At 34.9% G+C, this 72,089-nt stretch overlaps 1 protein-coding gene across 1 annotated transcript; it reads right to left on the reverse strand.

Annotated features, from left to right (window-relative positions):
* Positions 1 to 4,744: 4,744 nt before the first annotated feature.
* On the reverse strand, positions 4,745 to 17,116 carry LOC107190459 (helix-loop-helix protein delilah-like). The gene is made up of 3 exons (XM_015579260.1): positions 16,419 to 17,116; positions 15,914 to 16,312; positions 4,745 to 4,798 (listed from the first exon to the last, which is right to left on the reverse strand). Exons 1-2 carry the CDS (start codon positions 17,042 to 17,044, stop codon positions 15,922 to 15,924), a joined length of 1,017 nt encoding a protein of 338 aa, XP_015434746.1. The 5' UTR covers positions 17,045 to 17,116; the 3' UTR covers positions 4,745 to 4,798; positions 15,914 to 15,921.
* Positions 17,117 to 72,089: the final 54,973 nt, after the last annotated feature.

The raw sequence follows: 72,089 nt of genomic DNA on the forward strand, positions 1-72,089 counted from the left end.
TTGCCTTAAAGAAGTATTCTAGTCTAGAGTGTCATTTTTTAGGCCTTCTGGGATTTTTTTCGCAAAGAAACCATAACACTGGGTATCAACCTTTTGCACACAAATTTATTTTCGTTTTAAAAATATTCGCCATTTTTGTTAAGTTAATATAATAAAAATTTCCTGAATAATAAATTCCTTTAGTACGGTTCCTTAAAAGAAATGTTGTACTGAAATGAAAAATTAAAAAGATTCTTGATTAGTGTGAATGTGGCTATGTCAAAAACTAGCATGAAAAAGAAATATCGATAACTTCCAAAATGGTGGCACTTTAAATATCGATTATTTCGATTTTTTCATATTTTGCGAATTAAAAAAAGGATAAAATATCATTTCTGGTAATGCTGGTTCATGGGATAACGACACTTCTACAGAAAGAGTATACCAAATATGAAGCCAATCAGTCAATTAGAACTTGAGATACCGTGTCAACCATTTTTAAGAAACACAGTTTCAAGGGAATATGATCAAAGCTTCATACGTTGCATGCCGCAGTGCTATGTGCCGTCTTCTTTAAAACATCTATATCTTCATTAATTTTACGAATTCGGGCAAATCCTTCTGCAGTTTATTTCGAAAAACCTTCACCTTCAAAAAATGCAAAAAAAAAACTCGATTTTTTTAAACGTCTGGTTAGATATCCACTTAAAACTTCCCTGCTTATAACTGCTATACCTGCATTTCCAATTACATAACAAAAAGGGGTAATAATACATTCTTGTTCACAATCTGTAATTGTTTCAAGCAATATTCATGCAACGCATATAGGAAATACAAATTAATTTGGATTGATTAAAGGAAAATCTTTGTCCAGTTGTTTATCTTTTAAGATTGTGGTAGGTAGAACAATTTATTATTGCAAGTTAAACTATTCTCCTTGTAAATATTAGTATAATTTCGCTGTATAATTGTTCTGTTTTATTTGTTCAACGGTAATAGTCGTCATTATTTATTGCACATAAGTGAAAAAGAGACATTATGTTAAAGGATTTTTATGATTAAAATTATTTAGTTCAAAGAATTTCTTTATTATAGTCTAGAAATAAATGGAATAACTCTTTCTGGAATCTAATATTTCGATGATTCCTGGTAAAAATTTAATTGGAACAAAACTCGAACTTATAATTTTACTTGTAAAACGGAAAATGTTTGTGCCTTTTAATTGATGCGAACGGGTGCAAAGTGTATTATTTCTGCCAGCGGACATTACCGCAAATTTAATCGTACGCGGTAGTGAACGAACTCGTGACTCGTTATTTTTTATTTCTCGCGGAAATGAATCGCAAATGTCTGTGAAGCCGTGAAAACGCAGTAAAGCTTTGGCTGGAATTTAATACATATTGGAAATACATTAATACTGCCACAGAGTGATTTACGCACCCGGAATTTAACTTTCTGTCTGATTTTATATTGCATTAAAAATAAAATAAAAATGTTTTAAGTATAATATCATTTGTTTACTGCTATTCCATTATACATACAATCAAATCTTATGAACACAAAAGTACATGATGTTCCTAGTAATTGAATAATTTGATAAACCTTTATAAACATTTTCGTGGCAAAATACACATTAACCACAATATTTTTTACATTTAAACTTGTTAGTAAAATTAAATTTATAGGAGATTACTTTTAATCCATGGGGTACAATTTACAAATAAAAAAGAGATCGTATAAATAATAAAATGTATTTTAAATATTTCATAAAAAGAATTACAGATGATACAAGTAAAAAATTCTTATCGTAGGCTTATCAAGGCACTTGTATTTACAGAGTTTTACTCATTGTACTGTATGAATGTCGAACAATTTACGACTTATATGGGACCATCTTCTTTATCGTTATCGCACAAAATTTATAATTAAATCAGGACAGCGTCATTGCGTCGTCGTTAACATTAGTTCCCGCTTAATTAAATTAAATTGATCAAGTACTCTATGCTTACACAAAATCCAATTGACTTTGTCACGATGAAATGGCAATAAAATATATATATATATATATATATACATATATATATTTATTGCAATGAAAATCGTATGGTATACAAATTACTCTACACCACAGTAAGTTTATTAATTAATAGATCGGCGTAGAACATATAACAATATTGTACAGTTTAAGTAATTTAGTTTTTAATGTACTTCTAATACTGAACGAATAAGAAGCTGACGTTTGTATAATAACTCGTTTGAATTTCATCCACAGCGTTGTAGTTAACACACTGACCGCCATGTTACTCATTTATGATTGACACCCATTGTCAGTACCGACTTGACAAAGCAATTAAAAAAGAATAAATTCATTTAAGGGTCATGAAATTCATCATGGCTCTAACAGACTCACTGGTTTGGCTTATGTAGTATTTGTTTTGTTAAGAAAAGGGTTTATTCGAGAATTCTCTGTGAGTATTGGCAGTCGAAGTGTTAAGTAATACAATACGGAAAAATAATCCTCTCCACCTTGGCACGCGAATGTATTTTCTTGAAGCGTGTCGCTTCTACATGTTAAGTTTACAGTATCTTAAGAGTAATTACTGAGAAAAGCTACTTTAGATATCAATTTAAAACTCTCTACCGAGGTATATAGATATTTTACGAAAGTAAATGTTTTCCATGCAGAAATACACACTAGTTTGAAAAATATAAGCTGCAGCATACACAGGATGAAAAAAAAAATATATTGAATTATTTTGACGTCAATACACAGGTGTAATGAATTATACTATATGATTGCTACTTTACATATGTGAATACAGCTACTAATAAAACTATAAAAAATAAAAAGTATTGGCAATTAACGAAATGACAATGTTTCATAGAAACAACCTCTTCCTAAAACTTTTCAACTTGAACGATTAGAAATGTGAAAAACTTTGTGATTAAAGTAATACGTAAAGTGGAGACATGATTTGTAGTGAAAAAAGACATTAATTTCATATATCTACAAATTTTCAAATCAATCTGTTTAGTAATTTTCATTAAGTCTTGTCAATCGCCTCGAAAACTATGCTTTCACACAGCAGCTTATGTTTTTCAGTGTGTTATGTATTTCCCCATGAAAAATTAATATAAATTGGTGATTTGTTGATATAAATATACAATATAAGTAGAGATACAAAGTTTAAAATTAATATCTGAAGCAGTTTTTTCTGTTGGTATTACTGGACAACATCAGATATGAGTAATAGATATAAATAACAAAGAGTCGCTTAAATACTCGTGAAAAAACACGTCAAGTAGAAAAAATAGTTTTACCGTTTCATAAAAATCGACCTAACTTTAATTAAGGCACTTTTGTACATTAATATCCTTTAATTTTGTTTCACAACGAGGACTTTTTCATTTCATCAGCCGATATAAGTTTAAAAAATTCTTCAGTATTTTTTTGGAATTCAGCTTGGTAAAAATAGCGCAGTATTGAAGAATTACGATAAAGCAAAATATATTCTCCATTCCCACAAAAATAAATACTGAATTTGATCAAAGTTATTACGATCATTTACCTATTTAATGTTTCCTCGAGGGAGATCAAATATTATATCTCGAATGCGAGTTTTATTTATTGCTTGGTGTACTGTCAATATAAAAGGCACCCTTTAAGGAGAGATATCTTCGTTTTTATTATGTACATATGTTCTGAGATTCATAAAATATCTTTTTGAAATTTCAATATTTTCCCAAAACTGTTGCCCACTTAGAGAATAAGGATGGACTGGATTTATAAAAACACTCCAGATGAATGTTTTGTAATTTTATTGGATTATTGAGCAGTGTATTATAGAAAATTAACGAATTTATGAATTATTCAAGCATCCGCAACAGAATCACGCGACGAATTGAGCCCCCATTTAACGGTCACATCAGATTCAGTCTTATTCCGAACGAGCAATACATATATTCAACAAGAATTTAAATGATTTGTTTCTTACTATTAGTATAAATAACACGGACCGCAGTGTCTGTGATGATCAATTGTCTTGTTTATTTTAAGACACCTATAAAATGATCTATTCATAGATGTCTTAAAATTAAAACGGGACATTATCGTTGATTAGCACTTATAACTATTCTAATATGATTATTAGTAGACAGAGGCGGGCAAACATACACTATCTTGATAAAAAATGTATTAAGGGCTAGACTGCGAATGTTTTTGCAAATAAAAATTTGTTTGCACTACTTTATAAAAACTCGAATCAAACAGAAATGGATTTAATTAATTTAAAGTTTGTATAGACCCGAAATAAAATAATGATATCATTGAAATTTATTACACTTTATACTACACTGAGATTTATGTAATCGTATATGCAACAAACGCATATAATCCACAGTCCACTTATTATTATGCATTATTCATCGAAAGAATACGAAAATTCTAATGAAATAATAGAATTATGTTTCTCTATAATCCGAATGAACATTAGTTCTTTAGACCTTACCATTAAGTATAAAATTCTGCCCATCCCTGTCATCAGGTAAATTTTAACAAGCGTAGACCGTTTACTCGAGTCGACATTCGAGCGAGAAATGTTTTTTTTTTATGGAATAGCGTTAATGATATTACGAATACATGATCGAAAAGACGGAAAGACATCGTAGGCAATTCTGTCTACCATCAGGAAGTACTTTGTGCGATAAGTACAATTCGTCGTCGTCCTTGCAAAACTCTCGATATCGACTGAAATATCATGTAACTCCTCCTTCGTGCTTCGTGAGATCAGACCAGCGAGATTGAAACTTTTCAGCAAGCCTGCAACAGAAAATAAACACATGCCCACATGAAACCTGACTAACATAGTAATTAAAATGGAAATGCTTATACAAATTTAATAAATAATTATTATTATCGCCTGATTTAAGAGTTTAATAAAAATTTAGGAATTTTGGAGTTTAATAGAAACTTGCTTCTTCTCTAAAAATTATTTAATTAAGATTAAAATAACTTTAATAAATCTTATTGTTTTTCGTGTACTTGTAATGAACATTGACGCTCCATTTAATCATGTTCTCATGTAATTCATGTTTCAAATTACAATTTATGCTTGTAAATGAAACACTCGAATAAATCTAACCTTTATGAGAGTTAACCTTTATGAGGACTAATAGTAAAAACTTCGCAGAGTAGCATTCTCCGGTATTGTGTGTACACAAAATAATACAAAGAAAAGGTTTTAAAACATAGTTTAAAGAATATGATTCCTTTGATATTGAAAATGTAATTCCAATTCTGTTTATTTATTAATAAGTTAAGCGCAATACTTAATTGTGAGTTTGAAATTAGTCTTTGGTACTTTGGTTTAAACATTAGAATCCGAAGTTGCATTTGAATTCAAATTCAATTCTTTGTCCTTCAGTGAATTTTAAATTTTAAATATTAATTTTATTGATTTTTATAAACTCAGATCCAATACATGAGTTTATGTATTATTTATTATGTAGGATTGAATTAATTTCCCCTTCAATTAAATGTTGCACTATCATACAATAATAAAAGAGGGAAAAACTTTACATTATTTCGTTCATATTTACGGTATGCATTTAGTTAAATGCTTCCTATCAGTATATATAACTAACAAAACTCCTTTTGGTTTATGAAACCATCGTGAAAAAATACTAAGGTAAGAACATTGTGACTAGTTAGAACTTTCCCCAGCTTCGTAGGAAGTAACCGTTACTTCAACCCTCAGTAATCTTCCCTCAAGAATTTATTTCCGCAATCAGTTTCTGTGTCGACATGATTTTGCGATTCTCTAGGGGACGGAAGAGGGACGAGGGATCCTATATGACGTTAGGACATCGTCCCACCTGGCCATTGTATTTCTTTCGATCGTAAAGATCCTTATTTCCCTGGATCAGCCAGAATTAAATACGAATACAGACAAATCTTGTACTCATGACCCAAAAGATCGTGGGAAAAACCACTGTATCTGGGAAAATTTCACGGAAATTCTCATCACTCGATGACAAAAGTGCTAGAGGAAACACTTTTTTCATTTAATTCGTGTAATCGCTCATTTCCCTAACTCGTAATTTCACGTTAATCGTAAATTTAAATGTTCTAGATATTTTTGCAAGAATAATTTTTTATAAAATTCTGGTTCTACATCTATTATTTTCTGTAAAAGAGTGTTAATAATCATTAATAGAACAAAACAGCAGATGTATAGTTGGATAGTTACAGGAAGAGTTCTACATAAAATAATAAAGTCGAAACATAAATGAATATAAATAATGACATGTAAATACTAACGAGTATACAAACATAATACACGAAACATAGAATAAGATAACAAAATAAAAATGCGTTTTTGTATACATTATAAATGTAATAATATTGATTACATATTATAATTACACAAGAATACTTATATAAATTCTTATTATTGGATTAGGAATACCTATATATACAAATTCATCATTTTATAAGTTAACTTAAGGAGACAGGAATTAAGTAGAAATATATTTTCTCCGTTAATGATTTTAATAGATTTATCAGTTTAACTAATTCAAATATATTAAAGACTGTCTTAAACCTCGGTGAAGTTCTTGTTGTATTTCGTTTTATTTAGCAGAATCTATGAATTAATAACAGCAAACCCCTTGTACCTTATATTTTAGACCGAAAAGTAATATTATTATTATAAAATAATTTCAGGCTATAGTTTTACTGTTTTATTTTATGGTATTATTAATTAAGCATCTACCTTTTCAACAAAAACATGTTAAAATTCTTTTACTGTCTCTTCGTTTCACACACTTTGCTATCAAGTATTGTCCCTACCAATACTTTTGTGACGAGGACTATACCACCCTGATACCATCGGAACTTTTTTACTTTAGTATTCAGACGATTACTCTCCCCATGTTTCTTCTGTACGAGAAACGAAACTACGACGTAAAAGTAAGTGTTTGTCCGTTGTTCTTCTCCTTCGACTTGCCTCGTAATGGACAGAAGAATTTAAAGAACTGTCATGCTGGTAACCCGCATGTACATTATCTTATCAATAAACATTACCAGCATGGCAATGTGACAACGTTTACGTCGACGACGGTTACAGGTTGATTATTCCGTCTACAGATTAAGCCTTCTCCGCAAAAACAAAGAGAATAAACACTGAAATTTTTCCCGAATTCGACAGTATGAAAAATTACGGCCACTATAATGTTCTGGGCATAAATAAGCTTAGAATAATATTCTGCTTTTACCAGCGACTACAAAAATATTATATAATTTTAGATAAATAACGTTTTTATGTAAAGTCTATTTATTTAAAAAAATAAAGAATTTTAGAATAAATTGTTATATAATTTTAAATAAATGGTGTTTTTATGTGAATTCTTTTATACTTGAAATAGTACATTTTTAATGAAATTATTTAACCCATTGGAGTAACTAAATTGCCGTATTGTATAATCGCCATTTAGTTGATGCTTACTGTAGCGAAAGGGTTAAATTCTTTTCATTACTAAATTCCTTTTCAATGAACTAATAAATGAGTATACTTTAATTATCTGCTGATTCTTAGAATTTTTATAGTAACTTATTGAAGAATAGAGAAATTTGGTGAAGTTTCTGATGTAGAATGGTAATATTTGACGATTTCAAAATGTTATTTATTCTATAAAAATATTACCATGTCGTTCTAAATATATTGTATATACTCTGGATCATAATATAAGTGATGAACACCACAGAAGTGATCAAGAAAATTAATTTTAAATATAAAAAGTTGAGCACCTGCTAAGTGCGTTGGCACTAAAATTTGAAAATTTTCAAAAGACAGAGTTTGTTACTTTAGCCTGTTATTCACAGGCTAAATGACGAATATTTTCACGCGAAACACACATAATCAGTATCTTGCAACACCTTGTGAATTTGGAATGTATTCATATACATTCTACCTTTCAAATCGGGAACCAAAAATTAGTCTATAACCTAGAAATATTTATACAAATCTATTTTTCACCATTTAAAATTAAAAATAGGAAGTTTAAAGATTTATTCTCTTGTATTCAGAAATGCATAGTTCAGAAACGACAGATACATATTTGTTAAATGTCAGTCAGTTTTTATGTTACGTTTTGTAAAAGTTATCGTAAGCACAATCAACTGCAGTCTACGACAAAATGTTTCAGTACATTTTGAGACTCAGTTGACAAAATTAAGCTCACTAAATAAATACTCAGCTTACCCATGTCGGTGTATTAATAATTCACAAATATATTTCAGCATTTGTACCGAAGGAATGTATAAATTGAGCCATAAAATCGATTCAATTAATTCTGAAAGTACATTATATCGTCGCTTGGTTAAAGGTCACTCGAATTGTCAAATTTTCGAAAGTCCTTACGCGCAATAATATAGACCACGATGTATTAAATAAATTAACGGGATCGCCGGGCAACGGTGAAATTTAATCGAGCATATTTTTCGTCGACAAGGACAAACATACTGTCACGATTTCGTTACACTTTCTTGCAATAACATCCTTTACCATCGTCCGCGTAACATTTGTAACTATCATTTACAAGTAAATGCAATCGCGCGCTGTATGTCACGTCTCCTGATGAAAAATATAGCCGATTAACGACGGGGTTAAAGCGCCACCGGTGTATGTACTTTTACCGGCCACGAGAAATGTCACTGTACGTACGTAAGGACACGTGATCATTAGTTAAAGAAAAAATTTCGTCGTATCGCTTCCGACTTATGAAAAAGGTAACGTTGACAATATTAATATTAATGATATTATAAACTATGCTCTAACATTAAATCAAAGAATACACCTGGATTTTTCCTGTTTCTCAAGTAATATGCGAAGAGTTTACATAGAGTTCCATGAAAACTATTAAACTCTTATTTATTAACCCTTAATTAGTTAAGTGGAAATCTTGTTACTTGTTAGACAACTATGTAGTTGTTTTGCATTTTCATATAAGAAAACATCGAAATAAATAAGAATCTCATTAGGTAATTATTGAATAAAAATAAAATATTATATAAATATTCATGGGATACCATAGACTCCACTTTACCAGGTAAGAGTCAATAGACAACACTATTTCTACTATTATTTCGAAATTCGATCAATTTTTGTGTTATGATTACGAAAAAATAATAAAATAAAAACTTTGACAGGTTGCTGAATTTAAGTAAGATATATTATACATCATGGGTGTATCGGCAAACAACGCCAAATCAATACGTATGGCATCGCAGAAACTGAGTTTAAAATTTTCGTTCAATGTACTGTACGAGATACACGTAGGTCTAGAATAAATGACTCACAATCAGTTTAATAAGAAAATCCTTATTTCTTATGTTGTTAAATTTTATCTTTTTATCGTAAAGTATTGTAAAAACCGACAGTTTTTGACTTAACGTCTTTTACTAGTATACCCAGGATATGTCAGATATTGAATTGAAAATCAGGTAATCCATTTTATACAGTATTTAAAATTAAAATTAAATGCTACTTTATTTGTATCAAATTTCTAAATGATATTTGAAAATGGTATCGTATTTACATCATAAAATAAAAATACTACTTCTTGGAACATTTTAGTATTATAATCAAATATTTAAGGTATCTTTTTCAATTTTTTAAAGCAAATAATGAAATTTAATTTAATATATGCATGCAGTCCAATGTTCGTTTAAATTATTCATCTTCACATCCATGGTTCAAGCTAATATTTTAAGAACATTCATTTGAAAATGTTCATAGCTCTGTTAGCGACGTGTACAATATTTTATCTTCCTACTACCTACTTGTTATTCAATATTAATTTTCAATTTACTATTGAATTTTTTACTTCCAATACTGTTACATAAGGAGGATTGCTATGTTTATAATTTAATTAAACTTGCAATGTATCAAGATTGCATAAATTAAAAAAATTGATTGTTCTACATTTTCTGAACTATGATTGTGAGCTGGGTACTGTTCGCAAAGTTGAGGTTATTGCGTCCCAGTGCAGAAATCGAAAAAAAACTCGAGCAGCCATGGGGCCACAAATAGAAATCATGCTTTCCTTAGAAACGTACGTTACCCACGTGCCGTGCAGCCAGTCAGATATAATATTTGACGCATGTGCGCGTATCGAGTTGTAATTTGACTGTCTCCAGGCAGCCATAAGGCGTTAGAAGCTTCCTGAACACCTGGGTAGCGAGCGAACGATGGTAGCAAAAAAATTTAGATAACAATTTGGAAAGTAATAATCTTCGAAAACCACTGTAACCAGTCTTGCTATCTCCATTGAGTAACAAATTGTGTACATACATAATTTATTGCTGCTATCAATTTACACAGAATTAATTTGGTACTCACAAAGGACGAGTCAACTTTTCTTTGCATTTGTATTCATCCATATCCATTCTTGTACTTAATTATGCAATAATAGAATTATGTTAGTACTATTTTTACATTAAACTTTTATTTATCTTTAACTGTAACTTCTTCAAAACTAAAGGATAAAACATGTTCCTATTAAGGGATTGCATATCGTATCTAAACTGAATTTAAGCTAGTGGAAAAAAAAAATAAAGCGTATTTAAAATCTTTAAATAAACTAAAAATGTTTGTAATACATATAAAAAAGGTAAACGTTAAGAACACTGAATCCTTGTATTATCCAAGATAGTTATAAAAAGTGTAGTTTTGAAGCCAGTCAGACTTTTGTCGCCATGTGGTTAGCACTGCGATTAAGGAGCCTGAATGGACGACTACCATATGTCAAATAAGGAGAATTGTGTTCCATTTTAGAAACTATTCTTGTTTCTCGTTTTAAGAAACGGTTCAAAAACGAGCGTTGTAATCCTCAAAGAATCATGGCTCTGAACTTAACAGACTTTTTGAAGAAATCCGCAAATTATAAATTTTAAACCAATGCAAACTATTCTCTGGGTCTATAATAGTGGTGGTCATTAAATTTCAAAAGATAAATGCACAAAAAAAACTTTTTTATTTTTCTTCGCTTAATGACCGTGCATCCTCGATTCTTTTAATTAAATTCCAGTTCAAGAGAAACAAGCAGAGCATGTTTGCAATCCTCCAGCGTGTACAGAGGTCCCTTCTTTTTTCCCTCTTTATCCCGTTCAATTGCCCCAGCCTTAAAACGAATTCCCTCCGTCAATCATACAAATTAAAATAATGTTCCGCTTCTGGCAATAACCAGACCACCGTTTTTTTTTTTCTTCACGGCCACTGGAAGCGAAGACCGTTTCACGAGAAATTTCGGAATACCAGAGGCGTAGTTCCCGAAGAAAGTACCAATAAAAATGTACATCCTAGGGAGCAACAAGTCTCACGCGAAGCCGAACGAGCGGACCGAGCAATTCTCGACAATTATAAAGTGAGGTCATCTACGAAATTTACGAGATGCGTCGCCCCGGCAAATTAATTTAATAAATACGTTACTTGGCTCCCGGTCACGTTGATATCGCCCCGTTGCCCGCGTGACCATCACCATCGCCCTTCTTTCATCGCTTTACTTTCCTCTTCGATGTTTCAGTATTTTTCAAATGACCCCGATGTATTCGATTTCCATTCAATATTATCTACTTATACATACGGGATAAACTTTCATTCCATACTAAACTTAGAATTGAGATCGAGAAACAAAAATTACACTCTTGAAATTTATTTACGAAATCGTGAAATTAAACAAAAGTAAGTCCACGGTGCATTATATCATAAAAAGAATCAAAAACTGAAGGAACTATTGAGAAAATCGCACAACCAGGTCGTTCAAGAAAGTTGATGGAGAGTGAAGGGAAAGCTATCCTTCGTGAAATAAAAGAAGATCCTGCTACTTCCGTTCCGAAACTCGCAAATATGGTTTCTGAAGCACTTGGCAAATAAATTTACCCTGAAATTTGTCGACGAGTCTTACAAAATAATAATTTTCATGGTAGAATGCCAGTTACGTTATACATTGTGCAGTGTATAGAAGCTAACGGTAGAAAAAATGTAATGTCATCGATGGAATACTAAATAAATATAAATAACTAAACAATTTAAAAAATAATTTCAAAGGCAATACCTGTAAGCTGAATTTACTGTAACACTTCTACTTCTAAATATGTAGATAACTAACTTGCACACAAATTTCCAGATAATTCACTGAATTAATTTGTAGTCTATTTCATATAATTTAATATGTGAACAGAAGAGTTACGTATATTGCATGTTGTCATTAATCAATCAGATATCAAAATATAAAACCGAATGCATATTTCTAACCTGGTAATGAATAAAGCAGATCTGGTAGCAAAATTATAAAAATTTATTGAGAATATAACGAAACTTCACGTTTCTTTACGAAAACAGTTTTCGAAATGTTTACGAAAAAAATATAAATATGTAAGCAAAAAAATAATGTTTGCCCAAGACGAGCGACATATGCGTGACCTATGAGGGAGGAAACTGATCAATGACGGGCAATTGGAGCCCCGAAAGATTGAGAAAGGTCTGGAAGAGAGATATTTCAAATAGGGGATCTAACATATGGCAAAACGGTGAACCACTTCCGTTTATGGCTGCCCGCTCGCCTTTGATGTAACAGCACCTCGAAATGCGCCGAGATGTGGAGCGAGCTAGCGTGAACTTGAAATTTCCCTGACACGTGTTCCCCTGCAACAGCAACTCACATCTTGAGCAGCAGCTACAAGTACACTTACGTATAATCTTATCACAAGATAAAACCGAGTCTGCAGCAACTTCAAAATGTTGCGAACGCACTTAGAATGTTACTTTATTCATTCACTTCAGATAGTCTGATTACTTTGGATGTGGGTAAGGGTATTTGGACAAAAATTTTCGAGCTAAGTAAACAATGAAGAGCCTTCTTTATTATTCATGAAATAATAAAGAATTTTGATAAAGTCGAATTAAACATTACAGATAGAATGAATAAACTTGCCGCCAATAAAAGGATAAAAACAACGGTCTTTTTTTATTTGCAGAGGTTGCAAACTGTATCGACATGGAAATTTATGATTGGTTGGACTCTATCCTCCTTTTGTCTAAACAGGGATGCTTATTATTCATTTTCTTCTATTTTCCAATCTATTACTTAAATTAAATTTGTAGAGACAGCATTTTTCGTTATTAAATTTCTTTTCCGTAATACTACCAGAATTACATTTAGTATAAAATAGTAGCTATTATTAAATTGAATAACGATGAATATTATCTACCATTGGTTGCGAAAATGTACTAAATGTTATGTGAAGACTATCAGAATTAGGAACACATAATCGTAATAGAAATGATTAATTATCATTGTAATATTAATTTTAATCGTGATAGTAAAAGCTAGCTAAATTATTAAATGAAGACAGTATATTCTACATTAAACAGTATGTATTATGTATTATATATAACAATGTTTTATATTAAACTTTTGGATTTATAATTACAACCTCAAATATTTTTCAAATTCTACTCGCGACCTACGAATCAATTAATTTTGCGATCATAAATATTCAGGTGGAAACAATTACAGATATCTAGAAACAAGTTGTTATTTACATTAATGTTGATAATAATATGGATTATATGATACTTAGATAACTGTATTGAGAGCTTCGAGAATCGGTTATATCGACGAGTACAAAGAACGCGTTATACGCGATTTGTCCCAAAAGTTTATGAATTGAAGTTAAAACAGCAATTCTTCGTATGATATTCCCCCTTTTTATCAACAATTATTGACCTTCCCCCCAAAGTGATATATTGTTCATATCAAAATGATTTTAAATTGTCGTTTCTTTGTTTTAGTTTTCAATTTGGATGAGAGAAATTAGTTCGATGTAAGTGAGTTGGACGAATAGACAGGTGAACAATCAAAAGTGTGGATACTATTTGAGACCAAAATGTTGTGTAAATACATGACCCGTGAAGCCAAAAGTTTCAACCATCGTCCTGTCCACTACCTTGAAGACGAATTATCAAAGCCATTTCCAAAGTTTCTATAATTAAATATATCTCTTTAAAAACAAATTATTTGTAATATTTAATAATAAAGAACATCATCATTTTACTGAAAACTGCCGTTTTAATTTCCATTCTAATTCCAAAATTAAATTCTATTTTAATTTTTTAATTTCAAGTGTATGCTTCGTCCTCTCCGGTTAACACATTTTTGTTTAACGTACGAAGCAATAAGACACGGCCAAGTGTCACGTCGCCACGTACTTTGCAAAGTGGTTACAACGCGTAAAGTTTATTTTCGGGTGCGTCGCCGGTGAAGCACGTGTTCGAAAGGAAGCGCAGCGGTGAACACGAGTTTCCACTTGGCGACGCTTCCTCCGGAGTGTAGTTGTCACGTGCGCCATGACACTTCGATCGACAGCCCTGCTCTGTCCGTTTCAGTCCACTTAAATTACGATGAGGCTCTTCTATCAAGGGCATGGCGAGTTTTAACGAAGAGGGGACAATTATACGCGGCTTCTTTTTATTGTGGTTCATCCGGTTTACTGGACGGGTACCTTTTAGGTGAAACGTGGCGTAAAATCTAGGGTTTGGTGAACTAAACAATCATAGCTAACTAGTTGTTAACGCTTCGACATTGTTATGAAAAATAAACATGTGTAAAGGTACAGGATTTTGAGATAGTAACTTTATTTGTCACAACAATTGTGAAATTTGTTTCAACGTATAACAAGTGGTCAGGTATCTCAATTCCATATTATCATCTGGAAGACTATTTTTTTTTCTATACGAATCGACTTTTTAGTTCTCCACTATTGTATATAATGTTTCAATTAAATTTTATAATTATGTATATTTATGAATATTTGAATATTTCACCCAAACAAGATCCAGAGGATAATTTACGTCATAAATTGTAGAGTTGCTTAAATGAAAATTAGAACAAACACATTACTAGTTATGGTTAAATGTTTCGTTTCATTATGTATATTTTAAATACTTCATTTCCGACAAATGCATATAACCAGTGGTCTATTGACAATCTACAATTTAATATCCTCCTAATAAAGTGAAACTGAATACATATTATTCATATTATGATAATATTTATACCATGTGCGACAAAAGTAATTAATAAAAAAAATACTAAAGAATAACAATAAATATGATTTGTACATACAATAAATTAATAGGAATTCGGACACATGTTTATAAGACATTTTCTTTTCTTTACTAAAATGAGATATATCCATAATGTTTCATTTATTTCACAAACAAGCTGCATTTCATTTAAGAGCTGCGTTAATTGTTCTAACTAAAAAATCGATATATTTAATTGCTGACAGAATATCATTTTGAGATTTAATAATTTTACTTATTTTAATAAGGTGAAACTGTACTATCTTACTATTATTCTTTATTACTTCGAAAAAGATGTGCTACATACACACTCGTTATTATATAAAATGTAAATCGAATACAAAGGGTTGAACATAACAATGTATAACATGTACGAAAAGAAAATTTTAATCAATCACTAAGGTTTTTATTTTATTTCCAACCTATTAATCAGGTGCATAATACAAAATTTCAGGATACTTTTGATTTCTTTCTCATATAAGAATATGTTATAGAAAGATACAAATTTCTAGGGTTTATGAACTTTAAAAGTTGACGTGGATTAGTTAAGATAAGGGTATTTAAAATTTTCAATAGTGGAATAAATATTTCAACAACCCGACAAAATATTTAAACAACACGATTCCTATTTATTCCACAAATAACCTATCGTGTAAAAATATATACATTACATAAAATCCTCAATAGAATCGATAGATTCATTTAATGTCGGTGTTTCAAAAACGTTCTAAAAACGGTTGAATTTCTCTAAACATTCACAGCCTAACAGTAAAGAATGAAGATCTGACCTTTTTCATTAGACGTGCGTCAGGCGTTGCGTGTGTTGCTGGTGGACCATCTTGGTCTGTTCCTGTTCCCACCAGCTGACGACGTCCATGAATTCACCAGACTCGGTGATCTCCTGTTTGTAGTAGAGCGCACCGGAAAAGGTTTCTGGACTGGCCGCGTAAACGGTGACTGCACCCTCTTCGCTATCGCCGCCGCTGTACGGCGACAGAATTTGCGGCTCTAGGTTCTCCTCGTTCTGCCCATAGTATTCCGAGGGTGGCGATGCTACGGAGTTGGGTGAAAGTCGAGAAAAGTTCTGCGTGCTCGACAGAGTTCTCGGTTCCAGATTTTCTTCGTCCCCTACAGAGGAAGCGTAATAATCACGTGGCGAAGGAACTGCGGTTCGATTTGGCGACAATCTGAAAATTCAAACAAAAATTGTTACATTTCATCGTTAAACTCTACGGCATTGCGACATGTAGGTCTATCATTTTTATAAAATAACAGATTTCGGAGTGAATTTACCTGGACTGTTTCTGTTTCCTATTATCCTCATCCTCCTCCATATTGTCCCCATCGTCCTCTTCGCCAGCAAGAACATCATCTTCGAGGATCAGTCTCTCACCAGACCCGTTGTGACTCGAAGAAACGACACTACTGGTTGGTGAAGGCATGCACTGACCGACACCGACGTTGTTATCGTATTCAACACCATCGGCCTCAGCCAATAGCCTCTGTAGACCTCTGATGTACTCCACGGCCATTCTCAAGGTTTCCACCTTCGATAGCTTCTTCCCCCTGTCCCCGTAACCTGCGGCAATGTGGCTAGGAATGTGTTGTCTCAATGTCGCGAATCCGTTGTTCACCTGTTTCACGCGATTCCTCTCGCGAGCGTTTCGTCGGGCAACCGCGACTGGCGGCGGTTGACCGTTCTTCCCGTGTTTTTTTAATCTGGAGGGATCGTACGGCGGTAATACTGAATTGGCGTTCATATTACTGTTATTGTTGTTCTTGGGGACTATCAAGTGCGGCTGATTACCGATTATGTTGCTCTCGTTGTCTTGCAACGTCCTCAATAACATTACTTGTTCTTGATCGCTACCGTTCAGTTGCACTCGATTACAGAACACCGTGACACCCATGGTCGTCATCGTGATCGCTTTGTTTCGACAATGACGAGCCAGGAAGACATTCACGAGTTCGTTCTCATCGATTTCTTGTGCGATAACAATGCAACGTTAAATAAATTTTCAGTTAGCAGTTCGGATTCCAGGCGCAAATAGTGTGGAAGAAGTTTATAGCGTGAGAATAGTCCACGTTGATAGGCAGTTTATCAACTCTAATGCCTTTCGAGGACGAGTCTAATTGACGGAATTATAAATAAAACGCTCTCTCCTTGATCATCAAGACTCGTCGTTGACGCAGACGGTTGGACGACTAGTTCGATTTGATGTTTAGATCTGGGTCAGATGATCTAGACATCGTCCAAATCGATTGTCCATAAGACATTTCGAAATTTACTATTTTATAACAATAACGTCGGTCGAAAAATATATTCAGCTAAAGGCTGATTCTTTGTAAGAGTATAAAAATGTTCGAACTTCATAAAAATTCGAGAAACTGTGCGTTCAATAATCGAAAAGTTCGCTAACGTGTAGTTTGATTTGTCTTCGTGGCTTTTGTTGTCTCCGATAATACAGAGTATAGTGTTCAAGTTCTAACTGTTAGAATTTTCGCATACATTATAAGGTTTTAGTTTCCAATGGATCACAGCGTCTCTACCAAACGACGAAGCTGATGACCCGAACCACGATCCAATTGTCTCGCTGCCGGTTAAGACTTAAGTAAAGCATGAGGTCACCGTCTATTCTTCTCCAGTCGGTCGTCGACTCGTTGGAAATTATTCTTCAGAATTTCTTCGAATTACTGCCAGTTTCACGATTGTAATAATCAATGTTAGACCCGTTCCAAGTTCCGTCGGCATTTAAAAAAAATTCTAACGGAATTCCCGCCGTTTGTTGGTTCGATCAGATCGATATCACAATATAGTCGAAGGAATTATATAGCACCAGAGGAAAGCACTTGAACGATTCTAAATAGAAGATTCAAACGACCTTAATGATCTACAACGACACAAACAAACGTCGTTCACGTCTTAGCACTATTATTAAGGCACTTGCAACCAATTTCCTTCGTACGTCTAAGGTCACTTGTTGTCGAGTATAAGGCACGAATCTATTAAAACGTGGTTAACCAAGCTCCTTGAGATCGGTATTATTAATTCGTACAAAAAATTTTCCAACGGTTTCCGTTACTCCGACATAAATGTCACAGCGTCATATATGTTCGTTCACATTGAAAAATATATATATATAAAATACCACTCTCCAGCATTTGCTACCGATCGGAGTAATATTTATCAAACTGTGGCCACCGTTCCCCGTTCCGCATGATGCTGAACTTCAAAGAAAAGGTCCACTTGGTCGTCCGCAGTATGACATGATTGGATGCTGACGCGGGAGAAAAAGGGATGAAAGGTGAGGACAGGGATGGTGGGGGTAAGCACGCGCCGTAGTCAATGCTCCCTCACCCAACAAAGGATCGAACAGTTCCGAATTAATAATTTCCAAAGGATTTTATAGATTTTCCATTCACTGTCCTCCAAGTTCTATCGATTAATCGCTCCGTCAGGATGAAAAGTTCACTTATTCGATGTTATCACGATTCTCCACATCCGATTCACTCCGAAACTGCGTATGTTCGTTGACTTCACGATCGATCGGATACAGTTGGAATTCCTTCGCGTTATCGAGCTACCTTCGACACCTTCACCCGCTCGATCACTCGGTGTCGTCGGTCACTTTTTCAAGGAACCGCATGGCGTCCGCGTTCAGAATGAGCGCGGACATCCGATAGATGGGTTAGGTTTCAGCATTTTGCCGCAGTATAGAGTGCGACGAGGGCTGGTTCAGGGGGAGACAGGGGGAATTAGGACCTACGAGGGACAGAAACCGTGTGACAGAGAAGAGGCGAGAGAGAAAGAGCATAAGTGAGAAAGGGAGAGAGAGAAAGAGGAAGATAGCGAAACGGAAAGGGAGACGCGTGTTGTACGAAGAGGAAGAGGTGGGGATTTTGAGCACGCGCCGCAGCCCCCTCGTTTCTTCTCCCCCGGAACTGAAAAGGGGGACCTAACCATGAGCCATATGCCGAGGGGAGCAGGTGCCAGTTGCGTATATGCGAGCGCGCACGCGCGGGCGCGCGCACGCGTTTTAACAGAGTTTATCGGCGAGCAATGTTTCACGAGCAATTATTGTTGGAAGACCTTTGTCGTTCAGATTGTCCCTAAACTATATCGAATTTACACAATATTGTATGGTAACTATGAGAACGATTCAAAGATGAACATGATACGAGAACAAGTATAATTAGATAAATATGTAGTTTTTACTTCATGTCATACGTAAATAATGAAAGTGGATTTTAAATATTCATTTGTCCCCTGTTCTGAAATTATAAAAAAAAAACTTTTAGAATAATGTGAACGTCTATATTTTGTCGGATGCGTGCGTTTAATTATATCATTTGAATGTTTTCATAAAATTCGTCTTATTTAAACGAAAAATCTGAGTTAAAGCCTTGTCGTACCAACGAATTACAAGTCCACATACCTACTAGACCAACAATATGCAAATAAATGAGTAATTTTGCGACTATGTCCCGATAAAGCTGACCTTACGAGTTAGAAATTCCAAAGCTGCAATGGTATAAGATAAGACGGGAAACTGGAACGCGAGAGTTTTATCATTACTAAAAGTCCGCCATTACCACATATGTAGTTGCATTGGTTTAATCTGAATATTTTATATTTATCCATTCTTTCAATGACTCCTTGATGCGATTACGTAGGGAAAGAGGAGGCGTGATGGGAAAGCTACACAAAAATGGAAATAAAGTGATAATTGTACCTCTTAATTAAGTCTTTATGAATAACAATACAATTATAAGTTACCACTCTAGTATTTGGCACATGCTTGGAACAATATAAAGTCAGACTTTTAAGTTACAAAGTTTTAAAAAAAGAACAAAGAACCGTCCTGCCCCTACCACGGGGTAAAACGGGGTACCAAAAATAGAGCAAGACGGTTTGCTTGTGTATTCTTACAACGGATACAAATATGAATTTCTTCGGATTTACATATTATTATTATTCGTTAAATTTCTTATTATTTTTGACCTGGCGTCCAGAAGACTAGACAAGGCGCAGGAAGTCATCTTCGCGCCCACCTCACGTTAAGAACACGTTTATGGTAAAACTTTCGCGGTTTTAAATGTATGTCCAGTTGTTATTTATAACTAATTATGTGTAAGTCTCAACAATGAGGTGCCCCATTACTCCCCGTATCAAAGACCCCATCTTGACTCAAACGATCGTTTTCCAGAAAATAATATATTTGTACAACAAATAAAAAGATATTCTAATTTTGAATATTTCACATTAAAATAGTTGAAATGAAGATTATAATATTATAAAAACAATGGACTTACCGTTCTTAAATATACATGTATTATATATTTTTTTTTTTCACACAAAATAAGATCGATGTAGCACGTGGACAGTTTTACTGCTTCTACTTCCACAGCTATAAACAAAAGACGCGTGCTCCCCCACTCATTGTTGCCGACAACCTAACTGTTATAACACAATAGCTTTCTATTGGTGTACTCGTCACATGTCTAGCATCTTTCAGTTAGCGTTTAGGCACGATACCCCATCTTACGTCGCTTCCCTGTCATGCCTCCCTTCCCCTATATAATATTATTTGTCGTTGAAAACGTGAATAATTATTATGGAACGATTTAGATATATCTAACGAAAAGTGAACATTGTTGTCTTTTGAGTTTTCCAACAATCGTAAAACACTAATTGTAAGTTACAATATTTTGTATACTCGCTTTTTTGGTAACCAGTGAATAATGTTGAAAATTATGTAAATAAAATGTTGAATAATCACGAAAAATGATTTCGTGCTAACAATAAGTGAAATTATTTATTCCTGTCATAAACTTAATTGTACAAATACATTACAATATACTTCTGATTATGACTGTGTAGATTGTGTGGTAACACTAAATAGTAACCACATCTTTTCTACTGCAGGTTTTAAAATTTCGGATTAGTGCGTCGTGAAATTGCTTGAAACTATAACCACAAATCTTTGAATATTTACGCAACCTAGAAATACCTACTATTACAATGTTATCATAATAGTAGGTAAATCGTCAAAATGAATATGTTAGGGAATAATTTAAAAGGCCTTCTAGTGTAATGATTTATTGTTTTGTATAAACACGACAAATGGCCTGCAGCTCTTATTACTTCTACCCTAATTACGTCAAAACGTAAATTCGTAACTGAGATTTTAGCCAGTGTATAAAAAAATTTGCCTCGAAGGTTGCTCACTTTAATATAACATAAACATAAATGCATACTACTAAGCGATTCGTTTAACTTCTTTTTATAGATAGAATTCACAGAGAATGGGAAAGGTTTAAACGGGAAAGAATATTACCGTTTTCCCCTTCTTATATTGAGAAAATTCACCGTTCGTAAATCGGATCGATCGTATTTAAAAATGTATTTCGTTGCAGCGTATTCTCGTGCTTGTGTCAATCGCAGATTATGCAGATGATCCTCGGAACACTTAAGCCTGAGAAACGTATTTCGTGATCTGCATTTCCGAGTGCACCTACTCGAGTTTGCATTTTAAGTTTCCCACCCTAAAAAGATTTCGGGGCCAGCGAAAGGATTATTTTCGTTGATCCGATTCTTTCTATCCCTCTGTACATACAATAAAGTCGGTTGCGTATAACTAGAGGAATACAATTTTTGAACCCATCTGCCGTTCGCAACGATTTCACGATGATTAGAAATCGGATCGGATTAAAACATACCTTTATTTGCAGATTAGCTGTATGTCCATTGAAACATGAAGTCCACTAGATATCAATGAAATACTTTTGTAATCATTGCAAAAATATTTTTATTATTATGAAACATACAGTTTTAGTGAATTGAGTGAATCTGAAAGATCGACTTATAGAACAGTTTCCGCATCGAATTCCGAATAATCATATTTCTTTCGATTTATATAATATGTTTGATTAAACATCAATTTATATAGTGTATTTACGATGAATTCTGGCGAAACTCGATTATTTGATTAAAATATTAATTTATATTGCACTTTATAAACAAAATTGATTGAAACCGAACATGATCGACAGTTTTTAATGGGAATAACAATACATCTTCAATGAATCCATCGCACATACATAATACATAGTAAAAGCGGGAAGGCCCTGCGAATTTATGAAACTTTTTTCTGAACTCATAGTTTCACGGTATATGTATAGGTATACGAGAAGACAGGAAGAACGACATTCGGTTCGCCGCGGAAGTTTCGTGTTTCGGGGCGGTGCACTCGCGAAGGTCGGTAATCTTCCAGGTTTAAAATAGAATTTCTACTATCACAGAATAAACTTTTAACGATATCCAAGAAAATCTCGTATACTTTCTTTCCAAATAAAGTCCTTCAATTATTTATAATTTATCAATTATTTATCATTATCCTGCCAAAAACCAAAATATTAAATTTCGCATTCTGATAACATGTCAACTTGAATTTCTTTTAGTTCCTTACTTTCATGCATTTAACATATGTAACATGAAACAAACATTCAAATAATTTTTATACATTTCAATCGAAATAAAAATAAAATATATACTTACAACGTCGTAAGAAATCACCACATTTTATTTCACGAATTTCATTGGTTTTTCTGAGAAGCTTCATACCGCGAAGAAAATTCTGAACACTGTATATATTTCTTCTATTAAATTTTACCGTAACAAAGGTTTCCATTCGTCGAACGTTATGCAGGAAAAAAAAAGTATTGTCAATTCTTTCTTACAATTTGTTTAAGTACGTTACCATCGCGATTGTGTTGCAGGAGCGAAAGGTTCGGACGGATTTGCCGTATATCTAGTTTATATTCTGTATACCTAAGCCTGAGAGCGACCCAACCCCGTATAATAGGGGGGCACGATTCAATTTATAGCGTGAAATATATGGACAACACGCAATCCCTTACGGTTCTCATTATAATAATAATTTGCGACCGGATTTTACCATTAGAATTCAAACTGGTCCCGTTTGTGCGCTCCGAAATAAATCCCTCCTACCAAACAATGTATCAATTTGAAATACTCGCATTCAGTGAACCGAATTTTTTAATTAAAAGTATCCATGTTTAGATATTAACGTTGCCCCATAAATTATTCTAATCGGACTTCTATGATCATATTTAACATTTCTAAATATTTCAGTTATATCCATTCCTAGTTTTGATTAATTTAATACAAAGTGGGTGATCAAATTATTAGAGCCATCTGCAAGAATGAACGATTTTACAATTTCAACTGTATTTTTTATAATTACATAAGCTAACTGTCATTTTTCCTCTAGTGGACAATTTTTAATTAAAAAATATCCAATGTTTTCAAAGTTTATAACCTTGATAAAAAATTATCAAGGTTTTTACCTTGTTAATGTGATTTTATTTCTACACAAACACAAAAATCTTATTTTTGATACTGTGGTTCTAATAATTTGATCACCCGTTGTAGTATAAGGGTCATTTTTGAAGTATATAGGTAAAAAGAAACCAATTAATAGAACCCATTAATACAAACAAACATTTCTTAGGAAATATAGATCGGTAAAGTAACCGCTGATGAAGTAAAGAATATTTCAGTTTGTGAATTGATAGTCCTCTCTCACAGTTACATATACGATTAATTATTTAATATCTCAAGAGGTCGAAATATTAACTCAAAGAGTCCTTGAACGTGAAGTTATTATATATTTCCCATCTATTACCTCCTTTAAACCCTATACCTGCGTTTTTTAAGACATTCCTGTTTCTTGTAGCTTCTACTATTATTCAGCGAAGTTATTATGTGCAGTCCAGGAAGATGGTGCGTATCAGAAACATTGGTTTTATTGGTTGCGATCGTAAATTTATGAAATGATCTAATGCTAAACTTTATTCAGATTGTTTCGATGACTGAATCGACCGATCAGACCCAACCCCGTAGTCTCATCGATAAATTTCGATAAAATCGTGGACCCACAATGGCGTCGATAAAGCTGCGTAACATGTTGGTCAAGCAACGGCAAACAAAATGAAACATTTCCAAAGGCTCAACTAATTCTTGCCACCGTGGACGTTGAACGGCGCGTCGTGTCCGCGAAAAAAGGTACATTCCCAGAAGGCAACAGCCGGAGTAAAAAAGGGACTTTCGATAAATTATTATCATCCGGATTTACGTATCCAGACAAACGAACTCGGAGAATCCGATCGGCGTTACGGTGGTAAGGCCTCGTTCACACCACGTTATATATTACGGAATTTCGGTATTATCCGTGGTGTATCGATACGATTATTTGGCCGTTTCGAGTTTGATAACTTTATACGTTTGCACCGTTCGGTTTTATTCAACTCGCACGAAAACGTACGGCGCCACGGAAGATCCCGTGGCTTCTCCCGACAATGGCGAGTGAGGATTTTAAAATTCGTCCGCGTGCATAATCCTCGGAAAGTGCGGCGACGTTTCTCGTTTTTCCCTTCTGCCTTCGATCCGATTCGAGATTAAAGATTCTCTAGTGGATTCGACGCTATATAGGGTGATTCGAGAAATTGTAATTCCCTTCAAAACACGGGAACAAATGTAAAAAATGATCTACATTCCTACTACGAAATTTGTGATATAAATGCAATTAATCTATGTACAGTATATAACTGTATTATTTTTCATAAGTAGAATCATGTGTATTTATGTATTATTTCTATTATTAATATAATATACGTTTTACACAGGTACCAGACCGGTGATATTGAATCATGAATACTTTTTTTTTTCTATGTGTATTATTCAGATTTCTTCGAAAATTTACATAAAAACACACGGTATGTTTTGTTATACAAATTGATTCTAAATTATTGTTTAAAATTTTATAAGTATACTCTAAATATTGAATCGAGAAAAGACACAAAAAAAGCATTTTAAATATTATTGAATTTAGGCATTACTGTAGTGGTCAACGTTTCCTTCTATCTTTCCAAATGAATAAAACGTGTGTAAATTTTCTATCGTTAATTTAGAATCACCCTGTATATTCGTGAAGGTTCCCCAACGTTTTCGACCTACCCTACTTAGCCTCCCTGGTTTTAAGTTCAGTGAACTAGATCTATCTAGATCGAATCTCCGCGTAGATCTCGGATACTTGATACTATGAACTTTTCTATCAAGAAATATTACAAAGAAATTGTATAATCAGCAAATGATGATGGCAATAACGTAAATTGCGTTGACGCAATTTCCTTAAGTTTATAAAAAAATAGAAAAAGTGGTCTGAATGTAAATTAAATTAAATATTTCTAAAGACACGTTACACGATTTTTAATATCCTACAAATTGAATTTCTGTTTATTGCGTCAAGAGTTTTCAGTTTTCATAATTTCGTACAGTGTTAAAGTGTTAAAAATTGTACCTGTAGATTTCGGGATACCCTATATTTTTAGCTTCGTTACTGATGCCTGAATACGATGAAACATTGCCTCTGAAATGTTATCAAAATACAATTTGTTTACAAACAGATGGTTTTGGTCCTGTTCATGTCTATTCAGAATGTTCGACGAAAAAGTACCAATGAAAAGAAAATGTACAATATTACATAAGTTACTCTTTAAACGAACTATGTAAAATCAATAAAATGTAGCGTAGTTAAACTTAGCAATGTCCTTGTACAAGTGTTTTAATCATATACAATATTCATAATCACATATGTATAATATCAATTAATAATAATATAAATGCAATATTTAAGAAAGCTCTCGGTTCAGATTAAAATATAAATAACGAGATTCAATGGTGGTAAAAGTTTACACTGTTATGAAATCCAGTGGTAGAATTTGCAATAACAAATACTGGACTTTCATGCAGTACATATTTCAACTTTCACATTTCCAATTAAAATACACATATGCAAACATTCTATACGTAATGTATTCATACAATATTCCGATGAAATGTTCATAAACAATGTATCATGTGACACGACCTACAGTGTGTGACCATTTGAAGCCACAGTACGAAAAATATGTTTTTATTTTGTGTTCGTGTAGAAATGAAATAGCATGGTTTTTACACTGGATAATGTTCAATTAAAAATTGTTCACTACAAAATACACAAAAACATTAAACTCAGCCAATGTAATTAAAAAAAATACAGTTAACATCGTAAAATCGTCGATTTACACAGGTGGCTATAATAATTCGATTACCTACTGAAAGTATAAATTGTTCAGGATGAAAGAATTTCAAGCGAGTTAAATATCGAGTAATTCTGAAAGGTTTGGCTGCGAATAAACCCTCCTAGTGGACGTAATCTGTTGCTTCTTCACGATAGTGGTCACGATGGAAAGCACCGCGGGAGTCTGAACGGTGAAAAAGCGATAATAACGAGTGGTTCCGACTAGGCACGTTAGAGGGAGAAAGGGATGGATAAAGCTTGGCAGAAAGGGGGTGGGCCGGTGCGGGCCCTTTGTTAGGACGCGTGCCCTTGCACGTGTGCACGACCAATGCATACGCACTTCTGTTATGCACCATGCCATGACGCAGGGGCGGTTTCGAAGCTATAAATTTTTTTTTCCCAAATCGCTGCCGCTACCGAAACCTCGCTTCTGTTGCTTACGTGAGCAACAAGTATGCCTGTGAGCCAAATCCGACTGAAATTTTCTATTTTCTTCTCCAAATATGATATATTCTTCTATTTTTAATGAATTTTTCAATATATTTACTATGTATAATAAATCCTGGATAAATGTTTAAAGGCTCCTTGGTATTGACAAGGGAAGATCCCTAGGTGCAACGCTGACTTTTTAATATTTAGTAATGTTTAGTACTGTACAGGGCTTGGAATTCTGGAGCTAATGATATCTGTTTCAGCCGTACATGGCCATTAATTTATAAAATATTTAATTTTCAGTGCCGAGGTACCTTCGAACACTCATTCAGGTGTATATTACTATATATTAATTCATGGTGTCATTTTCACTCTGAGAGTAGACGTCAAAGATTAAGTCACGTGGTTCAGATTATTCTTAATAGACTTTGAGCTGTAAAGTTTTAAAATCGACATTATTAAACGCTATGAAAGAAATTACAATGTTTTTGTTTTGCAGTGGCTCCAACAAAACCATAAAATTCTATGTAAGTTTTTTTTTTAAATATTAAAGTGATGGAAATGATTTACATTTATAAATAAAGTTTCTAAATGCCCGATTGTGGTGATCGATCAATGTTTAACTGGAAAGCTGTTACAAATATAATTGCTACAATGTTCACCAGCGAACGACGAATGCAGCATGGAATATTCATCATAGTGTCAATTAGTTGCATTTCTTTATTACAATCTAGAATTTGCATTGTATTAGTTAATTATTGAGATTTAAGGTACCCCTATATTTGCATAAACATCTACAGATGTACACTATACTATGTTTCATAAAAATGACATATTCTAGGCCACAATTATTAGCTCATAGTAGCATAGACGCTGTCCATCGAGCCTTAACATCCCCCAAAACATTTTCAGACTTTTAGCAATTTCGTAATGGCTTGTAACATTTACTGTACATTCGATATGTGTCCTAATACTTACGAAACGGAGTATATATCTGCAAGTATCTAATATACAATGTCTCTGAAGAAGATAGGGCTCTTAAGAAGGGACCATATGGATATAGCATTAAAAACGTAAATTTAACCAAACAAAGTTGCTAAACTTCCTTAGAAAGTATAACGATCATTCATGTCTCCAGCTTCTAATATGGCAACCATTCTCTCTCAAGAAAAAATTAAATTTGTCGAAAGTAATTTAACGAGACCATTATGATACTTTTCCATTACCATTGCTACGTGTAGTTATTTATCGCTTCGTCGCAACGCATAGTTGATAGGGCATACTCCTTTTCGTATTTTAAACGGGGATGAAAATAATCCAGGGCAGAAGTAGCTCAAGCGATGGCCGACCAGCTATAGTTTGAGCCGGTTTGATTATTATCATTAGTCACGTACCCTCGCTGAATTTTGTCGCACATGCGTCATATTTCTTCGCAGAAGCCCGGCTTCTGCTTCGCGGTGGTATTTTCGCTGTAGCCGCAAAAAACTCGCGTTAGATCCGTTCGCGCGGATTAAACCGTATAGTTCGGGCTACACCGAGTAAAAAAGGACATTTCTTCTGCTCGTTTTGCGGTCGGACAAATCCTGGGAGAGGAAACGCCTCAGATTTTTAGCTTCTGCCAGTCCCGTCGCTGTGCCAGCCAATTATTTCGCCGAAATCAAATCATTTTCGAGAATGTTTACTTGTGGTACGGAACAACAGGATGTACGGATGGGTTTGAATTAATAACAGCAATCGTACTACTCACCTACCCCTTGGACTTCGTACCATACTAATTAGTATATTATTTGTTTTCTCGTTTCTCTTGGATCCTGTATTTTACTTAATGTAATTTCTTTAAATATTCTTGCATCTTTCGTTATTGATGGAAAATAATTATTGTGTACATTATTGCACTGCAATTTACAAGTGCAATACATTTGTATTAGTGTTAGTACTAAAAGAACAGTTTCATTATTCCAGAGTCACTTATATCACCTTGTATTCTTTTGCTAATAGTTAACTTGTTCAAGAATATTAATTTTACAAATCATTTTACATACTAGTCTTTCTTCCGTGAATTTCTCAACACGCTTTTTATTTTCTAGTAGAGAATAAAATAAAAATAATTCCATTATGTAAGACACATAATACGAAATTCTTAGATAACGCTTTGTGCATGACATGTTCATTCCTCAACAATTGTTTATTTGTTTCTGTATACCACTTGTCGAATTCACTTCCAAAATGTTCATGGTGGAAATGTTTGATATTTGCCTTCTCTTGACCACTATAAAAATATATAAGGAAACAAGTAGTATTGTAATAAATCTCCATACATTTACATTGTACAAGAAAATGCCTAAAATATTTACTGATATTAGTGTACAGTATATTTAAATTATTTTAGTGAACAAGAAAAAGGTAATTAATATTGACGCACAGGATGTTTCATTTATTATATCGTGTATATTTTTATACCTTAGAAACATTTAGAGCAGAAATTGTTTTTCTGATCACTATAAAACTTTATGAAACGGAATTTCTTATTATTTTCATTCTACTATATTTATTTAGTATACAGTGAGAGTGAAAACTGAGTATAATACATCATGAAATGCAGCGATATCTAAAAGCGTTATCCTGACCTTTAAACAGTTAATGAGATGAAATAACTATCTGCCAAATGCCTGCTAATTCCAGAAGAATTATTTTTTTATTAATTAAAATTGGAATTTCCACGTTTAGTCGATTAACAATAACGAAATACTTGTTTATCATTAATTCGTTATTTGAAATTCTTTATCCCCATAATGAATTTGCCCATCCCGGTTCGTATTCCAGCAACCTAATCTAGATTTATCGTCCACTTCTCTAGGTCGCAAAATTAGCCGTGTCAGTTGGCAAAAGGCTCGGTCTCGCGACAGTCTGCTGCAACGTCTGTGAGACACGCGCGATCCATACTTTAACGTATATTACAGGAACGGTATTTCATCCGGTTTACCATCAAGAAGGCTCGAGTCAACTGTTATCGAGAATCACCTAGTGCCGCAGGGTCCACTTACGACTTACAACAGCACGGTACAAGAAAGAGAGACTTCCATATCGATTGGAGTCGCGTGGCCGAAGCGTGGCTGCTGGTGCCGTCTCTCTTTCTTCAACGTGCCACCGTTCCCGCCGGTTGGAACAAGACGGTGATACAAGGAACGAACGACAAAGATACTCGACCAGACGCTGGAACACCGACTGGGGGATAGAGAAAGAGGGACAAACGTTTCAGACACGCTCCGTTCGTGTGCCTGGAAACGTCTGACGCGAGGAGCGACCAGCTGCCCTTTGGCGTGGCTGTTTCCTCCAAACGGAATCTCGTTTGGTTCACGACAATGCGATCATCGTCCTTTCCCTTCTGACAACAGAAAGTTTAAAGGGAACGAGACAGGGGTGCTCGTCCTGGTCATTCAAGGAACATCTGATCGACAATGCCTCGACATTTTCCACCGAAAATAATCTCCGACCATCCGCGTTACCGCCGCTTCGATTAAGCCTGCGGTCACGTATTGCGGGACCAGCGAAAAGATACTGTCAACGATCGCTAACGGTGATAAGCAGGCCGCAAGTATGGTTGACAAACTCCGATTTATGTGAAGATATCTAGTCTACTTCGGTCGAATTGTTTGACGGTTAGATTACCTCGTTTGACACCGATCCAGACAATTTTACTCATTCATCCATTTAATTTTACGTGTATGAATGACGGCTACTTATATGTTCAATTGAACAAAATCAATCGATTCTCGTGCAACAAGCAAATGCTAGGCTGTTCGACTTTTGAACGTCTGTAAAATTGGTCAGAGAAAGACGTTAGGGTTCATGGTAACCCATTCAAGTAAAATATAAATCAAGTGGGTCTAGATAGTCAATAATGATGAAGGAATACCTAATTGTTTCATGTTGCTATGAAACCTAATATCGTTGCGTCATTCACTTTTCATTTATTGTTCCGCTCTTTTTTTTTTGTAATTGAGAGTGTAGAAAGTGGGGAGTCTTTCTACCATGCATGAGAAGTGAAAACAAACGGTGGTGCGGATCAGTTAATAAATCGTGTATATGTGTCACGTAAAAGAAGAATAAAAGGACGAGCTAAAAATATGTTTCGCTTTACGCAATACTCGTGAACGGGCCCGAGTCATTTGCACTGATTTGAAGGCAGTTTATTCGTGAACGGCGTCGATAGTGAAATGCAATTTCGTGCGTGGTGACTTGCAGGTACCTCGATCCAACGCAGGTGAGAGTGGCTTGCACCTGGATTCGCCGAAATTAACCTACACGCGAACGACAATCGAGGCAACATTTCATTGGAAATACAATCGACTCGATTAATTAACTAATTAAATAATCATGGCTCTTACTATACACAAATTTTGCCACCGTCTCGAAGTTTGTATTTGCGTCTCATGTTTTAGATGAAAATGTTTTTTTTTCACTCACGAATGATATTTCAACAGTGAAATCTTATGAAAGATCTGTATTTCTATTATGCTTCTTTTTACTTGTTCAGTCGATGTAACGATACATGCTTTGTTTGCCTGCTAGTAGTATAGAACTGTGCGAGTAGTACATAAAGTCTCCTCTTTATGGAAACGAAACTAATGGTACTGCTTCAGACAGTCAAAGAACTTTCGAGGACTATAATTGACCACTCTTTCACTGATTTTATTTGAATTTTTTCTACTAGTTTTTCATAATTCTTAAACAACATCGCAATAGATATCCTCTTCTTCAGTAATGGTAAATCATTAAAAAACTGCTATTTTGCAGTATTTTTTTATATAAGTATATATCATTCTAAACATTCTAAAAATAAGAACAAAAATATGTAACAAATTATAAATGACTAAATTCTTCAACAACCAAGATAAAAATCAATGTCTAGAATGCAGGAAAATGTTAATGACTTCTTTCCGAGTCCAAAAGTCGTCCAAGAGTCCTGCAATCAGCTTTTCGCCCCTCCGTCACGTTTCTCCACGCGTCGACCCAACGTGTATGCACCGTGTCGGCTGGTGCCCAGCATACGTCGGTGTAAAGTTCCCCAATTTTTCTTCGGGGCTTATTTCCTAATTACGAAAACACACGTTTCCTCGTTTCCTAGTGTCTCGGGGGGGTTAGTGGCTTCCGACTTCCTCCGTTAGCCGGACAGATAGCCGATTCTTGGTTTCCAGTGAGCGGTTCTCTCTTATGGCTTGCGTCCAATATCCATGGAGCATAACATATGCGGGCAGATGGTTTCTGCCCCCTTCCAGCTCCCCTTCTTCCACCAGACCTGGCCACATTCGATTTTGGTCCTACGTCCTGTTTCCCTTCGTTCAATCGTACCCGATCCAAAAAAGCCCGAGGCACCCTCTATGTTAGAGTACTCTCGCCTGTTGCCCACCCCAAAAATATCCCGGGACTCATCCAACCACCCTGTGCACCCATCAGCCACGTGCACAGTGGTTCTCTCCTTCGCTGACGACCACTTGTGGAGTCTCGCTTTTTATAGATTCCGCTACGTTCGTGACGTTTCTCCGATTCGGGACGGTGTAACGTTCGCGACAGCTAGACTGGAAAACTGTTCACACGAATTTTCATTTGCGTAATGAATTAAAAATGTTAAAGTATTTAATTTAAGTTATTACACGGCTACTTCAATAAATTATTATTTGTTATTTATTGTTTGCTATTTAACAAGTATTCATTGTTAGCGGTATTAAACAAGCTGGTACTACGATAAAATTGAATTGATATTATTTTTAAAATAACAGCCATACGTCCAGCCTGTGAATGTCACGGTGTAATATGACGCAAGCACGTTGACCAGTCCGTGACAGTCACGGGCTAATGTTGCTCACCCATATCATGTTCACGTAGGGACATATGACTTGGTAGATGTTGCGTACCTTTCATTACTTCTTTTTCTAGTATCATAAGTACGTGTACATTAATACTACCTATTTATTGCTTTAAAATATGCTTAGATATGTTGTAATCGAATATTGTGTACATAATTCTGTTTTTGTACATTTTTTTCAATAAACGATTATTTTCTTCTCATTATTGCCTCTAGAATGAACTACCCTTTAAATACCCTAGGTATTTTCTGGATAATTTTTTTAATTTTATTAGTCACGCAATGGGTTAAGCGTCTTTGCTCTCAAAAGATACTCGTTGTCGATGAACAACAATTAAGACTGGCGAGTACTCCCATGGCATCCTGTATGTCAAAGAAAATCGGTAAAATTGAAATCGTTACATGTTTGGAGTACAGAGGGCAACAATAATTTTAAGAGTTCAACAGCCTACATCTGACGTCAGAGATCGATAAAGGAGTCTGACGGGGCTTTTATAGCGTGTATGTATTTGCAGTTTCTTCTCATAGTCGAGCAGCGTAATGTTAAGGCAACCTTGCACGCGCGCGAGAGCCGCAAGAGAGTGAAGTTCAGGGGTGAATTCAGCCCCGTGGCATGCGACGTTATTCTTTTGTGTCTTCGTCCCCGTGTATTCGCACGAGCACACTCTCTTTCTTTTTCCATCTCTGTTACGCTCGATATTTCTTTCTTTCCCCGTGTGTCTGTCCTCCTCTATTCGGCGCGCTCGTGCGCGAGGGGTGGCGCGCAACCCTCCATTTATCTGGGCGAGTGCCTGCACATGCGTGTACGTGCGAGACCCAGTGGTTTTCATGCAATTAACGGGCCGCAAAAATATCTACGATTTTTTTTTTCCAATTCGTCTATCATACGATCAGTTAATGATACTGTGACTTACCAAATGATTCTCTCTGCAACAATATATAATTGTTTTTTGGTAAAACTGTTATTATTCACGTTGCTTCTGCCCTTTAATATTTACCGTTTATGAATTATGATCCTCGTTTCGCATAAATTGCAATTGAGAACCATCATATTTATGGAAACCGAATGTAACAGTTTCGTTATTAAGTACGCGAAAACCTTTTGTTCTTTCTCTGATACCGTGCGTGACAGAAAGGTGTCTAAATAGTGGAGGTAGGTGAGTAATGCTGTTACCGTGATCTGAAACAAGTGAGATTAAATAAACCTGCATTAAGGCACTGTGAACCGTAGTGTACTATTTTCATTGTAATTAAACTATACGAATTCAGTTACCTAATTTTTTAATCTACAAAAAGGAAGAACCGCTTTTACCCCGCAAAGTTATCCTTAATAATACTGTTTATGAAATGCCAAATAGATTTCTGTTTATACGATTAAATCGTTGTATTTTTTTCAAACGTTACACGTTTTGTAACGATCCATTATTATATTATTGTTATTATTATCAAATTCCTTTGAAATCTAGATATGAATATACGAACAAATTAATGTTATAGACTATTATGTAAAAATAAAGTTTCCCATATTTATATAAACTGTCCTAAAAACTTATAATATTATTTATATTGGCATTTGCAACAGCCAATCAAAGTAAGAGCTGTTTTATTATCATTTTTATTGGATTACAATATCATTATTAGAATGAAAGTTAGTGTCTTGAATGTTGGACTCACAACTGGAAGCGTTCATTACGTTACTCATATATTCAACATGTTAATTGTTACACTATGTACATTTGACGTTAATATTGAGAAAATATTGGATTCTTTTTAATTGTATCAGTATTTAGTGTTTATTATTAGTAACCCCAAACGTGATATTATTGCAATATTCTGGTTAACTTGCAACAATATTTAGGGCGTAAATAATGAACTGTATCAACGTTAATAAAAATGTAAGTAAACGAGAAATTTGGGTGGAATTAAGGAAATTATTTAAATTGCTTCATTAAAGGAAAAATATATTGAACTAATTGTTCATAAGACGAATGCAGAGCTCTATACATAGGTCACAATGAGCAGATCTTAATTCTAGGTGGATTTGTAGATAATAAAGTAAATATTTACAATTATATAATTCGTTGACCTTCATTGGAAAACTACTTTCCTGTGTATACGCTAAAATCTCCGTTTCTACGATTATTTTCATGGATTTTTTGTTTCACTAAAGGTGTTTATTACTGTTTATGCAACGTTACATTTTTATAATTAACGTTCTGCATTAAGGAGTTCGTTCAGTTAAATATTATTAAAGTTTTCCTTTCATTATACTCTGTACAAAAAATATAACTATATTAATTCTGCTTTCCTGCCTTCTAATAACAATGTCGGACGATGCAAAATATCTCTTGTTATGGTCCTGTGTTATCGATGATGTACCCATTTTAATTCAAGCGCAGTGCTACCGAGGGCGCTTGGATTTTCATTCTTGTCTGACACAACGCACAGACACACAGTATCTCTCCTACTCTTTAGAATACAGTTATACAAATCAATATACATAGTGTCTATAAAGTAGTATAATAACTACATTATTAAATTATTTGAACCATTATATTAGATACTTCCCATATTCCTACCCTTTACAACATAAACTAAAACCACAGAAAGTTTAATTGAAAACAGAGTTTCAGTGAATTAAAATTAAAATAAAAAATTCACTGATATGTTACAAAAATTGTTATTTCACCGTATTTTACTCATTTATTTATTGTATAACTGTGCCCACAGAATCTACAGAAGTCATAGTCCATTAATAAATATAAAAACAATTAATCATGCGAAAGTAGTAGAAGATTCAATTAAAATGATTAACGGACCAAATCGATTCACCCGTCTGAAAAAATAGTTGACAAAGACAACATTTTTTTATCAAATTCGGTTGAGGACCACTGTGTCAGCGCACGAGATCAGTGCAGTTATGCCGGATCATGGGCCCGCGTATGGTAGTTTTCGACCGTAAGTTCAGGCAGGGGCGACATATGCCACCTGAATGCCTAAAATCAGGGGAGCAGTCAGGTTTCTGGATCAAGTCGAAGTTCGGGGATGCAAATTGGGATTAGCCCTCGCCGGTTCGCCCTGATATGCCTGCATACATACGTGCGTGTGCATTACTCGCGTCGCGTATGCATATCTAATTTATCATTTTATGCGCCGATACGGCTCAAAGGGTTTCTCCTTTCTTGTTTTCTTTTTATCTCCGTCCAGACTCGATCGCTATTTCAATAGAATAATCGTGTGTATGTAGGTACGCGTACAAAAAAATGTGTCGGACGGGTCAGTGTTTATACAGGGTGTTCCTGAATAAAAGGGCATTAACTAGAATTGTCAATAAAATTATATTGTCTAACAGATTGTCACACATTGCATAAGTGATTTTATTAATCAGCATACTTGATTGTTCACATAATCTAATATTTATTTAATCGAAAGAAATGATCAAGTAAGTGTATGTCAATGTAGTTAATGAACTTAAAGGCAATTACTATCGGGTTTTTTCATTTTATGACACCCTGTGTAGTATAACGACTTTTTAAGACAGATTCTATGTTTTATCGGCGTCATCGCAACAGGAATGTTCAGTTTCGTAACTGGAATACAGATACAAAAGTAGTCTGCCAGCAATGTACATGTTTCACTTTTACACTCTGTATTTTGATACAGAATATTTGATATAATAGTATATTACGGATCGTGACATTTAATAACTGTTATTTTAAACATTTCTGGTTTCTTTTTTCTTTTAATATAACTGCTGTTCCTTTTTATGACTTGTGATAGTCAGGTAAGGTTCCATTATTAATTCTGTGATGTTCTAAAGAAATTGTTAATAAAATAAATTCGAAATACTTTTTCTAGTTTACCTTTACCGATATCTGACGCCTTTGTACTTTTGAAGTATTATTCCATGTTACCATTATTCATCAGTTAAATAAAAATTATTCGTTAACTCAATAATAGCCGGTACTCGTGAATTTTAATCGGTAACGTACGACCAAAGACGTAACGTCGTATATCGAGAAGCAGGTATGTACGATCGCGATTGAATCAATGGAAATATTAAATAATTATATGCAGGCGGTCGTCCATGCGTGAGTATGAATACATAATTCACGGTTTTGTTCGTGTATATGGGGAAAAGGGTCTGCGGTCTGCTTTAATGCAGGACTATGCCGATGGTATCGCCAAAATAATAACAGCACGACTTACTACATCTATCGATAAATCGAATATTTTGCAAAACTGCTTAATTTCAATACAAATTTTCAACATTTTTAGGTAAAAATCCGTAAAGATTAGCGGAATGTTTGTACACAATTTTTATTTTTATACGAGATTACAACTTACTTTAAGTTCTAGGAGACACTCAAACTTTACTTTAAATGACCAGACCATAGTCTAATAAATGTAAACATATTGTCATACAGTTTTTGTGATAAAACCCTCAATAATAAGTAATGTTATATCTCTTTTCGGTACAATTTAAATGTCTTCAGTTAGCGAGTTACTTCAACTGCACAAGTTTACAGAAAGTTCGTGAAAATATAAACATATTATTGTAACATATGTATTTTTATGCACTCTTATTACTACATAACAATACAAAAGTATTTGAGCGGTGGTACTTTCACAATTAAATTAGACACAAGTTGCAAAATGTAGTAAACATTTTGTGCATGTTTCATCCCTTTTTTGGGAGGTATATGTGAAGGTAAAATCTATAAGTGCGGTGGAACCTCGGTTATGGCTACACAGATTAACAAAATGATTATCAAAATAAATATTATCACAATTATCAAAATATCGATTAACGAATCGTCCGAGTATCCGAACACAGCCATCCACCAAGTAAGAAAGAGAAATTCACACCTTTTTTTTTACAATTTGACGAACTATCAACATGAAGAAAATTAAATTAAAAAATTCTTAGAACTTTACACAACACGTCAGACATTAGAAATTTTGCCAGAAACTATATTTTAGAATAATAAGGTACATGAAATGACCGACTCTGAAATTGTTGAAAAAGTTATACAATAACGGAAATGACGCGTATAATGGGAAGAATAGAATAAAAGAGAAAGTATCTTGAAGCAATTGTAATTTATGTCTCTATATTTCGAGGCAATCTATCATTAAACTTAATTGAAGTGTAACTAAGAATCATAAAATACCCTACTCACTAAAATAATGATACTAAAACTTTTCTGTTTCGCATTAATAGTACTATTATGTTGTAAAGTAAGCAATCGTCTTTATTATGAACACAAAGTTGCGACGACCAATAAGGGTAGTCAAGCTTCTATTGCATAATTTAAATAAATTCATATATATTCAAATCACAAAGTTTTTACTTGATTGACAAACGAGTTAGAGTTCATATAAGTATTCAAACTATGATTTGAATATTTAAAAAAAACAGGTTACGTACGTTGTTGATTCATGTTTAACTGCAATGTCAACTTACTTATACTATTCACAAAATAATTATGGCAATATTTTTGAAAAGTTATACACCTCTTTTAGAGGGTAATGCGAGGTGCATAACTTTTCAAAAATATTGGCTTAATTACCTACAAAATCCCGACTTAAATACCATCATTAACGCGTAAAAAAAATGTCGAAGTTGTATAGTACTCTATAAAACACATATTAAAATTCCAAGATACTGAGAGTACAAGAAATTTTCAGATAATAGAGTAATCATTTTCCCGCTACGAAACTTCATTAATTAAAATAGAAATTAAGAAAATTGAACAGTTTGCTTAATATTTATGGATTCCATATCTTTTTGGCTGCCACATTATATAAGCTTTTCAACATAAGTAACCTCGTAGCACTGGATTATTGTATCTAAGCAATAAATATTTGCAACAATACAGAGCTGGGAGACACTCTGCTCGGATAATAGGACGTTCGGATAGTAGAACGATCCGATGGAAGAACGTTCGAATATTATGGTCTTCGTAAAGTGGGTGTTCGGATACGGGAGGATCTGTATTATTATGCAATTTCGAATCATTTCACTTGCGAATATATTACACCGGTTGAATACTTTTACGTATCCCTGTGTACACAACACATACTAGAAGTGTTCGAGAAGTAGATAGTGTTTCGGTCGAAAATTCGACGAAAGGTGAGAATAGCGCGGCAAGAAACGGATATCTTCGTGACACGATCGGATCCGTACAACAAAACGTCGCCTCCCTTCGCCGGGAGCAGGGGTATGGGAAAGACGGCCGAATCGTGGAAAATAAATCTCCATATCTGACACTCGGTGGAATAGATCGACGCTTTTCTATGAAAAGCCATAGAAGAATACTCTTTCGTGGGCCGAGAAGCGAGTAGAGGGGTGGGGTTGATAGTACAACGAACGAGAAAGACGAAGGGGGAGGGGTAAGTCTCGGATGGAGGAAGAAAGAACCCGATGATTTCTACTTCGCTGTGAAAGAAATTCTGCACGAGCCGGTACAGAATGAAACGACAGAGAAGGACGAAGGAGAAGAAGCCACCGGATAGACAAAGTGAAAACTAGTGGAAGAAGCAGTTGATCCACCGTGGTAGGACCGTTTCGAATCCGCCTGTTCAAAGAGATTCGAAGGAAAAGGACCCTCCTCGAGGCCCCGTGGAACTCCCTGCCATCGCTGTTTTGTAGGAAAAAGATAAAAGTATCTCTCGATCGAGGTCCCCATTCAATCGATACCGCGAGGAAATTGATGGACTTCGTTTTGCAGGAAGATGTTTTTCAAGGAATATTTATTATTATTAGCACCTTTATCATATTTATAAGCCTACAGCTACTCATTGAGTCTAGGGTATATTTGGAATTATTCTTGTTTTCAAGAAATATAATATTAATACTATCATCTCATTGTAAAATTGTATCCAAAAGGGTCACACATAATATTGGATTACTGAAATTGATATTCTATTCATTTCGAAACTGTAAATAAGTTTGTATGTTTTGCAAATGTCGTGAAGTTTTCGTGAGAATTTTAATGTTTTTTGTGAACAATCAATTCCCTCTAGAGGGCAAAACAAGAAAGATATCGAGCATCTCGGTAGCTAAAGTACATACGTGTTAACCTTCTTACTGCATCTTTTTGGTATCTTGCACAATAATTTTTTTTCATAAAATCAAGAACCAATTGTCATTATGAAACCATTTTAAATACATTTTAAAATATTTCTTTTAAACAATGTGTTTGCTCACGATAAATAAAGAACTAGATTCCAATTACTGTCACTAAAATGATAAAGTAGGCTTCTATTATAGCAGACAGATACAGTTAGCGGGTTAATGTCCCATATGCCATTATTTTTGCATGTCATCTGATGAAATAAGTACAGATACGTATTGAATGTCTACATCTAATAAATTTATGACTTTCTCTTGTGTAAAATGTTGGTTTCAAGATTTTTAAACATATGTTTTAAATTCAATTGATCGTCGATTATTTATATCGCAATTTTGCTTACTTTACATTAGACGCTAGGGAACTGAGAATCTGAGTAATTTTCTGGGATATTCAGGGCAAAGATTGGGGAGAGCAAGGAAGAAAGTGGAATATTGCAAAGTAGGGAGCCGAGTGGAAAGGGGCGGGAGGAAGAAGCAAGACGCGTGCCATGCTTATTAACTTTTTTTCTCTCTTACGTATATATTGATTCTTCTTACTCGTTTGTCTTCTCTTATTAGCTTTCGCAACGCTTCTTTTTATTACCAGTGAGAGTATATACACCGATGGAGAAAATGATAAGACATTGTGAAAATTGGTAAAATGAGTGAGAAAGGAAGGTTATAAGAAATAAATTAAAAAATTTGCAATTTCGGTTGAATATGAGTATAAAATATTCGGCTTAATCAATATAGGAAATCATTATAATTAACTACAACCTTTGTATTCTTTATTAAACGTATGTATAATATGTTTTCTTTATTTGTTCTAAACTGCCCATGTCAGTTTGTCAAGTAACTTCTGTCACAGTGTTTTCATAAAGTCTTGCGTCACATATTTCAATAGATGTGTAACTTCTATTTCAAGTTTTTAACGCTATTATGAATCGAATCACTTATTCAAGCTGTTTATTCGACATAATACGCATTTATGGATATTTTCAAAATTGTCGCTATAATAGTCTAAAAATATGGTAGTGTTTGAATTCTTTAGGCGCCAATGCATTGATTTGTATGGAAAGCAGGCAGTAATGCAAATATTTCAGACGTGAGTTGCAATTTTTTGATAACTATGACATTATATTAATGAGATTGCAGAATAACGTATATTTAAGTTATTGCTTCACGCCAAATACTTTTAGAAAATAGTGAAGTATAAATTATATCACTGTTCTCGACAAACATGGCGAATTCCATGTGCAGCCACTAGCTAAATACATACGAAAAAACTTATAATTAATCATTCCATTTATATTATACATTTTATAATATCTGTTTGAAATACGTATGGTATGAAACATTTATTTCCTTAAGTAAAGAAAGAAAATATTTTACCATTTCGTTCGTTGGTGCAAATTCGATTTTTGTTTCAGTATGGGTACTCCACCCGTGCGAAACCGTATCACAAGTACAATAATTAATGAAAATTAAAGTCATATTTTGAAAGGTGTGCGTGACACCGGAATACGCGATAATACTTAGTAAAGTACATTAAAAATTTGTTACATATATTGTTACGTAGCGGTTTCTATAAATTGTATGCTTTTCTTTTCCTTACGGGAAGTTTCTGTACACTCTTACTATTTATCAATAGTAAAATATTTTTGTATTCGAAACTTTCACTACTTTATGTAAAACGTCTGTTATTTTAAACAATATTACTCATATCATCCTTTTGATTAAAATTGTTCTCCTACTGTTTAAAATTCTTGCTTCAGTAAATAAAAGAGGACACTAGTATCCTTGATGCAATGATTACAAATAGCTACTATAACTTCTGTCTCAGACTCTCAAAGCTGTTCAAACTTGTGTTTGAGCGGCTTATAGTTAAACTAGAGATTAAAATATCGCGAGTTCAGAGTTACATTTTCCGAACAATATTGTTAATTCGAAACTAACTAAAAGAGATATTGGATGATCGGCCACTTATTTTCATTAACAAAAATTATAACGAAATTCCCTTTCTTCGCCCATTATTAGGAAATTCCATAACTTTTCGCGTCACCTAATAACGTTTCCCAAACTTTATTCCCCCTATTACGAAGTCGCAGTTCATTTTTACCCCTTTCGCTGGACATGCACTTATTTCACTTCATTTAGTCGATTTCTTTCAGCGACTGCCTATCTCCCTCTCCTTCTTTCCCCCGTTTTCCCACTCTAGCGCGCGCGAACGCCTGCGGACTTTTTTCATGTTTTTATGCATTGCTCGTTTTTCCCTTCCGAAATATAATTGGCGGTGCGATGCACCTGTCTTCCCCTCTCTCTCTGAACCCCTCCCGCACCCTACCTGCCGACCACTTCTTGTACTGCAACTTCTCTCCAGCTTATCCCACGATATCGACTTCCACGTATTCCGGCGCGTGCCACGCTTACTCGAAATACGTTTCACAAGGTTACACGATGCGGGGACACACACACATACGCATATACACACGTACACACATACAGATGCAAAACAGAAAATTAACACGACAGAGGAACATCGGAATGGCTCTCGATTCCAACGGGAGCTTACGCTCCCCGATTCAAATTACAAGACACCGCTCTGGCCTTTTGCTATTCACTGTACTATTCTTTTAACCCTCAATCCGACGTGTGAATTTTTCGTGCGCAGACGGTCACGTGCCTTGTGTGAGACCGGTGTTTTTAGAAACGGGTGGAAAAAACAAAATTCTGATGAAACTTCTTAGAAATCGACGTAAATTGGACTTAAACGTTTATTCTTTTGTATTGATACATTAATGGGCGCAAATTTTCAAATAATAGTCCGAGGATTATGGAGGATTGGCAGGTTTCGAGGCACGCTAATTGCAATTATTGGAGAATTTATGAACGGAGCAGTCTCACGGACGAGCACGTGATCGGTTAAGGGTTAAAGAAACGGAATCGTATCAGATGTCATGGAAGATTGTTCTGAATTTTTAATTGGGTGACGGGAAATAATTTTTTAACTAAATGATTCTAATTATTAAAATAGTTTTTGTACAATTTACCAATTATTGCATTATTTGTAAATTAGTTGAACCATTTCCTGGATTGAGGCGAGTTTTACTTTTTTTATTTCGAAAAATCAGGATTATGCTTTGCGATAGTTAAGAACATTTTCTGCAAATGTTTGAGGTAAAGTTTGGTTAGACTTTATTGACCTTCGACCGAGTATAAATTGGTAAAGCAAAAGATTGTGGATTTTCCTATTATATTACATCTTTCAGATGATACATATATGCTTATATTACATAATTCAGATATATTTACGCTATATTGTCGCATGTTTTAAAGTACAAATTATTAGTTTCATCAATCCTCTAATTCTTGAACATTGTAAAATAGTTTTTATGTTGTATCCTTGAAATTGTTTGTGATAATAAACCAACGTTCTATGAAGCTCGTGATTGCCAAATTAATTATCTAGATTATTCTAGATAAAGGGTTTCGAAGACCTAACGAATAAAAGATAAACAAATACTTCGTCATTTTTAATCGTTTAAACGTGGACATTTTGTTAAGAAAATAATACTTCTTCTCATTAACTGTTAAAAGCTCAGGATGACGTCCTTAGATAGCTGTTTCTCATTATGTATAATTCAAGTAAAACTATGCCTAATTCTGTACGAGTTCATTACGTGTAAATTGTCATTATTTAATATTCATGAATCTATTCATTTAATATGCCATCTGATAGAACTTACACACTACTTAATCTCAGGTGTTAAATATCTAATAAAGTTACAAAAGGGAGCACTTTGAGTCCTGTTACTAATATAAGACTGACTAGAAATATTCGCAATTGAAATTGTACAATACAAAATACAGGAAAGCAAAATATGAATAAAAAATAATTTTTGGAAAAGTACCGTCTGAAGAAAAAAAACCTATAATATCACCCCGTGATAAAGGGTTAAGAAAGTATAAGACCCAAATTGTACACATCCGAATAATACAATAAATATTACCAATAATCTATATAATTATACAAGATAGATTTAATACCCGCATTTCCAAGTAAGTACAATTTCAACAGGCATTGTGAATTCCGCTGTAAAATATTGCAGACAGAAATTAATCACGGTTACGCGGAAACTTACGAAACATCGTTTTATTTGCCAAACAAACTTCAAAGCATATGTTTGATCTTCAGATTTACCCGGGTCGAGCGAGGGGACTAAAGAAGTTCAATTCGGTTCCTTTATTCGATCTAATCCGAAGTAACGATGCTTGCGTAGCTGAATCAACTTCCGTTTTACCGTCGCGACATTCTTTCGACTCCGATATGTCAACCCGTCGCGACGAGCTTACTCGTTCGGCTCGAAAGTTTTCCATCGTTCGGATTACAACAGGTATCAATTTTACTTTCCTTATTTGAGCTGGTTGCATTTTGAACGGCCCAGCTGCCCGTTACCGTAAAAATTAAACTGTCCCGGTCTGTAAACGCAAAATCGCCGTACGGCAGATCTCGCCGCTACATAAAATAATAATTTACACTCTTGTACTCTCCCTCGTCTTGCTCCCTCCCCCTTCCTTTTTTCCTTTTTTTTGGAATGCACCGCGAGCGGCGACGGCGGCTCATTAAATACGAAGCAAAATTCAATCATCTTATCGGATAAAATATAAACTTATCCCGATCCCGCGGACACGAACAAGAAAAACTACTATTTGTTTGTGTAACGAGACTACCAATCACTCTCTACCGTTATACTTATCCGCGAACATTTTGCTTTTTCTCGTTTCTCGTTTCGATGCTCCAAGGCTGTAGCTTACGAAGACTTGTCGAGAACGCGTCGGTACGGTTACAACACCTTATCTTCGAAACTTCACACAAGTACAGTGAAAAAGTGCGTACAGTAACTACAAGAGTACATTGAATTTTCTCGAAAGTATAGATCAGGTAAATCTTACTTAAGGATTGAAGTCATTTGTTCCGTTAATCGAGGTATGACTGACACCTTCATTACGAAAGGTCATAGTACGAAAGTATTTTGACACATGTAGTCAATTGACAATTTAACCCTCCGTAGACAATGTCAGGCATTAACGAAGAAAATTCCATTTTTTCCACAGTTACCACCGAATTTTTATTTTCATTGAAAAAAGTTTTAAACATTTAAGTTAATGGACAATTGTATAATTAATAGGTTATAATCGCGTGGCTTGAAAACTGTAATGATATCGATTTAGGTTCTTAAAACACTTATGGATAACGTTTATTCTGAATAAGTCTTATGAAGAACCTAAATTTCAGACTAATCAGTTTCAGTTGCGGTTCCTATATCAGCTCCCATATCAGCTCTGTAATCGTTATTTTGTAGGTTCTATATAAATTCTAAAACGGTTATAGAACCGATTCTCGTAAAGATTGTACAGAATTCTACAGTAAATGAAATTGCAACATATTACGGCTATAGATTAGGTAGGTACTATGTACCTATAAGTAAAATTTTGGAAAATTATTATGAATAAGTACAGGGCCGTTCCTGGGTTGTTGACCGCCCAGGTGTAAAACAGTATCGCTGCCCTTATTAATTTAATATTATTTAATTATCAATTTGATATGCAGTGTTTCCTTTGTACATATATATCTGTATAAATAGTTTTTCAATAATTATGCAAAAGGAACACTTTTTAATTTTTATTTTCACAAAATGAAACAATGATCCTTAAAAAATAAATGCTTTTATTTTCAATGAATATTTTATTCCAGATTTAAGTACTAAACTAAAGCATAATGTTTGCAATAATGATGTTATGGTTGATAAATAGCTACCATTAATTACCTACACGAATCTAATCCAATAAATATGACTAAATATCATATGCTATTGTGGGCTGTCCATGAAATATATGAGTAGTGTTACCAAGACTACACATAGAATTAATTTGATTGAATTCTGTTTGTCTAAAATGTTCATAATATCCGAAAAGTTCTGATTATTAATCTTACTACCCAAAATTTTATACATAATAAACGATATGCAGCCGCCGAGGTGTGAGGACGTCCTTTGCACCCCCGTCAGGAACGGCCCTGAATAAGTAAGTAAATACGTATGTGTATATATACAATTATTTTGTAATATAAAAAGTGTTAGTTAATATAAAGTTTGAACTACTTAACAAAATTTTACCATACTTCGTTAAAAATTTGCTTACTTATATGTATACAATAATCTATAAGCATAATATGTTGTGCTTTCATGTACTGTAAAATGCTATACAATCGTGACGAGAGTCAATTCTATAATAGTTATGGAACTATTGATATAAAACCTAAAAATAACGGTTACAGAACTGATATAGGAGCTGACATAAGAACCGTAACTAAAACTGACAAATGTAGTCTGAAATTTAAGTTCTTCATAACAATTATTCAGAATAAATATTCTGAATAACTGTTTCAATCAGAACCTTTACAGATATAACAGTTTGAAACAGTTATTTTCAGAATCGTTTCAAGCCCTGGTTATGATACGGTTAGTAATGCAAAAGACCAATCGCTTTCATTCGTTAATAGAGAACCGAACGAACTTTTTGGTTCAACTCAATATTTTTTTCCTACCATAAAGGAATTCCCTATAAATAATCAGTTTTTGCCTAAGAGTGTCTGGAACTGGTCTCGCCGCATTACGAGGACAGAAAGAAACCACCGAAACATGTAGGGATTATCTTCCAGGAGTTAATTAAGGTCAATTAAGTTCCTCTGGAAGTGCCCCGTCGCTTCATCGAACGGAGCTCCATCGCTCGTTTGTTGTCCGAAAGCGACAACGCGACATCGTAGATTAATCCGGATACTCTTCTACCCTAGTTTTTCTCTTGCGATCGGAAGGAAAGGAAAGGAAGAAAGTGGTCGCGGTAGCACGCGCGCCGAGGGTCGAACGTCGACGAAGATGGACGGTAACAGAATGAAGAAGGAAAGGGAAGAAACGGACTCGGTGGCGTGCGAACAGCAGGTGCACGACCTCTTCATGAAAACCACCACGGCACGATCTCTCGCCCTTCTCGTCACTCTCTTTCTCTATCTCCCTCTCACCCTTTTCGTATCATCCACGATGACGCTCCTCGTTGGTCCATCGTCTTCCCGCCAACCACTTCGAGACTCCTTTTCGTAATTAGCAGACTGTTGAAAGAAGGATTTAATGCACGTCGATTATTGTCGCACCGAATGTTATACTGGATATTCTGATTGATGTCAAACACGACAAAATATGGAAAACAGCGTCGAGGTCGTCGATTCCCGACTCTGGACTCCCGCCTGTCAATTACAGGAATATCAGACTGCGTTACGTACCGGGCCTCTGCCGAGGTCGATGATTGTTATTACGCTACAGGTAAATTCGTACTCTCGTGGCGTGCATGACCGTCTTGGAGTTCATTGGGGATCTCTTAATAACGATCACTTTATATCATCATTTCTGAGGGTTATAATGTCGTAACGCACTTAGTGGCTACTTGTAATAATACGAGACTGAAGTGTAGGGAATCCCATAATGTCTGACAGGTAAAATTATTAAGGATAGTAGAATACATAGTAAATGAATCGTACGAAATATTCATTCGAAGTTTTAGCTGTTTGTATCAGATATTTATCGAATTACGTTTCTTGACTGGAAAAATTCTTTTGCGTTATTACTCAAAAGAATTTTTCAAGGAAACAAACAGCCGGAAAATGTCTGATTATTATTATAATAGTTCAAAGTTTGAGAAGTGATTGAATTATCGGAAATATTATTTTGTTGCGTAGACAAAATCTACAGGATAGAATTAAATTCATCTTCAGTCGTATAAAAAATAAAGGTTATAGTAAAATTAATTACAAAAGAATATAGACAAGTATTGCAGCACAATTCAGTAAGACCATCAAAGTGTTGACTCTATCGGTGCTTCGGTAGCTTAATATTTTAATTTAAATTTTATAAAAAACTCTTCGTAAAAAGCTGAGTTTTATCCATCGTGAAAATAAATGTATTTTCTTTTATTTCTCAATTCTTTATCATAAAATGTTGGTAATCTTGTGCTGAAATCAATAAGAATGGTTATTGACGCAGTCAACTTAATAAGTACATGTGCTACAATATAAAAAGTGTAATAAAGTCGCGAGTACAATTATTACGAACATAGCTCCAGTGATTTTAACGCGTGCTGGTAGTACCATACCGAATCGCAATGTTTTCATAAATGACAATTGCTATTTTATTTATTAAAATTCTATTACAAGACACAAAACCTTGCTAATCCTTTATTACAGATATTGTGATTAATTTTTATACCTTAATACAATGTATATATTTCTATAATTGTATAAACCACACAAAACTCAAGTGACTCTAATGCATGCTAATAACACTGTCTTCGATCCCCACCTGTTTATAAATTACAAAAACTAATATGATACGAATAAAATATTATTTAATCATCTTCATAAAAATAAAGGGTACACACTTTAGACCAAATTCGATTATCTCCATATAAGCAATGTTATGCAAAACTGAATCATCAAGCAAGGGAATAACGGTTTCGCAGTAACACGCAAACAACTAAATCTGTTAAAATTACGAATTTCAAATTTTCTGTTCTACAAGTACTGAAATCGTAAAGATGCTTTTATCAGAATTCATGTTGATTATATTACACTAAACATATTATACATACTATAATATACATATCTATATATGTATATTCTACATACGAATATGCCTATTGCAATATAATGGAATACCCAGTAAACGCTGATAGTTCCAGCGTTAAAAATGAAGTAGAAATTTCAATAACATCACACAGACACCTCGCGTGTTCGCATATGTCGCAAATGCATAAAATCTGCGGTATGTTAACAATAATGGCTATTAGGCGTAAAATAGGTGTTGGTTGTAGGGAAGTAAGTGAAGTAATTTCATCGATTCCTCGTGGAACGCCGCCGGTTCCCCGCGGGCATCTGCATATCGTGCAAGTCGCAAGAGCAATTCAAACGATTATTTCGGTGCCACGTGCCTCGTTCCCTCTCTATCCCTCTTTCCTTTTCTCTCTCTTTCTCTCCCCATTCCGATCGTTCCTCCTCTTCATCCCAACGTTCTCGTTATCGTACCGGTGGACAAGGATGGCCGGAGCCCGTGTGTGACAAGCGGAACAAGGAGAAAAATACGAGAAGCACCTGTCTGTCGCGAAGGCAAGGTGCCAGGGCTGAAGGCAACACTCGCTCGCGCCAACCGCGATACCGAGCTAATGAGCCACGGCGAAACCGCTATACGTTTTCTGCCAGCCCCGTCTTAAGCTGGATTCTCACTATCCGTTAAAACAGTCCGTTATTAACCGTCATCAAACTATCGTCAAAATACTCTTCGATAAGTTACGCATGATGACATTTACGCTATCTGTCGAGCGGCCCCTTTGACGTATGTTTTCGACAGTGTCTAGTCAACCGGTGCTCGTTAACGGACATTGAGAATTCAGCTTTATTGCGTGCGACAAACGATTGATTGGCACGCCAACGAGATAAAGACGATAACAGCGAAAGTAATTCTCCCGTTTTACCATATTCTTTTTTTTTTTTTGATATTTTCGTCGAAGAGCAAGAGCGAAGAAGAGGATCGTCACTTTCTTCTTTCTCGGGGTTTAACAGCGGTACACGCAATTGATCACGAAATAATGGACCGACCAGCAGCAACTCGGAATGCTAATACCGGGTTAATTGGACCTTATAGCGAAATTTTTGGTTCACATTCTTTGGATGTAGTTTCCGAAGTACCCACTGAGCGTTATTATATTTATAATGTTTTTGTGGTATAGTAAAGGGGAATGCACTTGAACAATACGGATATAGGTATGCATCGTTGTATGAAGGAAACTTGTCGACATGAAACATTTAATAGACTGCGGATGTTTATGGAACTATAGATTTCTATGGGTAAACTTTAAAGTGGAGTTAAACAGAGATTCGTTTACTTTATTTACTATTCCACCAGGTTCCAAGTTAAATACAAAAACTAGTAGAACTTTATGAAACATTCAAATGTACTGAATACATACAAGGGAATCATGCATGCTGCAAGTAGTTAAAATTCACAGGCTTTTTATAAAGATCTGCTTATTCAGAGAAACAAATATCCCAATATTGTTTAAATTAAATAAAATCAGATAGTCAAGTGTAATTAATTCCATATGCTTATTTTACGTGCACGTAAACATGCAAATTTTCAGTGAAATCTCATATTAAAGTTTATAAATCTTTATTTAAATTTTTCGCATTCAGTCAGTGAATTAATTAAGAACACGTACTTATAGTTTGTTGGCAAATGTGTGCAGAATACGCAGCAACTTATCTGATCTAATAAAATCTGACTGAAATTTATGCTAATGTCACATATTATTAAAAAATCGATGAATTCGTGTATGACAAGCTAATAGCTTGCCACGATATATCATCTCCATACGAACGGTTCTTTTGTGTTGCAATAATGGAACGAGGTATCTCAGGTAGCGGCAGAAATTGGCTCGCCTTGTATTTCTTTGATGTCGAAACGAGCCACACTATCAATTGAAAAATCAGACTAAATTGTGTGTAAAATCACGACGCATTAGTACTATTCTTTCATGTATGAAATTGTAAATTACATCGAGGAAAAAATTGAGAGTAGAAAGAATAAGAGCACAATAATAATATTAATAAAAAAGATGAACTAAGAATAATATCAATTCATTTATCATACATTATAAACTTGAATAAATGCATATATATATACGGAAATATAAAAAAAATGGGAAAAGAAGTGTAACTTACGTAAAATGGACGAAATAAATACTGTTAGCGTGTTATCTTCAATATGTAAAATAAAAAAACATCACAAATCTTTATATTACTATTACATACTCTTTTTAGCACTCCATATCACGTAATCTCATTTAGATAAACATAGTTGTTTGGCCAGGAATCTACTACACCGACGGGGAAGTTGACTGACTGGGGCTCTCGAAGACGAATTCGTTGTCAAATTGTCTAACAGCGGGGTATTATTATCAAGATCGTGCAGTAGGAAGCCTATTGGCCAAGTCTACGCTCATCTTTCCTCGTACACAGTGAAAGTGTGTTCCGATTTATCGCTGGAACGAATCTTCCCTGCGCTTCCTACCCGAGGATAACACCATTCGAGGGGTGGCTAGCGAATGAAAAGGAAAATTTGTCTTCCATGTTGTTCCTCCATTGTCTCCGAAGATTAATTTTAGCACTCAGCTTGAAGCGAGCCACTGGTATAAACACGAATACTGTACTTGTTTTCGTTGATGTATCAATTAATTATCGAGGAATCATTCTTTTTGATTTCACGCGGCAGACAACCAAATGTATAATAAATTCTTGACATTGACATATAATAAGAAAGAAGAGACAGGTATGCAACTAAGTGAGCCGCACATTATATGTATAATATTTCAAAAAGTAGAAATATTTAATTGTGTGCATTGTTAATTAATTTTGGGTAGTCTATAAACAAGTACAAAAAGAAATTTCCCCAGTAATTTTACGTGACATTATAACAGTATTTTACACATTACATTAACAGCCACTCAAATATGACTGCCTTGCTGAATTACTTTAATTTTTTTTCATTTCGTTTTTCTAAATTGCAAGTCAATTTCTATACGTAAAGAAGAACCTTTTATTCGTTATATTATATTATACACGCGAATAAATTTAGAATAAAATATTTCGAAAATAATTTAGTTATCAAATAAGATATTAAATGTATTTTCATAGAATTTCATTTTTATTCAATTTCTTTCTTACGTTCATGTGAATACTCACGAAGAGATTGAGTACGAAACTTTATGTATCCACATAAGTACAAGTGGTAGAAAAAAATATCCATACACCGATGATTTTTACCATCAAAGAACAATGCCATATTTAAGTCAAAAATGATTTTCATCATGGTATACTTGGAAGTAATCATAACCCAATGACATAGTGAAAATAGTATTGTCAATTCGTAATAAACGTCACTATGAATACTTTTTTCTTCGACTGTAGCTGCTTAGCACGCCATCTTCAATTCTGGTGCAGCCAACCATTAAATCGACAAATTATACATAATTGAAAAGTGACTGTAGCGATGTAGTAATTCAAAGCATAGCGCTACAACGATTACGATTAAGTTATCGTTTATAAAACCGCCTGAAAGATTAAATCCCAAATCAACGACAGAAGCAGGACTCCTTAAGGAAGATCGACGATGTTCGTCCAAGATTTATCGAGCCCGAGAATCTCCGAGTAGAAAAAGATCAAGCTATCGTCGTGGTTCTCGACTAACCGGAGAAGAACAGAACGGTGAATTTAACAAATAAAGTACACAAAAGAATGGAACAGGCCCCATTATTTTCTATCCAAACGGCCCTTTTGAATCCGCTATCCCGTGTCCGCCGTTTCTCCGTTTCGATATACTCCTGTCGGAAGAAAGCTATTATTCGCGGATTCAGATAGAATCTCTTCTTTCATGATAAATCAGGTTTCACGTTCTGTCTCTTCGAGTTGCAATTTTTTTGGCAAAGATCAACTTTCCACACTGGTTGGTGCATCTTGCATCATAAAAGGAGAGTAAGCACTTTGCGTTTCGTCTTACCCACACTTGCATTGCCTGTCGATAGGAATGACAATAGAACGATTCTGAAGAAAGTCTATTTTATAATAATATTATTAATAATTTTGCAAATATCAAAGGTATGGCTTCAAAGGATATCAAATTGTTAAAAGGAGAGAGTCGTAAAAAGTCGAGAGATGTAAAGTGCATATTTAATTGTTATCTTCCACTGTGTTTGTTAACAATGAATGTGAGTAATGATCAGGAAACACAATAATTTGTAAATTGATTTAATAGTTAAAATCTATTGTATTTTTTGAGTTTTTATATAGCTAAGCGGCATTTTTAAAGCAACGTGTCAGGTATTGTTTTCTGCCTTAGTAGGCGATTCCATTATTTCATACATAATTATAGAAATATCAACTGTCAATACTCTTGCAATGCTTTTAATACTCAAAGTATTTCTAAATCCAATGTATGTCACATTTTTCCTTTTTGAAAATACGTGAAAGTCCGGATATAAATCCAATGGTAGAAATTTATTACAAATTTTTATGATTTTGAAAGAGACCAATAATCTTATCATATGCTTGACCAAGTTTTTAATATTATAAATTCAAGCATTTTCTATTTTTTTCTTCAAATCCTAAGATACAATTCTATTACAGTTATACATAAAACGTTTTGCGATATTTTTCGATGAATATTTGATTAACATTTAATACCTTGTGTAGAATTACAAAAGAATACTTAGAAATGTTTAGAAAGTTCTAATAACTAAGAAGTTAAATGTTTATAAAATAAATACATAAATCCCTAGTGACTTAATTTTTTATACTGAATTTTTACCGCGTTCTATTACATTTACTACTGTAAACTATAAGAATTGATAAAGTTGAATGTTTTAATTTAAATTGATGAAATTATTCCTAAATAAAATTGCTAAAATTCAATATGGACAAACATGAACACAAAATCATGACACTTTTTAAGAAGTACTTTCCAAGAAATCAAATAGGTACCATCTTTAGTTGCTTTGAACAAATTATGTTATACAGAGGTTTCACTTATAAACGATATTATAAATCAGCAAATGCAATTTGCAAGTTATTTTCCAGCTTTACGCTAAGTAAGAAATTATAGTTAACTAAGTATTCACTTATAAAAGTTACAAAATTAGGGTTCCATAACAATTTATAATACTATTACAGAACTGTAAGATAAGGGTGAATAAGGTTATTGTCGTGCGAGTATAAAAGCGTAAAAGTTCAAAGACACATTCAAACCACTTTTGAAGTACTGGAATTACTTTTACACAGCTTCCAATAACTTTTAAAAAATACTTCTTCGAAGATCAATTTCGTACGCGTTCTCTGTATTAATCAACGGAAGGTATAGATTTTCTTAAGATTATTAATATTTAAGGAAATCCGTAACTCTTCGTTAATTAATATAGACCAATGTTAAAGAAATTCATCTTCGAAGAATTATTACGCTCAAATTGTTACAATTTTGTCCATTACTATACTTTAAAAAATTGTTTCTATATGCCTATAATAATAATTGCAACGTTACCAGACGAGAGAAAGAGAACTTTCACGCGCACTCGTTCTCCAATGACAAAAATGATCCCGTTTCTGAACCGTTTAATTACAAAAACCCCTGGCATGGACCTTCCCGTGGCGTTTGTCGCGTTTTCGCGCGTTTCGACCCACTCTGAGATCCTTTGATACCTGACTGGATTCTCGGTCGACGTTGGGTCAATTCTCCGCGAGTGCCTAAAAAGAGACGAGAGACTCGGCCGAGCGTGTACACGTGCGCGCACGCACACACAAGTGCGTAGCAAGAAATGCGCGGCGCGGCGGGCAAGAAGAAGAGGGAAAGACCTGCTCGAGATGAGACGAGAATGACCGGGGGCAGCGCACGCGAATCCATAATGATACACCGAGCGAACAGGGCCAGATATCGAGGACCTGGTCCCTGGTCCCTGATCCCTGGTTCCGCTGGTAAAAGCGAGTGGTCACTCTCGCGCGGAGTTGCACCGACACGCTGACTTATGCTACGTGTCGACTTGAGGCTCTGGTTACAGTGGAACTCCATTTAGAGGAGAGTTGTTTATATCGTAACACTTAATCCTTGTGTGGACAACCAGAATATTCACGGTTATTAAGCAATTGGAATACTCCTATTTTGAAAGGTTAGATAAACATAGATAATTTTACTTTCATACTTTTCCAAAACTCGTAGTTTTCCCTTCCTAGAATATATCAAGTGCTGTTTTAGACAGGAACATAAAAAATTGTGAAAGGAATTTTAGAAATGAGTACCTGGGTACCCGGGTACCTGCTTGCCTACACAAGGGAACCCTCTGGTCAAAACGTTGAAAAAATAGGAGATATTTATGAATTTGTTAAAAGAAAAGTTTATAACATATCGTTAAATAGTTTGTTGACTTTTATTAGTATACTCTTTAGGATAATAATAAAATTTTGTGTCTCAATGTTTTTGCTGTTGATGCATTTAGTAGGTAGCGCTTAGTGCAGCGGTGATAAGAACAGATGGGAAGTTATAAAGCCACGAAATAATTTATGTCTAAGGTTTCTTAAGAATTTTATGAACTCTTTTTACTTGTTTCAAATCTCTTATATACGTATTTAAACGATTACAGGCAATTTACCTCCTGATAAGGGTGACAGACAACAAGATCATTATCCATACAAAAAGAGGTGATGTAAATTAAATTTTTATCAAGTTTTATTCAACACAATGTTCTAAAATCCTCGCCACTATATTATAAACTTTTACATAAACATATTAGAAATATATATTTCTTTTAGTTACAATATAATAATAATTTTAATGTGTGCTTTTGTATTTCTTATATTCCTATTGTGTTCAGCTACCAATCGCTCGCACAGAATAATTTCTCATCTCATACATCGCACGTATCTATAACAAGAATCTGGAAAGAACAGAAATATACGTTAAGGTAATCACAAAAAAAAATTGAATTATAATAGGCAGGATATTATTTATGTACTTTCTTAAATTGTTATTTATGACAGGAAATTGCCCGTTTATTACTAAAATCTAATTATTATTATTGTATTACAAAATGAATCAACCTACTGACAAAAATTCAATGAAGAAAAGAGAGTTTCGCCTGTGAAACTGCCTTCTTGGAATAAATTAATGAAGTAAGTAGCACGTTATGTATTTCGACGGGGCACCAAACAAAGTTTTACTCTCACTCATCAATTATTTGCATAAATTTTCGTATACTCAGCCTGATGTTCAACCATTCGAATAATTATACGATTGTACGCCCTCGGCTTTTCGCGAATTTCACTGACGTGTGTGCGAATGGTGAAAACGGCGACAGAGAAATCCTTTCGTATTATAACAGAAATATGCAACAACCAGTAATTTATAAGATATCTTCTATTATCTTTGACAGTGCAGATGTATCAGGAAATTTGGAATATTATACACGGTGTCTTGTCTCGTGTGGAAAGTACATCACAGGTGAATTCAACGCATTAAAATAAGTAGAGTAGTTCGTATAAACATGTTTCCGATATGACCTTGTTTTCTAGTTACAGGTTGTTTTGTATTATAACAATCTTTTTCCCATATACGCAAATATTCCACATGGTGTCCTGTACTGTATGACTAGTATTGGATGGATGGATTCAAGGCACAAAAATGACAAAAATGACACAGCATAATTGGATATTCGTTTACTATTTATCTCGAAAATTGAAGGGTTACGAGGTTTGAGTAATTCGTAGTAATAGTGCCGCGTTCACTACGCGAGCATATCAAGAGAAGTATTGAATAGAAATTTTCCCGGCCGCTGGATTTGACGCGGTGGAGCTGTTCAGTGGTCAGCACGTTCATCGGACTTGAATCCACTCAATCTTTTTCTATGAGGAATGTTAAAAAATGAAGTGTACATCAATATACCAACAACTGTTGACAATATCCGTCAACTTATAGTAACAGTATGTATAAATAATATCTCCGAGATATTAAATAAAGTGCAATCTTCTTTACGAAACAGGTTACAAACATGTTTAAATTCCAACAGGCACCATTTTGAACACATTCTTGCAAGTGCTAGTGATATGGAAGTTTATAAACAAGAAATATTTCTTAACAATGCTTTAGTGTTTACATCAACGGAAGCCTACTGAAGTACGGGAAGAATAAACATCATATTCTTACGTCAAGATATGGTTTCTGAAGAATGACTCCTACAAAGGTCATTTGAAGGTTAACATATTATACATGGTTTAATTTGCCTTTCATTAGCTACAACGTTTCACGAATCAAAATACGTTATCCCTTCTCAAAATGGAAAGAACATGCTGTAGTTATTTTCTCTTAAGATGCCTGAAGAAGAATAGAAAATGAATTCTTCTGAAATGTTCAATAATGTTTAACTTATATAGTTTTTATTTTGAGTCGGCCGTGATACCAGTGTCATCCACTGAATTCGTTGAAAAATATAACAGTGTCGTTCTAGGGTTAAGTTCATACATTAAATAAGTTAATTTAAATGTTTGTGTTGTCCGAATATATTGAATTACCTTATCAGTAAATGCAGTAAATTTATGAAATTTATTGGAAATTGCACAGGAAAATAAACTGTTTTAATGGTAAAATTGAGACTCCCCCTCCCCTCCCCAACATCCCCTTCAATAAATCGGCGTAAACAATTTGGAAAGTGGACGATCGAAGTCCGTTCGCATATTGCACCCGCAGAGAACACGCGGTTCCGTGATCATCGATCGAAATTGCCGATCGATTGATAAATATCGATCCGCTGTTCGCGAAAGCTCCTTTAAAAAGTACCGGCGAAATCGCCCGCTGGCAGGACCCGTTTTTTTTTAATCTTTTCGCGTCTCGTTTCTGGACCAACAAGAGGACTGTATTTAAAGAAAGTCCTGTGAGTATTTCTCAATGTTCACACTGTAATGACAACGAATTTTCGTCCCTGTAATAAATTTCGTCCGAGAAACTAGAATACGAGCTTTATGCCTTCCAAAGTATAAAACACAACAGAAGATAGAGCGAAATGAATTTCTATTTAGGTTATTTCTGTCTTTATAGATTAGCTTGTAAGAATATCAATTTCGGCAAACATCATACTTCGTTAATACACTGTGTTGATGTATAACTATTCAAAATTATTCCACCGATTTAGTTGTACAATTTCTATTAAATATAATGTAGTAACGAGTACTCTACTACTTTCCTTTACACATGACAGCGTGTCCAAATGGTACAAAAGAATTATAGTCTCCATTAGTATAAGGCAAAACCTTCTATAAATTTGAATTAATTGTAGTTTCTCAGACACATAATGAATACCGTGATATTGAGTATCATGTCAGTCACCGATGACCAACATAGTACTAACTGTCCCTTCCAAATCGTTTTGCATTCCCTTCATAACATTTCCTACAAAATCTTCTAATATGTGGAAACAACTATCGCATCGTGTACTGTAAACGCGAGTGTCATCAAAAGCAGCTAGACATTTAGGGTGTTGATACAATTGAAATAAACTCTGTTTATCAGTGACAGGATTCATAATATGTAGTTCATTTCTGTTCTACTGGGTTTAGTTCAACTGTATTATAAACCACTTCAACCGTCTGTTTCAACCAGACTATTTGTCCGATTATATCAATTGCTTCATCGACGCAATTCTCTATCGCTAAAAATGGTTCTGAAGTTATATTTTCACTTGCAGCAAAACTTTCATTAGTGACTGAAGAACAACTATTCAACGTAAGAAACTCAGATCTGTCGTATCGTTGAATCAATCCAATTTCTGACTCCAATAGCGCAAATAGAAAGTGATACACCCACGAAAAGTGGATAAAATGAAATGGAATGAAAGATTAAGAGAACGCGACCTCGCTATGAAAAGAAGTTACCTAACCCAGATCTAACAGAATATTGAAAGTACAAAATTCAAATCTGTCGTATCGTGGAATCAGTCCAATTTCTGACTCGAATAGCGTGAATGGAAAGTTAAACTCTAACGAAGACTGGATAGAATGAAATGGAATGAAAGATTAAGGGACCGCGAACTCCGTATGAGAAGAAGTTTAATGAAATTTAATGAAAAGACACATGGGCGACGACGTTCCGTTGACCGTTCTCCGCGGACGTAGGCGAGCGAAAGTGATCGATCGTCGCTGGCACCGATTAAATTGTCGCTAAATCATTTTTGTTTGCGGTACGGCCGAGGTTTATGGAAGGTGGTCAAGGGGGCGTCGCGCGAAATGAGTTACGCGGCTGTCCTCGTCTATTTTCTTTCCGTGTAGCCAGCTATACGTATACGATCTCTGTACCTTCTCTTCTTGGCGATTCCACCTCCAGCTCGTTTATTTTCAGAAGGCAACAGTGTTTCAGTCGCTGAACGGAGGGTGCACGCACGCCGAGGAAATAAAAGGCAGCCGCCTCGGGAGCGTGTTTCACGATACACCGGCTCATCGCGGAAGAAAAGGATCCGCTACGCGGCGGCGGCGGATCAGACAAAGACGAAGAACTTGGGTTCGGTGGGAACTCGAGAAGTTGCTCCCGCTCCCGCTCCCGTTCCCGTCCTGCCGGTGCTCACCGATCCTCTTCGAAACATTTTCAAACCTGCCGCCATTCGTTAGAACCCGTTCTCCTTTTATCTTAAAAAGAAAAACGCTGCTGAACAAAATGATCGTACATTCTGCGAATTGGGTCAATAATTAAGGGTTCATTCTGGTGTAAACGCTGCAGAAAAAAGCGGCTTCTTTAGGATACTTGTAAAAGAAAACTATAACACATAGAGTACACAATCAGTCTGGGGTTTATTAATATATCTACATTTTAAGAGATGAACAAAATTTTTGTATACCATTTTATTTATATGTACTGCAAAAACCGGCAATGACTGTGACGTTAAAAAAATGGATGTCCAACGGTTAACAGAAAATTTTTCTTGAAATTAATAGGGATGGTCAACGTATCAAGCAGGCTTATAAATTTTGGTTAACAAATACATTTTTTATTTAACATCTTTTATGAAAAGATTACTTATTTTTGGAGCACTTTTACAAAAACAGGTACCAACCAACGAATTTTCATTATTTTTCAATAGTTCAGTGAAGTCCTATGTATACCGTTTGTGCATTCGTCTTTTTAACGACACAGTCATTGCTGGTTTTTGCAATTGTAACCTGGGTCCGACGTTTCCATTAAGGTACACTAAATAAGATAAGGATTGATTGGAATTAAATATTTCATAATTGTGCATTCGAAAATCAAAGGAGAGTTCGTCTAAATATATATCAATGAAATTCTCGTAAAATCGAATGTGTATAATCGTATAATTACTCAAGTGGTTGAAAATTACGCTCAATAAATGAAAATTTATGCGATTGATTGCTGAGTGAGATTAAAACTCTGTTTGTTCAACCATAGGACACACCGTGCACTCGTTGCGTATAAAAATTGAACTGCCATATATTTTGAGTATTTATTAAATAATTATTGTCCGTACGCACTTTGTGCATGTTTCAACGACAGTTCGAAAGTATGTAAGGCCTTCTAGTGCATACGCTGATATCTCATCATGGGTGGAGAACAACAGAAGGGAACGCGAATAGAATGCAGTCGTGAGTACGTTGCCTCGAGTGCGTACTACACTCATTTGGAGAGCGAAAGAAGCAACTCGCGAGGGCGAGTAAATCTGACGGCGCCCGAGAGAACAGAAGAATAGGAAGAGGAAGAAGAGGATGATCTAGAGGAAGAGAATCGAGAAGAAACTAAACCAAGAGGATCTACAAGAAAGAAAGGAAAAGAAAGGAGTGTTTCAAGAGAGGGTGGGGAAGAGTTGAGATACCAATCAACATTTCTTGATACCGACGAAGAAGGCGAAGAAAATTCGTAGCAACCGATTTTACAGGAACATCCGCTTCATCAGAGATGGACGCAATTTTCTTCGAACTGAAGAGTTACAGTCGGTTAATTAATTACTTGGAGCAGAATGTCAAACGAGAAATTTGAAATATGGCTGTGTACTTTCGCTCTAACTTTAGCTACCTTCTTAATAGCCTAGAAATCTACGCTGAACAAGAAGGAGCTGACCATAGAAAGAGAGATGTTTCGGAGTGATCATTGCTAGTTTCGATAACTAATATTAGAATACAAGTGTTAAAAAATAACGAAACAATAGAATTCAAACAGTTTGGATTAAAAATAATTCTTTTGCGAGACAATGGTCCTTTATTTACGCATAAGTCGGATAAAAATGAAAGTATCGAAAAATCCTACCTCAGGCGATAGGCAATTTATATTTATTTAATATTTCATTAGTCACATTTTGTTTCGGAAATCACGTAAGTACACTGTCCTCAAAAAGATGTCTCAGTGAGGCCACAACGATCTTATTAAAAGAAGTAGTTATGAAACGAGGGAAAAAGAGTTTTCCCCATAGAATAACAGTTACATTTCAAGTATTAAATGCTTGTACGAAAAGTAGTACGAATTTATGGGATCTGCAAGTATTTTAGAAATAATATCTGTTAAAACTTTCCTGAGTCGTATTACATTTTTAGTTTATATTAGGTTGTGGCATATGAAATTTTCATCTGAACGCTTTAGACACTTTAAATCCTTCCCCTAAAGTGTATCAAGAAATACATATATCGTTTGCTTGCACCATGGTTTACATAAATTTTAATGCTGACATATGCTACTTTGCTTCCTGTAGGTTTATTTCGTTTGAAATAATTCTCTAAATATTTTCTTGTGAGTTTAAACTCGGTCATTCTGCGGCTAAAGCTGCACGTAATATTTCTAGCTTCTGGGAAGGGTAATACTGATGAACGTAGAAATTTGTTTTTTGAAGATATTCGTCGCTAGTTTCGTAAATTTGCAAGGGGTGCTACCGGTCTTGAAACTGAAGAGCGGGGTGGACCTGCAAAAACGATTTCAATATCTTACAATTACTTGAAGCAGATCCAAGCAAGCTCCAAGAGTGAGTTTCTCATGAACTAAAAAAAATGGACATGTCATGAGTCTATCACGACCTACTATTTAACGGAAAGTTAATAAACAATAATTTACGCTATAATGTAATACGATCGCAAATTTTCGCTCGTACTCATTTTCTACATTCTATGCAATACAGATGATTATTATTGTTCTTAGTATTAATTGGCCCATCTTCGTATTACGTGGCAGAAAAATAGTTCGTCATAATTCCGCAAGGGGATAAAATGATCACATGAAGGTAACCGTCCCCGAATAATGTCTATCGGTGAAACGTTGCGTTTCACCCAAAAAAGAGGAGTGAAACGAAAGGGCCCAGTCAACCCAGAAGCGTAGAGGATGCCAAAAAGAGGGACGGTGGCACGCGCGTTACAACATTCTCCGTCGGGATCGGCAAAAAAGTATCGAGGAAACGCTACCATAGTTGGCGGCGTGCTCGAAACGAGTCGCTTGCTCGTACTTACAACGATTACAACGGTACCAAGAGTACTACGACTCCTGTACATCGGCTGGTGGCTACATTGAAGCCGCTGGAACGCGGTGAAAACGAAGAAGAACCGGTGTATACCGTGTTCGGTAACTGTTACCTTGGTATGGGCGCGAGTCATCGACAACTCGTCACCTACGCGAACGTGTCCTGCAACGTGTTAGGTCGATGGAAAATTAATGATTGAACGTTAGCGATGGGAATGATTCCCTTGCAAACGAGCGTTCTTACAATAATATTGCTGAAGATATGTAGAGTCCCACTGATAAATATTAGAAAACCTATCGAACATGCAATAAATCAATAATATGAATGGTAATCATCGTTCTACCGTAAAACGGTTTATCTGTGTATTCCAATTTTGCCAAACACGACACGAAAATTCGTAGTGACATTTATTTCAATCGTTGTAGAGAAATTTTAAACAGTTGCCAGCAAGTAATTATAAATAATTTCATTCGTATGCGTTATAAAACTGGATGTGATGAAATTCTCGTCAACTTCATTCGCCATTAGCTGAATAACTTTAATCAATCAACTGGAATGTATCTACTAGTCTTAATCACCTGGTGTTTGATAGAGCAATAAAGACGCATTAATTAAATGATATCAATGAAAAAAACTAAAAAGAACGGACTGAAATGCCTCGAACGAAATGCTTATTTCGTTTTCCATTAAACCTGTTGAACGTCTATGAATACACGGTCCCATGTCGTATATATATATGTATAATAATTATAGGTATGTTCAATCGATACTTCGGAATGCGTCGTTGAAGTTTGTATTCAGATCCGTAAATGGTTTCTGGAAGAATCTATATTTTTAGGCAATAGAGAAAACATTTATACATTTTCACAAATTATTTGGTAAAATGTTAGAAAGTCTTGTTCTCTCTCTATATAAACGAAATTTTTTTTCAAAAAAGTGTTCGACAAATGAAAACCATTTCGGGAGTATTGTGATTATTACCGACTTTCACGTGAAACAGCTCAAGTACGGAAATTACCCTGATATGGTTATAATGATATCCGCTACTCAAGATTTAGCAAAAAAGGAGAAAAATTGATTGCCTACGGATACAGAGTGTCTTTAAAAAGATGATTTCTTTAAGGAAAGCGGCTGGACAGATAATATGCATTAAAAAATTACAAATATGGTGGAAGAAAGCGTCAATCATCGATGTATAGTTGTACTTCATGAATTTGGTACTAAAGTGGTAAAAGAAATAAAAAAATCTTTGTATATTAAGATATTTTGAATTTTAACTACAACGATACGTAATTATAAAACTATCTGATGACTTATCGACATACTTTATGTATTATTTCGGACTATTACTCTAGTATTAGTTATTTACATGCACAAAATTATAAACGTAATCGATATTTATTTTGTAGGAATTGAACGACCTTTTTAATTTAATGATATAAAGCTTTATTTAATTTACTTACTTAAGGAAACATTTTCCTTTACACAAATTCTGCTGGCCTTAACCATAGAACTCATAAATAGTTACTCCGTAATCCCAGCCGTTTCCTACTGATTACTGCCTTCTTTACATTTCTATAAAAGTTTACGTTTCTGGTTTTATTTTTTACTTAATTCACTTCTTCCTGATTAAATTATTGGTCTTACTCTATGTGTATGTTTACTATACATTTCTGTAGTATTTAGGGTATTTATGCACCACATTCATGCTATTATTTATACTTTTTCGATTATTCAGGCCAATCTCACTATTGGCTAAAAACTAATATCGAATTCCTACAGTAGATGATGTTTCCTTTGTTTCTCTATACAAAGTATTGCTCCTAACTAATAAAATGTGTACATATTCTGAAAGCTGGCACTTCAACGCATGATAAAAAACAATCATTACGATTGGGTTCAATTTTTTTGAATTGACCTCGTCTTGAAAGTGAGTGACAAGAAGATGTACTGTCGAGCAATTATGCTTTTTTTATTTCCGGAAAGGGAAAAACACGACACAAACAGCAATATAGATTTCTTATATGCATGGTGATAGTGTTGCAAACGAACAGAAATAAAAAGGCATAATTGCTCGAAAGTGCACCTTCTCGTCACTTACTCTCAAAACAAAATCCATCCAAGAAAATTTAACCCAATTGTAATGGTTTTTTTAATCATGCGTTGAAGTGTCAACTCTGAGAATAGGATAAATTCGGGAAAGACGTCACGTGTGGAAAGACGCCACACTTTTCATATATTTCGATTGGGAAAAGAGAATTATATATGTCGCAATTTTTTATAATCCGGCTTGTGTAGTTAAGACAACAAGTTACATAGTGTCTGCTCGGACTCAGGAAACATTAAAGGAAAAACTGAATGAGAAATTTCGTTAGAATTTTGTGCACGTGAAACATTAATACCTAATACAAGCGTAATGGAAACAGGTGTGGATAATATAAAAAATGTTAACACGACTGCCACAGTGAAAAAGGCTGTACGTAACCAGACACACTTTATTCTGCTTTGAAAGTCATAAATCGTTGAAATTGTATGCGTATTGTTAATAAAGGCTGTTGGTCGTGTTTCAAATTATACTGCAATATTAAAGATTACGTAGAAATTTTGTAAGCTTGGGAATATAGGGGGAGGGGGGGGGCAAAATCCAATTTGTTTCTTGTAGGGTGGGACAAAAGCCACTTTTTTTTCGTCTAGGGGCGGGGGGGAGGGCAAGTGCTTCCCCACTTGGCTAGGCTTATGGAGACAGGACAAAAGAAATACCTACTTTATTACTTAATATGGTTTTTTATTAATCAATAAAGGCAGCAATTTTTATGTTATATATTTTCAATTTGTTTTTTGGAGCTATGGCACCTTCCCAAAGACAAGGAGAGACGCCATATCAAGTATTTTGATTGGCTTATAATGATCGAATTATAATATCAAATTATAATTATAATATTCCATAGAGTATGTGGAAAATTATTTTACTACCGAAAAGAAAATTGACTGGATGAAATGCAGTTCATGCCAAAAATGACTCCATGAGTCTTGCACAATGTATGCCATACAACGTATCAACTATGGGAGAGAAAATGTAAGAAAGGAGAATTAGTGCATGCAGCATCTCACCCCATGAATGTCGTGGTATCTCTCCTGCAGGATCTGGGAGAAACGCCACTTTGGCAATCTGTCATTTTTAAACATTTTTGTTGATTTTGCATGAGAAAAGATTAGAATTCTTTGTATTTTTTCTTAGCATATGAGTGTGTTTTTGTAATAAAACATAAAATGTTTTAATGAGTACAAAATCCACTTTTGGCTTTAGTTAGCCAAAAAGGTTATTGGCTCTCAACCAAAATGGATAGCATCTCTCCTGAAGTTACCCTACGTATGTACATATCTTAATACTTAGGGACAGTGCTTTGTATTGAATAAAAAGAAAGCATAACCTACTGCAGAAATCTGACATTACTTTTTGACGAACTTACTTCGGTCACTGATAACATAAAGATTTAAATTGAAACATTAAGAACCACTAGTGTCATAAGCCTGAAAAGACTAGTGTACCGCTAAGTCCTTTTCAAACCCCCCATTGTTCATTGTGATTATTGCTTAGAAGTACCCAGTTGTTCATTGTGATTATTGGTTTAGAAATAATTTGATTTAAAAAGTCAGTATCGAAAATATTCTACATGTAGATTGTTTAAATAAATATTCTACAATTTCTGCACATGTTAGATGCGTTATTTCTTCTCTGAATTGATGTATGTTTACTTAATCAGTAGACCTCGAATATTTATTCATTCATGGCGTCTGTTAACTTAGAAAATACAGCAAAATAAAGACTTTAATAAAGTTTTATTCTACTTATATGTTATTATTAGTGTATTGAAGCTTCATACAGAATTCAATTCTCTGTCCCACTTTAATTTTTAGATTGTAGTATCTGAAATTGCGAATTTGCGTAGACTTCCGCAGTCTATTTATCAGTACCTTTACAAGTCTAGCCACTGTATAATAATGGCTGTTTTATCATCATTAACAATATAATCGATTACTCTGCTGGTCAACTACTTTCGTTACTCCAGTAGTTACTTGAGGTCAAGGTTAATTAAAATTGCAGTAGCCTATGTCATTGAACTCGTCCAGTGACTACGCTACGAAGTTTGAAATACATGATAACATTTAAGAACATACCGATGACCTTAAAGAACTTCGAAGACGTCAAACAAAGAATTTACCTATGTCACAGTATTTGCCCCCTTGAAACAGTACACCTATCCTCTTTGACATTTTCCCGGTCTTCAATCCTAACAGAGACATCTAGTTCTTCTATTTCACGCAACTCACCTTGCATATACAAACCTATAGATTATCCATATTTCCCAAGCTACTAAACTATTACCATCATCATGATTATTAATCGATTAAAGATCACAAAGTTGAAAAGACAATTTTCTTCAGAGACACCCAGTATAAACTGGTCTCATAAGCTTTCGGTATTTCGCGACCAGCCTCGAAGCGACTTTTAATTTTCGTTCCGAGCTGACGATGCGTTGCATGCTTCGGACGATCCTCGTTACAGAATCATCTCTCAAGGTATTGTTTAATCTCACACGAACGCAGAGCGTTCGGGCCGCTCGTACGCGGCCTCGAGTGGGGACAAAAAAGATCGAGAACGCTGGATTCGGTTTGTAGGTTCGTGTGCCACGGGGCCACTGGGCTCTCTCGCGCGTGGAAAGTGTACGTGTGCGCGCGTGCGCGCACATTCCCGCCGCTCGCTCGCTCTTCGCCTAAATTCGCACGCGCGAATCGCATGCACGAAACCTGCAGTTTCGTTTGTAATTTCATCCGGTTTGGTGAATCCATTCGAGGAGAGAGAAGATTATACAACAGTTTTTTCGGCTGTTACCAGCGCATATTTTGAGCTTCGTTTGTACTTACAGACGGTGACTCGCATTGTGCGCAACCGTTCCTTCATGTCAACGGTCCTTACAAAATGGGCTGGATATAAAGGAAATAATTTTGCGAATTCACAGTTTTACGCGGGGATCTGTAGAAATAGAAATGGATTAGAAATTGATATTCCGTAGTAATGCCAATTTGCCAAACCCGTCAAAATGACGGAATCCAAATTTTTTGCTAGTCAATTGCTAACGTTGTAAAAGGGCTCTCGTCGAAATGTATGTTGAATTTTAATTTATTATACATTTGATGTTCTACTGTACTATGCTAGATTGTATAATACTGTATTATGAAATTTAACTCAGTATACATTCAACGATGATAGTTCTAGTGTTGATGGCATTATTGAATTAAAAAATCAAATTCGTTTTAAACTTTATTAAAGTTTGTGTTTTCTTGTGTTTAGTTTAATTGTATCGATTATATACCTGTAAAATCTAATAACTATTACAAAATGTACTACATTAGGATTATTCATGCTGCAAGTGAGTAATATGGAGATATATTGCACGTATACCAAAATTAAAAAGCACAGACGGCAGATTATTTACTCTATGCGCATGGAGGATTAAATGTTACATTGTTACTGATGTATTGATTGCAATTAAATATTTTAGTCTATTTTCATTCAACGATGTATAGTTTCATTTGTGCTGGCATACGGTTTCAGGCCTTACAACGATGCACTGAGCGAAGAGTTCTCTTTAATCCAATCTTCTTAATCCCTGTTGACAGTCCTGCCGCCAATTACGTAGGATAAATTTAAATAATTATTATGGAAGCGATATTTCGACTTTTATGCACATATAAAGAATATGAATATATGCTCATACTTATTTATATGACAGATTAATTTTAATTCGTTTGACTGCATATCGTTTGTCTGTTTTAGTCAAAATGCTCCTTTTCTTTCTCGTCATGCTATAGTTCAACAGTTTGCCATTATTCGGACTTTTATTACAAATCTTCTATACGGTAGAATGAGCAGTATCTATTATTTATTGAATACCTATAGCTAATAAGCAGTGTAAAGTGGAGATCGAACGTAACGTAACAACTACAGTAAAAAGTAAACATCGTTAAAATACTTTGAAAGTGATACTAAAAAAGAGCATTAGAAAGCACGTCTTAAACAATTCCCTAATTTTATACTCATCTCTGTCCCTATAAAACATATGTACCTATAGTATATGTATCTATCAGTTCAATGAAAAAATCAACTAATGTATCGCTTCTTGTATATCTCTTCAGTTAATAGGGTCTCAACCCAGGCAGTAACTAAATCAATGTGATATTTCATATTCGTAAAACTGTTATTTTTTAAATAATGTGCACTCGATTTTCTGACCAACTGTATACATTACATATACATAGGCGCAGATTCTACTCGCGAGGACTCGATTAAGAAAAACTGCCCGTGCCCATCCAGCAGCGGGACCACCTTCAGCCTCCCCTCTACCTCTCTCTCTCTTTCTTATATTAATAATTGCGCCGCCGAAACCTGTCCGGTTTATACTCGTGCAGAGGAGCAACAGGCTGCTCGTTGCTTCTCGTCCAGGTACTCGTAATTGTCGGAGGCTCTCTTTCGATCCACTCGCTGAATACGACGCAAATACATTACGGCTCTATCGACGAAATTCGCTTTCTAACCGAACCGCGTACACGCGGATCCGTTATGGCGGAATAAACTTTTTCGATGAATTCGAAACGATCGCTAGAACTGCCTCGTCTAGATTTCACATATACTTATCGACACGTTATCGACGCAACGTACAATGGGACGAAAAGTGTAAATTGCTGGACATTCAATTTTTTTCTAAACGACTAATCGTGTCTGTAGCAATTTTTTTTAAATTGTGTCTTTTTGTATGTGGAATCCACCCATCTAAATAAATTTTTGTTAAATTATTTGTTTAAATAATACGTCAAAAAACTTGATATTTTTCAGTCATTTTTCTTATTAAATAATTAACGTTATTTTCCATTGTGTTAAATATGTGGTAGCAGTAAAAGGAGCTGATGTTATTATATAGACAACTCGTGGTGTCAAATATATCATAGTCGCTCTAAAAAAAGCTGATGTTATTGTTAGGATAACATTTCTTAAATCAACAGACTGATACATAAAAGAAATTCGTCTGAATTATTCCATATAATTTTTACAATAATTCAATTATAAAAATTGTGTGAAAAAATTCAACAAGCGTATTTAAATAAAAGGGAAGGAAATTGAATTGGCAAACGACATTATAGACACAATTTGTAAATACTATTTATTCACTTTCATCCTACTGTAAAATCATTTTTCTTGGTTTTCCAATTTTGCCGAACAGTGTAACAAAAATTCAAATTTTAGACATTTGCCAGCAAGTAATTGTAAATCATTTTATTTGCATGCGTCATAAAAGTCGATGTGAACAAATTGCCGTCAACTTTATTCGTCATTAACTTAATGATTTCAATTAACCAATCGGAATATATCTATTACTTTTAATCACCTGGTATTTGATAGAGCAATAAAGACGCATTAATTAAGTGATATCAATAAAAGAACTAAAAAGAACGGACTGAAATGCCTGAATAAATGTCAAATGCAGAATATTATTTCGTTTTCTCTTACACAAAGTCTAAAATACATATTGTTTAGGGGATATTATAGTTTGGTAGACAAAGTATATCCTTACTATGTACTATGAAGTAATAAACCTGACTTAAAGCACCAGGTCTGATCAAAAAGTTTGGAGACTGAATATATACATCATTTATTATTAATGTTAACAACAATTCCATAGGATCGCCATGAAAGTATCCTCTTCTACCCTTATATGTACACCTTTGGAATCTTTTCTTCCAGTTTTCTAGCATGGCGATACGTCATTATTTTAGCACCCGTTTGGAGCAAGGGAAGAAGATGAAAATTCCTTTCAATGAATCATAACTCGGAATGAAACATAGACCTTTGAGCCACTGCGTGAAGAAATGTGAGCCATGTCCGAAGAAAGCACGAATATGTTGCTCAAATGTAAAACCCACTGGCTTGACTACTGCTTCGTTTCCACATCGCAACCACAGACGCACGTTTTGTTTTCAGTTATGATTAATATTAAAAATTTGTTCTCTCCTTCCCTTCCCTTAAACGGGTGCTAAAACAATGACGTTCCGCTCTGCAACAGACAATAATGAAGAAATCGCAAGTGGACTTGATTCCGGCGTCGATAAGTGGAAAAGACGATTTCAAAGGTGTATATGGGTAGAAGATTACCTTCATGATGATCCTATTAATTACTATTAAGTTTAATAATAAATAATTTATATACAAAGTCCCCGAACTTTTTGGTCAGACCTTTATAGTAAAATTTTTAGAAACCGTCACATCTTCTTCATATAAAATAGAGATCCTAATACAAGAGTAATTTTTAAAGTAAGTGTATTGTTTTGTCATAAACTGATAACAATTTATTGTAACACAAAGAACTTGATTTTGAAGAACCAGGTAAAAGTCAGATGGCGCTAGATCTAATCCTGACATTAAAGATATTTTTTAACGAAAAACGCATACAGACCGATGACGACATCTGCCAAACTGTCACCGACTGATTCAAGGAACAGGCGGCAGAGTTTTCCAACGAGGGGATCGTGAAGCTCGTTCTCGATCTCAAAAATTCTGGTATGTCAACGGGGCCCATAATGAAAAATAGTTTAAAATATATTTTCATTGTAAAAACAAGACTTTTGAGTTAAAATAAATTCTTATCAATTTATGAAAAAACGATTCTTAACCCTCTGGTACTGGACTCGCGGGACGTCCGAGGACGGATCATTTCTGGCTCACATCGATAGGTTACTAACACACATTCACGGTGGCTCGAGCTCGAGGCCCCGTACCGACACTGTAGAAGTTTTGTCGACTTGAAGGAAGGACAGCGAGTCAAAAAGGAAATAGAGTGAACCGAAGACGTAAGTCAATACTTCTGCGGCGTCTTAGCCCGACCGTTTTCATAGAATGTCACACGTCGATCAGTTCCCGAATTACACGGACAGCTCCATCACTGTGAGCCAGAGTTGGCAGAATTTTATTCGAGTAATACACAGTGAAAAGCAGCAGTATCTACGGGTGTCGTTCTGAGCTTTAAACAGTCAATGAGATTAAAGGATTGTTCGACAAATGTCGATTCATTCATAAAGAAGTATTATTTTACTATAAAAATTGAAATTTCCACGTTTAAACAATTAAAACTGACGAAATACTTTTTTTCATCACCTATTCGTTATTCAGAACTTTTTATCTAAATAATGAGTTTGCCCGTCTCTGATGTGTGCGTTTCACTCTCGCGAGCGCATGACGTGTGACTCCGGCACCGCTCTTGGAGGGTTAATTTAAATATGTACCTCGCACCTATGAGCGACTGTAGTCCACGTCCTTCACAAATAAAATATCCAATTTTAGAAGCAACAATATCTTTCATAAATGACCGATCATTTCGAGGGAGCAAACATGTGTTTACTTCGTAGCGAAAGGATGAAATAGTAGTGCACACAGCTGAAGCGCGAGCAGCCCACGTCAACCCACGCGGGGGGAACGCTACGAAAGTGGTAAATATCAGGTTTTCACCTGAGAGGCATTAATGCACGCGACTGTTCAGCCTCCTAAGATCGTAAACGTCTTGGCGGCAGCGTAACGACCGGTCAAGTTCGCCGACGGCGATCCCCGTGATCGTCAGCGTCGCGATCGTATCTTGTATTATACCCTGCATGGTTCGCGGTCGCGCGACCGATTCCTCTCCCGAAAGGAGCAAGAATCCCGGCGTGTTCCCCATGTGCAAGGAAGCTCCGACCACCCACGATACTCGTGGCGAATTTGTAAAACGTGCGGGCACGAGCTGAATCCCTTCCCTTCCTTTCTATTCTCCTTTTTTCCCCTACCGTTCCCCTTTCATCGTCGCGCTGGAAAACTCGACTGCCGCGGACCGCTAAATAGAATCGAACTGGAAAGGAACGACGACCGCCCGCGACGACCGCTTATAAAACGTCCTCTGTCACGATCTTTCTGCTTCGTCCTCCCCTGGGGGATGCTTTTCACGATCACTTCCGGCCGTCGAGACCACGACGATTTTATTAACCCTCACCCCGTGGGTGCTCGCTGCGTCAGGTGTGCGCCGTTTGGTTTATACGCGGATGTTAGTTTAAAATTTCTTTAATATTTCGATGCTGTTAGATTATCGCATATGATGGATTTTATAGCTAGAGTATTTGATTGGATTGAGTCGTTCAGAAAGTTCGCAGCGTTTTGAGCATAGTGTTTTTGTTACGTTTTTAATGGGCGTTGG

The sequence above is a fragment of the Dufourea novaeangliae genome, unplaced genomic scaffold, assembly GCF_001272555.1.
Source record: "Dufourea novaeangliae isolate 0120121106 unplaced genomic scaffold, ASM127255v1 scaffold199, whole genome shotgun sequence".
Taxonomy (NCBI): domain Eukaryota; kingdom Metazoa; phylum Arthropoda; class Insecta; order Hymenoptera; family Halictidae; genus Dufourea; species Dufourea novaeangliae.

Excerpts from the sequence above, each read along its gene's own strand:
- LOC107190459 (XM_015579260.1), bottom strand. The coding sequence starts at position 17,044 with ATGACGACCATGGGTGTCACGGTGTTCTGTAATCGAGTGCAACTGAAC. Across the intron at positions 16,313-16,418 it reads AGGAAACAGAAACAGTCCAG|ATTGTCGCCAAATCGAACCG; the intron begins GTAAATTCACTC and ends TTGAATTTTCAG.